Source organism: Paramormyrops kingsleyae, chromosome 5 (assembly GCF_048594095.1).
Source record: "Paramormyrops kingsleyae isolate MSU_618 chromosome 5, PKINGS_0.4, whole genome shotgun sequence".
Taxonomy (NCBI): Eukaryota; Metazoa; Chordata; class Actinopteri; order Osteoglossiformes; family Mormyridae; genus Paramormyrops; species Paramormyrops kingsleyae.
The window spans coordinates 34,493,096-34,565,184 of NC_132801.1; the positions used below are offsets into that span (position 1 = coordinate 34,493,096).

The 72,089-nt window shown below is 44.5% G+C and overlaps 2 protein-coding genes across 2 annotated transcripts; one reads left to right on the forward strand and one right to left on the reverse strand.

The window, feature by feature from the left end:
* The first annotated feature begins 4,287 nt into the window (after positions 1-4,287).
* LOC140590955 (E3 SUMO-protein ligase ZBED1-like) lies at positions 4,288-6,739 on the forward strand. Its single transcript, XM_072712777.1, has 3 exons — positions 4,288-5,071; positions 5,219-5,459; positions 5,639-6,739. Exons 1-3 carry the CDS (start codon positions 4,869-4,871, stop codon positions 6,737-6,739), a joined length of 1,545 nt encoding a protein of 514 aa, XP_072568878.1. The 5' UTR covers positions 4,288-4,868.
* Positions 6,740-23,491: 16,752 nt separating this feature from the next.
* LOC111843703 (uncharacterized) lies at positions 23,492-37,787 on the reverse strand. Its single transcript, XM_072712641.1, has 8 exons — positions 37,659-37,787; positions 32,738-32,782; positions 31,426-31,644; positions 30,777-31,058; positions 29,905-30,183; positions 28,874-29,080; positions 28,288-28,413; positions 23,492-28,093 (listed from the first exon to the last, which is right to left on the reverse strand). The coding sequence occupies exons 1-8, from the start codon at positions 37,681-37,683 to the stop codon at positions 27,891-27,893; spliced, it is 1,386 nt and encodes a 461-aa protein (XP_072568742.1). The 5' UTR covers positions 37,684-37,787; the 3' UTR covers positions 23,492-27,890.
* Positions 37,788-72,089: the final 34,302 nt, after the last annotated feature.

Consider the following 72,089-nt stretch of genomic DNA (forward strand, 5'->3'; position numbering starts at 1 on the left):
TAACCCATCAAAACAACAATGAGACAGTCACAGCAGCAGTCGGTGACAAAAAAAGCCGTAAAACCCACAATACAGTCGTGTTTATGTCATATGTTTTTTGTGCTTATTAAATTTAAGTGTTTCCAAAGATTAATCCCACAACAGTAATAAAATACAACTCTTGCTTTAACATAAATACTAAAAGAATAGATCGCTTTAATCGCTATTACAGTTGGGTATGGGCACGTGGTCTTATTTAGAAAACACAAAAAGAGACGCATATAATGTTTAATCATTCGTTTTGTATTTGTCCGAGTAACAAAGCAAAGGAATGACAAGCTGCATACTTCAGTCGAAAACTGCATTTTACTTCACATTTAAAATAAAATGCAGGGTTGGCAACTTTGGTCAGCTGCATGGAGTGAGATTTTCTGTTCTTTGTTCTGCACACACAATGTAAGTTTTATTACCTTGTAGTGTGTAGGGTTTGCAAACTGCCGTAACGTTTTTGATGCAGATATACACTCACCAAAAGGATTATTAGGAACACCTGTTCAATTTCTCATTAATGCAATTATCTAATCAACCAATCACATGGCAGTTGCGTCAATGCATTTAGGGGTGTGGTCCTGGTCAAGACAATCTCCTGAACTCCAAACTGAATGTCAGAATGGGAAAGAAAGGTGATTTAAGCAATTTTGAACGTGGCATGGTTGTTGGTGCCAGACGGGCCGGTCTGGGTATTTCACAATCTGCTCAGTTACTGGGATTTTCACGCACAACCATTTCTAGGGTTTACAAAGAATGGTGTGAAAAGGGAAAAACATCCAGTATGTGGCAGTCCTGTGGGCGAAAATGCCTTGTTGATGCTAGAGGTCAGAGGAGAATGGGCCGACTGATTCAAGCTGATACAACCCCTGGCATAAATTATGGAATCACCAGTCTTGGAGGATGTTCATTCAGTTGTTTTATTTTTTAGACAAAAAGCAGATCACAGACAAGACACAAAACTAAGTTAAGGTCAAATGGCAACTTTCCAGCTTTACGAAACATTAAAAGAAATCAAGAAAGAAACATATTTAGTCAGTAAGAGTTGCCTTTTTTAGACCAAGCAAAGGGAAAAAAATATGGAATCACTTAATTCCAAGGAAAAAATTATGGAATCATTGAAAATAAACAAACCAAAAAAGACCGCAACACACCCCTAGTACTTTGTTGCACCACCTCTGGCTTTTATAGCGGCTCGCAGTCTCTGAGGCATGGACTTAATGAGTGACAAACAGTACTCATCATCAATCTGGCTCCAACTGTCTCTAATTGCAGTTGCCAGATCAGTTTTGCAGGTTGGAGCTTTGACATGAACCATTTTCTTCAACTTCCACCACAGATTTTCAATTGGATTGAGATCCGGGCTATTTGCAGGCCATGACATTGACCTTATGTGTCTTTCTTCAAGGAATTTCTTTACAGTTTTTGCTCTATGACAAGATGCATTATCATCTTGAAAAATGATGTCATCATCCCCAAACATCCTTTCAATTGATGGAATAAGAAAAGTGTCCAAAATGTCAATATAAACTTGTGCATTTATTGAAGATGTAATGATTGCCATCTCCCCAATGCCTTTACCTGACATGCAGCCCCATATCATCAATGACTGAGGAAATTTGCATGTTTTCTTCAGGCAGTTGTCTTCATAAATCTCATTGGAACAGCACCAAATGAAAGTTCCAGCATCATCACCTTGCCCAATGCAGATACGCGATTCATCACTGAATATGAATTTCATCCAGTCATCCACAGTCCAAGATTGCTTTTCCTTAGCCCACTGTAACCTTGTTCTTTTATGTTTAGGTGTTAATTGTGGTTTACGTTTAGCTTTTCTGTATGTAAATCCCATTTCCTTTAGTCGATTTCTAGTTCGGTCACAGACGTTCACTCCAGTTTCTTTCCATTTGTTCCCCATTTGTTTTGTTGTGCATTTTCTGTTGTCAAGACATATTGCCTTAAGTTTTCTGTCTTGACGCTTTGATGTCTTCCTTGGTCTACCAGTATGCTTGCCTTTAACAACCTTCCCATGCTGTTTGTACTTGGTCCAGATTTTAGACACCACTGACTGGGAACAACCTACATCTTTTGCAACATCACGTGATGATTTGTCCTCTTTAAGGAGTTTGATTATCCTCTCCTTTGTTTCAATTGACATCTCTCGTGTTGGAGCCATGATACATGTCAGTCCACTTGGTGCAACAGCTCTCAAGGGGTGATCACTCCTTTTTAACTACAGATTAACAAGATGATCTGGTGCAGGTGGGGAAGGAAATTGACAGGGTGATTCCATATTATTTTCCTTGGAATTGAATGATTCCATAATTATTTCCCTCTGCTTGGTCTAAAAAAGGAGACGTTTACTGAATAACTAGTTGTTTTCTTGATTTCCTTTAATGTTTTCTAAAGCTAGAAAGTTGCCATTTGAAATTCACTTAGTTTTGTGTCTTGTCTGTGATCTGCTTTTTTTCTAGAAAATCAAACAACTGAATGAACATCCTCCAAGACTGGTGATTCCATAATTTATGCCAGGGGTTGTAGAAGAGCAACTTTGACTGAAATAACCACTCGTTACAACCGAGGTATGCAGCAAAGCATTTGTGAAGCCACAACACGCACAACCTTGAGGCGGATGGGCTACAACAGCAGAAGACCCCACCGGGTACCACTCATCTCCACTACAAATAGGAAAAAGAGGCTACAATTTGCACAAGCTCACCAAAATTGGACAGTTGAAGACTGGAAAAATGTTGCCTGGTCTGATGAGTCTCGATTTCTGTTGAGACATTCAAATGGTAGAGTCAGAATTTGGCGTAAACAGAATGAGAACATGGATCCATCATGCCTTGTTACCACTGTGCAGGCTGGTGGTGGTGGTGTAATGGTGTGGGGGATGTTTTCTTGGCACACTTTAGGACCCTTAGTGCCAATTGGGCATCGTTTAAATGCCACGGCCTACCTGAGCATTGTTTCTGACCATGTCCATCCCTTTATGACCACCATGTACCCATCCTCTGATGGCTACTTCTAGCAGGATAATGCACCATGTCACAAAGCTTGAATCATTTCAAATTGGTTTCTTGAACATGACAATGAGTTCACTGTACTACAATGGCCCCCACAGTCACCAGATCTCAACCCAGTAAAGCATCTTTGGGATGTGGTGGAACGGGAGCTTTGTGCCCTGGATGTGCATCCCACAAATCTACATCAACTGCAAGATGCTATCCTATCAATATGGGCCAACATTTCTAAAGAATGCTTTCAGCACCTTGTTGAATCAATGCCACGTAGAATTAAGGCAGTTCTGAAGGCGAAAGGGGGTCAAACACCGTATTAGTATGGTGTTCCTAATAATCCTTTAGGTGAGTGTATATATATATATATAGATTTGCCGTAAGACTCTTCTTGTGTGAGAGTCTGAAAGAGTTTGCAACCATGAACACGTACATTTTTTGTTTCACCTGAATTGATTTGTATAGAAAATAACCGTATACAGTTGTTAAAAAGCGGAAACTTCGACCAACATGAAATCACCAATAAACGACTTCTATTTATTCAACATTTTATAAAATGCATACTACGTTTAAAAATTTCCAGCATTACGGTTTCAGGACGGAACAGCCACTCTGTTATGAACATTACGGTTTTTTGAGTGTTATTATAGTGTTAATAACAGCAGCTAACAACACAATAGCGCGAACAAAAAGGCTGCATACATCGAAGTAGTTCTTGTTTGTTCATTGGCGTGGGAAAAGGCAGTTCTAGTGTTATTAGGAAGGTAATAAGCGTTACCTGCAAGATCGCTATTTTTCTTTTTGCTGCAATTGTTTTCATTATTACTTTATTTAACTTGACACATCACATCTTTAAATTCTCATCCTTGCATTAGGGCTGCAACGATTCGTCGACGTTGTCGACAAAAATCGATAATAGAAATAGTCGACAATGAATTTCATTGTCGAAGTTATCGCCAGACATGTTTTTTCCGACCGACTGAGGCATCTCTCCAGTGTTGCCAACTATTTTCAATGGAAAGTAGCTAAAGTCTGCTCGAAAAGTCGCCAAATGTCGCTAGATGACGTCATGCGTATATTTACATATTAATTACGTAATTACGTCGTATTTGCATTCTGCGTGTTTTCCCTAATCCTTCCTCACGTGACCAATATAATTATCAATTACGTTACATATTTTCTGTCAGACAACATTTATATTATACGTATATATGTTTTTTATGTGTATATGAGTTTAATAAGTTTAATGAAGTTTATCGTTGTGTATCAGTAAACGATCTCAGACGAGTTCAGAAACTGGAATGAACTTAAGCTCTGTAACAGTGAGTAATATAAGTGCATCAGAAGAAAAAATAAATAAATAAGAAAAAATAAGAAGAAACGGTCAAATTAAATAGTTTTATTTCAAGCAAAGGAGAAGCAGGTAAGTGATTGGTCCGTGGCAACACCGCTTGCACATGCGCAGCTCATTCACATCTATGTCAGGTGCCGTGCGGTCACGGGAATATGCTGCTCCTTTCAGCCGGAGCTAGCGCTCACTGATCAGAGCAGACACAGGGAGATGAGTAGCTGTACCGGGAAAGCAAGACCTCGCGCTTACAGGACAGTACTGGCGACATTTGGAAAGTTGCTAAGGTTTGTCCAAAAGTCGCTAGATTTGTCGCTAGGCGCTTTTTTGAAAAAAAGTCGTCAAGGGGGTCTGAAAAGTCGCTAAATCTAGCGACAAAGTCGCTAATTTGGCAACACTGCATCTCTCTTCATTACAATCTCTGCCGAGAGTCGCACATACGCATTAGCTTCTCTACTGAGCGATAACATACAGAAATGGCAGCGTCCAACGCAGCAGCTGCGCGTACCAAAACGTCTAAAGTTTGGGAGCATTTTAGCCTGGATACGGCGAATAAAAAGATTACCTGCATGGTTTGCAAAGCAGTCCTTGCGTATCACGGCAGCACCTCGGTGATGCACAAACATTTAAAGAGAAAGCACGTCGGACAGTTGAATGAAACGGAGTTTGACTCGCCTCGGTAAGATTTAAATAACATGGAAGCCAATACGTTTTGTTTTGGATGTACATTGTACATTTTATAAGCGTATTTTCGCTTTAAAAAAGAGAGATTTAACATTATGCCCGACTGTGCCTGACAAAAGTATTTTAAATTAAATGCATGCAGTCTGAAGAAGAGAGCCACCATGGACCCTTTTCTGCAAAAGCAGACGTGCACCCCACAACAGGCGAACGCCCTCACTGAGTCAGTATTGCAGATGCTGATCTATGATATGAGGCCGCTCTCCATGGTCGATGGTGCTGGGTTTCAACAAATGATAGCCCAGTTCAATCCAGACTACATCCTGCCATCCAGAACCCATTTCACCCACTTGATGGAGCAGAAATACAGTACAACGTTTCTGAAGGTAATTGTTTAGAATGCACAGTCAGACATATTTCATACAAAAAAAAAATCACAAATTTAATTTAAAAGCAATTTTTATATATATTTTATATATTTTTATATATATAGCAATTTTATATATATATAAAAAAAGGTTTTTGCATGTTAAATATTTTCAGAAATCAAATTTTGTGTTTAAAGGTAAAGCAGATCTTAAAAGAGGTAAACAGCTCCATCACACTGACGTGTGATGTTTGGACCAGCCGTGCCACAGAGGCATATCTTGGAGTTTCGTGTCATTTCATCACCAAAGACTGGCAAATGAAGACTTTGAACCTTGCCACGCTACCCCTGGAGGAGAGGCATACTGCTGCGAACATCATGATATGGATGGAAAAGGTGATAGAGAAATTTGACATCTTGCCTAGCAAAATTAAAGCAATAGTACATGATAACGGGTCTAACATGGTGGCGGCAGCTCGACTCCTGGAAGAAAAACACGGTTGGTCTTCAGTCCGCTGTGCTGGCCACACCCTCCAACTTATCGTCAACAGTGCCCTCAAAGAGCTCAGCATCAACAAAGCTACTGGTGCTGCAAGAAACCTAGTGGAGCACTTTAGGAGAAGTGAGCTGGCAAATTCAAAACTGAAGAAGAAGCAGCAGCAAATGAACACCATAGAGCACAAGCTGATCCAGGACGTCAGTACGCGATGGAATAGTACCTATTACATGGTAGCAAGACTGCTGGAGCAGCGCTGGCCAGTCACTGCAACTCTCTCAGACCCTGAGGTAACACCAAGAGGCAAGCACTACTTTGACCTGAAACCAGAGCAGTGGGTACTACTTGAAGAGCTGGTGCAAGGGTTAGGGCCTTTTGAATGTGCTACCGTTTTCCTCACTGGGCAGGAGTATGCTACTGCTTCATGTCTTCCACAGCTGGTCAAAGGGCTGCAACGGTCCATACAGCAAACCCAGTTTGAGACAAGCTCAGGAAAAGCCTTTCGAGCCATTGCAGGAAAAGGAATAAGTGAGAGATGGGAGAATCTTAACACTGTGTCTGCAGAGAGAGACAACCCACTTGTTCTTGCAGCTGCCATCGACCCAAGATTCAGAAAGCTGAAGTTTATCTCACCTGAAGATGGCACAAGGGTGCAAAGTACATTTGAAGTTCTTGCTATCAAAGAAGCAAAGGCCAAGACTGGGCTACATGATGACCCTGAGGAGCTACAGCAGAAGAAGAGGGGTCATATCCCAGGAGGAAAGTCAGCGCTGACAGGGCATTTTTATTTACTTTTCATATGAATCGGCCTATCAGCAGCAAAGTTCAATAAAATATGCATTTTTCATTGAAGTACCCCCTTCTTTCTTGTGTTTACTATCATTTTCCACAGAATTAAAGCAATCTCATGCTAAATTTTAGAAATTTTTTAATAATTATTCGATTAGTCGACTAATCGTTTCAATAGTCGGTGACTAGTCGACTATTAAAATAGTCGTTAGTTGCAGCCCTACCTTGCATTAGAATATAAACCAGTTAATACTGATGATATCTCATGCTGCGTCATATGTTTTAAAATTACTACACACTGAATATTGAACTGAAGCTTGACATAAAAAATTAAATTGCAAATCAAATCGTAATCGCAATTTCTGTCAGAAAAATCGCGATTCGATATTTTCCCCAAATCGTGCAGCCCTACTTTCTACTCAGTTGTAATATCTGGGTCCGCAGCCGCCCCAAGGGGTTACCTCCATCACCAATCCAGGGAGCAGCCGGGTAATCTTCCACATCCCCGGCTCCTGCCCTGGGAGCACCTGCACCCTCGTCTTCTGACAGGATGAGCTGCCCTTTCTGGTGTCCTTATCACAGCAGAATAACTGTCACCACCAGATGCAAGGTCTACCCGAAGCCTTGAAGGGAGCAACGCCAGGCTTTTCCCTTTTCTAGCCATCCACAGCTATGATACAGACGCTCCGCTCTTCTCTGAAGCGCCAGCTGCAGGCTACACACAGCTGCTCCAGGGACACCACGTTGCAGTCGTCACACCCTCTGGCACTGGGACTCTCTTCGCCACTACTGTTGTCTATCTGTCCACTGTCCCTATTCAACCACAACCTCAAAACCCAGCAGGAGATCCCACTTCTGACACCAAAATTGTAGTGAAGTGGCCAAATCATAAAGGATACGACCAAACACAGAAAAGATTAACTTTCTCGTGGGTCTTTATTCCCAGACTGCACTCGTTAGAGAACAGCATTAACTTTTCGAATTTTGAGGCCTTAAAACAATGGCCATACAAAAGAAAAGACAATTTTGCAAAAAAGGAAAACTTTACTCAGGACCTCCTACTGACAATACATTTACAGACGACGATATATGACAAAACTCATAGACAATACACGCTATAGGGACTATAGACAACAGTAGTGGCCAGTGTTGGAGTCAAACTCCGCCGGGTCTGTTGATGAGAAGAGATTCACAGCACAGTCGAGGAGGAGTTGCAAGTCACCAGTTTATTATCTATTCAGATTATAATCCGGGAGCGACCATCCGACATACATTCAGCATGTACAGAAAGAAGCTCAATCCATGTCTCGGGTCTGTCCCCTTATAGGCCTTCTGGGGTGTCGCCCCCCTTCTCGGTAATTTTCCCTTCGCGTGACTACAACACATCTTAACATTTGCTCTAGTTAGCCAGTGAGTACATGTTCCTAATTGATTAGTAAGTACGTGTTTCCTTCTTTTGTTAAGCATAAGCAAAAATAAGTATCCGTTCTTTGGTGGGTTCCTGTTTTCCTCGTGTCTTGTGGCAGGTCGTCCTGACCTGCTGGCGTACCGTCAGTTCCCAATTTCTCCAAACTGGGTGGGGTGAGATCACCCCGTCCTATCGGGGTAGTATCGGTTCTCAAATCTGCTGTCTACATTATGTTAGACATATTATTAGAATTAGTAAGTAAATTATGATATGATTAACCCCTCAGTAGCAAAATTCAATTTGCAATGCAATATGCAAAATGGCAATACAATATGCAAAATGACAATGCAATATTCAAAATGGCAACGCAATATTCAAAATGGCAATGTAATTCTGTATTTAAATTTATATTTTCCATCACCTCCACACGTGCAAAATTTGGTGCAGAATGAAATTGAAAATTAAATTATATCATTTACATTTGCCATTTCCAACAGTAGTCTTAAGTTGTAAAGTGCATACTATTTTAATGCTTTATAAGTAGCAAAATTAAAATGAAAATGTATAACCCAAATTGATTTGATATGTGTAACGTGTCCAAGCAGAAACAGTAGCAAAATTATCATTTAAATGTTATGTGTCCTAAATGCATTTAGACTAACAGTTAGGACACTTACGATTGCATTTTCATCATGACGCCGTGGGATATTTGTAGCAAAATTCAATGCGGCTTTGAAAATGCATTCCGAGCTGACCACGCCCACCCTACGGCAATCATTGCGTCAAGGCGGGGATTGGCGGAAGCGTGTTACGTTTAGATCGTTTGAAACATGGCGGCTGGAGATCTGATAAGATCGTTGAATTCATTGGCAGATGAAGTGGAGCGGGAACAGAGAAATAATGTTTTTGAAGCATCATGGAAACACAAAGGCTGACTTGAATAATCTGATAAAATTGAACTAGGGAATTCAGATCACTTGAGTAAACAAGAAACTTCACAGAGGCATGTTTCCCTGCTTGAGAAAAAAAAACCAAAACAAAACAAAACAATAGCCGCATTGAATTTTGCTACAAATATCCCACGGCGTCATGATGAAAATGCAATCGTAAGTGTCCTAACTGTTAGTCTAAATGCATTTAGGACAAATAACATTTAAATGATAATTTTGCTACTGTTTCTGCTTGGACACGTTACACATATCAAATCAATTTGGGTTATACATTTTCATTTTAATTTTGCTACTTATAAAGCATTAAAATAGAATGCACTTTACAACTTAAGACTACTGTTGGAAATGGCAAATGTAAATGATATAATTTAATTTTCAATTTCATTCTGCACCAAATTTTGCACGTGTGGAGGTGATGGAAAATGTAAATTTAAATACAGAATTACATTGCCATTTTGAATATTGCGTTGCCATTTTGAATATTGCATTGTCATTTTGCATATTGTATTGCCATTTTGCTACACATATGCTTCCATAGAACAGCTCTTGCTGGCAACAACTAAATGGTAACTGAGAAGAGTAAATGACTTTATAAGGGACTAATACAGAGGGCAATGAAGAAGGGAGGGGAAGTGGTATTCGAGCTTGAAAGCATACAAAGTATTTTCACATTTTCATCTTCTTCTTCTTCTTCTTCTTTGGAGTTTAACGGCGGCTTGCATCCGTAAGTGTTGCACTACCGCCACCTTCTGGATGATCCTCCTTCGAAGTTTCTCCCCTCCATTTCCAGATTATTTCCTCCACATTTTATATTCTACCCAGCAAACCAGTAGTAGCTAGGAAATTCCGAATGCTTTTCTTGCCTTGCCCAATCATCCCACTTTTCAATACATCTTTTATCCCTGCTCCACCCAATCCTCCTTTTCTTAATTCTTCCATAATTTTCCTCCTTTGTGCTTCATATCTTCTGCAATTTATAAGCACATGTTCTATGGTTTCAGGTGTCTGACAAACCTCACAGCAACCAGTAGGATGCTTCCCTATAATGTGTAATGTACTATTCTGGTTACTGTTTCCAATTCTCAATCTTGTCATTACCGTTTCCTCTCTTCTAGGCCCTCCCCAGTTCCTTTTCGTTCCAACTTTATTTTGAATAAAGTTTCCCTATCCCACTGCTGTTGCCATTCTCTCACAGCTTCTTTCCAAACTATACTCTTCCCTTCAGCTTTTGACATTTTTATATATACTTCAATTTTATCTTTTTTAGTTGCTTGCTTGGCTAGCTTATCCACCCTCTCGTTTCCCAAAATACCTATGTGAGTTGGGGTCCAAATAAGTTGAATCTCTTTACCTTTTCCTTTTATTCTCATATATGTCAGCAATATTGCATACACCAGATCCTGACGGCTATTGGACACCCCTGATCTGAGACTGTACAGTGCAGACAACGAATCACTTCCAATCAAGATTTTACTTATTTTTTCTTCCTTTCCAACCCATTCTAATGCCATCATGATGGCATATAGTTCGACTGTATACACACTCAGTTCATTCGATGTTCGTTTGCTTTCTTCACTTCCCTGGTTACCTATAACAATTGCAGATCCAGTCCTTCCAGATTCAGGATCTTTTGATCCATCTGTGTAAATCTGAATATGGTCTCCATACTTGTGCTCCACATATCTATAAAATTCATCTACTAGGTCTATATTATTACTTATTGATTTGATTTGCCGCAATTTAAAATCAACTTCCATGGTTTCTATTTTCCACACTGGACAGTCAGGCCATATCACAGTTGGACAGAACTCTTTTTCTCTCACCCCCAAATCACCCCCATCTCCTACCCACCCAAAACTATTCTTTCGTACCCTTTCCCTTTCCCAACAGGTTCGTAACACTTTCTGAGTGAGGTGACTGTCTCTATGTCCCTTCAAATTAATCCAATCATTTACAAGCAGTTGCTTACGTCGAATGTGCAACGGCAGTTCTCCCGCTTCCACTTGAAGCGCACATACTGGAGATGTTTTTACTGCACCTAAGCATAACCTTAAAGCTCTAGCCTGTATTTTACTGTATCAAGCCTCGTAAGTACAGATTTGGCTGCTGATCTGTACACCACACTCCCATAATCTATTCTTGATCTTATTAAACTTACATATATATATTTCAGTGATTGATGGTCTGCACCCCATTCCCGTCCTGTTAAACACCTCATTGTATTTATTACTTTTTTGCATTTATTCTCCACCTTCCTTATATGTTCTACCCAGGTTAACCATGGATCAAAATGTAAACCCAGAAAGCAAAATGTAGTAACCTTCTCCAAATTATTTCCATATAATTTTAAATTAATCCCCTCATTAATTTTCTTCCTAGTAAAAAACATTACTTTAGATTTTTCAACAGAGAATTTAAAACTCCATTTTATTCCCCACCTCTCAACCTGCTGGATACCTTCTTGCAGTTTCTTAACTATATACTCCACATTTCTTCCTCTTTTCCAGAGTGCCCCATCATCCGCAAACAAAGATCTCCCCATGTCCTCTTGTATATGTCCATATATATCATTTATCATAATTGAAAATAATGTGGGACTTATTACACTCCCCTGAGGGGTTCCATTCTCTGCCACTTGATTACTAGGCATTATTTTCCCTATCCTAACCTGAATTGTTCTGTCTTTCAGAAAATCCCTAACCCAGTTAAAAAGTCTTCCTCTAATTCCCATTGTATATAACTTAATCATCAACCCCTCTCTCCATAGCATATCATATGCTTTTTCCACATCAAAAAAGACTGCTACAACTGTCTCTTTATTCACTTGAGCTTTCCTTACCTCATCTTCCAAGCATAACACTGCATCCATAGTACCCCTTCCTCTCCTAAATCCACTTTGACACTCAGTCACCATTCCTTGTTTTTCCATAACATACATTAGTCTCTCATTTATCATTCTTTCCATTAGTTTACAGATATGAGAGGTCAAGGCAAATGGGTCTATAATTTGATGGCTTACTAGAATCTTTCCCAGGTTTCCTTACTGGTATAATAATGGCTTCCTTCCAGCTGATCGGCACTCTACCTGCTTCCCACACTTTATTGAATAGGACCAGTAACGTCTTCTTCCCCTCATCACTCAAATGCTTTAGCATTATATAGCAAATTTCATCTTTCCCTGGTGCAGACAGCCCAGTTTTTGCCAGTGCTTTGTTTAACTCTTCCATACTAAATGGTAAATTTTGGTCACCGTCTTCTCTTCCCATTACTTTCAGTGCGTCCAGATTTTCAGTACTAGTTTTCTCTCTACCCCTCTTCCCTTCTTCAGATAAATTATTAGTGCTGTGAACTTGAGCAAACGTATTTACCAGCATTTCAGCCTTTTCTTCATTTGTCACTGCAACCTCATTCCCATTACTCAACACCGGGTAGCTCCAATCTCTCCTTTCTCCACCCATCTTTTTAATCATTGTCCACACGTCTCCTATTTGAGTAGTGTTCCCAATTGAACTGCAGTAAGTCCTCCAACATATTCTTTTTGCTTGCCTTACCGTTTTCCTTACTATTGCTTGAGCACATTTATACTGAACCATATGCATGAAATTATGTGATCTTTTCATTACTTTAAATGCTTTATTTCTGCTTTTTTACATTCTTCATTCCACCATGGCACTTCCTTTCTTATTACTTTACCTTGACTTTTTGGGACAGATTCTAGCGCTGCTGATATTACTGTATACCCTGCCTTACTTTATTTTCAAGCATTTCTGTATCACCATCATATTCAATCTGATTTAAATATTTGTCACTTTCTTTCCGAAATTTATCCCAGTTAGCTCTTTCAAACACCCATCTTCCTCCTCTTCCTTCATTAACTTGTGACATATTTATATTGATGTTACACAAATCTGGATAGTGATCACTTCCTACTGTTCCTTCCTTATACACATTCCAATTACACATCGCTGCCACACTGCTAGACACCAATGTGAGATCCAGAACAGACTCCCTTCCAGTACTAACCTCTATTCTTGTTTTAGTTCCATCATTTAAACACACTAAATTTTTCTCCTGCAAGAACTCTTCTATTACTTGCCTGTTAATATCCACTTTTTCACTTCCCCACAATGTATTATGTACATTGAAGTCCCCACACCATATAACATTACTACTACCTTGTCCCTCTATTTCCTCAAGGTGATTTACTTGTAGTCGTCTACATGAATTATAAAAATATATAATTACAAATTTCTTCCCCCCACCCCATACTTCCACTGCTACATACTCATATTCACTCCCTACACCTACCACCCTGTGCGGCACCCCTTGTTTCACAAAAGTAACACATCCCCCTCCACCACCTTTTACCCTATCCTGTCTAATTGCTACATACCCATATATAACAAAATCCAAATATGGTTTCAGCCAGGATTCCTGAATACACATAACGTCTGGTTTGTCTTTCCAATTAGCAATAGACTGTTTGAACTCTTGCCCGTTTGCAATCAGGCTCCTTGCATTCCAGTGAAGGAGCAACATTAATACAGTAATTAACCCACACATGTTACCTCCTGACTAGACTGCACACTTAGTTCATCCCTCACCTCTTCCCATTTCAAACCTACCATACCTAGGTGATTTATCGCTGCTTTTACTATAATCTGGATTCTTTCTGTTTTAGATCTGCTTTCAGCTGTAGCATTTATTACTCCTGCTATAAATGTCACCAGTTTCTTCTTCTCTTCCCACAGATCTTTACGTTCTTGTCAGACTTCTCTTGTCGCGCTCTCCATACAGTCCCTTTCACGACTCTTATTTTCTTTTCCTGACCTTTCAACAGCCTCAGAATAAGAAAGGTTTTCCTTTACTCTCATTTTTTGTATTTTCACTTGCTTTTTCATCATTTCACATCCCCAAAATGCAACACTGTGATTCCCTCCACAGCTACAACACTTTGGCTGCACTTCTTCCCCACATTTCCCGTACTCGTGGTCTCCACTGCACCTGGCACATCTTCTTTGTCCTTTGCAAACCTTAGCCACATGTCCAAATTCTTGGCAGTTATAGCATCTCATTGGCTTAGGCGTATATTCCCTCACACTATATCTCAGAAATCCATAGTATACCTCTTTCGGCGGCACTTCCTTTGACTCAAACACAACCAAAACCGATTCTGTGTCAACTTTGTCAACTCCCCTTGTCAATCTTACAGCGCTTTTAACTGACTTGTTTTGCACCTTCAAGTCCTCAATTAGCCCTTTTATATTTACAGTAAGAGGAATTCCATATATTACTCCCTTACTGCCACCCATTCTTCTTTCCCCTACTCTTACTGTACTACTGTAATTTTAATTTTTCCCATACTACTCATCCTCATGGCCTTTTCCATCTGCTCCACACTATTACAACCTACAAGTAAATTTCCATCTCCCAAGATTCTTGCATATGTTACTTCTCCTACTTGTCCTCTTATTATTTTCGTTAACTTAAGTGGGTCCATCCTCGTAACTCCTCCCTCTCCTTCAAATCGTACCACTACATTAAACAATCTTTCTACATGACACTCTCCGTCACCATCCCTACCTTCACTTTCCGTTCCAGGTGCACTAGCCTCACCTTTTTTCTTTCTCTTACTTCTTGTACCCTTCCTTACTGAATGTCCTCTCCTTACTTCTTCCCAATCACTTTCTCTCCCCGCATCACTACCAGTCCCCTCTTGCTCACTATATTCCATACCATCCGTTCTCTTCCCTGCCATTTTGCTAAAGTTGATATAACGTGGCCGATGCAGAAGTTGCGGGGAAACACCGCTACCAGACCTATACAGGCCGTCGGCCGATGCCTCCCACACCACTCCCCAATCGACTCACTACCAACTTTCACTGTGACTTCCAATCTTAGGATCAGAAATCTTTGTATTCAATCCACCGCAATCCGCCTGCCGCAGACAAGCAGAGACTCGAAAACCGGCCAACAGTCCACCGCAGAGCGTTGTTCCCCCACATTTTCATCATTTCTTGGTGCTACTTATTACTTCCAGATGATGCGTGTGTCATAGCCTGAACGTCCGATCCTTTTGTGTGCCACGCCCCCTCATTAACCACGTGTGCAATCCCGATAGTGACCAGCTGTTTCCTGTTATTTCGATTTGTCTAATTTTTAACTCACCTCTTGGTCCTGCGCGCTGTCCTCATCCTGCCATCTCCCTGCTGCCTGCACACTGTCCTGCACACTGTCCTCATCCTGCCATCTTCCTGCTGCCTGCTCACTGTCCTGCACACTGTCCTCATCCTGCCATCTCCCTGCTGCCTGCACACTGTCCTGCACACTGTCCTCATCCTGCCATCTCCCTGCTGCCTACTCACTGTCCTGCACACTGTACTCATCCTGCCACCTTCCTGCTGCCTGCTCACTGTCCTGCACACTGTCCTCATCCTGCCATCTCCCTGCTGCCTACTCACTGTCCTGCACACTGTCCTCATCCTGCCATCTTCCTGCTGCCTGCTCACTGTCCTGCACACTGTCCTCATCCTGCCATCTCCCTGCTGCCTGCTCACTGTCCTGCACACTGTCCTCATCCTGCCATCTCCCTACTGCCTGCTCACTGTCCTCATCCTGCCATTTCCCTGCTGCCTGCTCACTGTCCTGCACACTGTCCTCATCCTGCCATTTCCCTGCTGCCTGTGTGCTGTCCTCCTCCTGCCATATTCCATCGCGTGTGGAATATTGTTTGTTTGGTTAGAGAGTCAGGGTTCTAGTATTGTTGTTTCGTTTCCACTTGTTTTTGTTGCACTTAGGTTTAGATTAGTTTTGGGAGGTGTTCGTCAGTTGTTTTGTTTGTTGTTTTGGCCTGGGTCACTTCCGAAGTCCTGTTGCACCTGCCATGTTGTGAAGTGTCTGTGTGGTGTGAATAAAATATAAAAAATACAAAAAAAGACCCCTTTGTTTACTTGTGTTCCCTATTTCCGTTCCCTGTTTGTCTCGTCCTCCGCTAACCCTTTCCCATTCCATTCTGTCGGGCTCCAACCCTAGACTGGAGACCGTAACAGATGGTATTAACTGCCTGCTTCCAGTTGGTCCAAAACTTTAAAAAGACGTTCCTTATGCTGTTCTAATGTTCTTCTAAAAACTTTCGTTTAAGTACACAACCACCTCCAAGAGGTGCCTACTGCCTGGGTCATTCCTACTATTCGGTGCCATTTGAGTCCTACTGACATAATATGGTATAATTTTAGTAAAATTGGGCTAATACTTATTTCTAACCCCTTTTCTTGTATGCTCAACACCTGCTAAGGTGTTCTACAAAGACTTTATAGAGTAACAACCTCCACATGCACCACATATCTCCACTGTATTGACCAGCTAAGGCCTCCTACAAAGACTGTATAAAGACCTTCACATACATCACTTATCCCTATTCATTCATTTTCTTCATCAGCTCCCCTCTGCTGCTCAGTGCAGCTACAAAATCCATTATAGAATCATAAAAGTAATAAAAACTTGAAATCTGTGAATAAGCCTGTCTCTTAAATGACAGTTACAGTATGTAACTGTAGACCTTTCTGCTGCGCCTTCCCTGCGTACTCAGCACCCCCGCCCCCCCCCGCCACTAATCATCAGCTAAAATCACTGAGTAATCCTGAATCCATCTGTTAGGGAGGAATGGGGCTGGGGAGAGTGGGGTAGCAAGATCACTTAATTCAGGGGTGCCCAATACGTTGATCACGATATACTGGTTGATATCAATCTACTGGTCGATCACAAAGGTAGTGTGGGTAGATCTCATGGCGCAAAAAAATAGAGGATGGATGATAGCCTATCCTCCACCGGCACTATGACATTTGTCACTTGATTGACACACAGGGCAGCCAGTCTGACATTTGATCTTTTTTTGATACACGGGTCACCACACCACGCATGCACGTTCAACCGCGCCAGCTGCTGCAAAACTCTAGCAAGCTACCGAGTCGCCTAGTTAGCCTCCAATTTATTTCTACTAAACTTAAGAAAGGGTATAAAAATGAATGAGGGAGCTGGACCAAGTAAGAAGCCAAAAACCTACCACTTCCATACGGAATGGGAGGAGGACTTTTTTCACAATGTCATATTCAAAGTGTTTTTGCCTCATCTGTCAGTCTACCATTGCTGTTCTGAAGAAGAGAAATGTGGAGTGGCCCCTTTTTCGGACTGTTCATAAAAACTACTACATTAACTTCCCTCCGAAAAGCGTGCTGAGAAATTGAAAGGTGAAGGAACTAAAATCCCAGTTGTCTGGACAGCAGTAATTTTTCTCACAGCTGACCACAAAACTGAAGGCAGCCACCAACATATTGTAGATTAAATTCAAATTCAATTCAAAAATACTTTATTTATTCCAAAGGGAAATTAATAATAATAATAATAATAATAATAATAATAATAATAATAAATTGTAACTGCAAGCAGTGACAATCGGATCCAAAGCTAATGCACAGCAGCAATGGAGTCCGTGGCATAAATTCAGTAGTTCAGCAATGATGGGAAATGAAGCATAGACTGTAACTGCTGGCCAATGTATTTAAATTGTCAGAAAGCAGGAAATACTACTATGATAGGATGACAGCTATCATACTGTTGACATTACAGTAGAAATTTTCACAAAGTTAGAATAAAGGAAAAAGGGTAGATGAGAAACAGAATGGAAATGTGCTTGTATCTGTTTAGGAGAAATATCACCAATGTAGATCAGTCTGGTGCAGTGCCTGAGCCTGACTGAATGTATGGTTTGGGTCTGATGCTCTGAGTAGTTGGTAGAAATAGGTACCTTCCTACCTGATGTGGTAAGTTTAGATCTTACAAGTTAAAGTTTGTTTGTACTGGCTGTGTGAACATAGGCTGTGTTGCATATTTTTAACAACAGTGCTGAGTTGGGGAACTGCTGTATGTAACAGTAGTAATATCATGCTTCGTCCTTTTCTAGGCTGTTCATTTAGACATGAGAAGGCCTGAATGTACTGAATGGCATTTATGAAACGGAGCACTGACTCCACCTGCTGGCCAATTTATTCAAACACTGAAATTGTTCTTGTCCCCCAGTGTTGGAGAGTAACTGTCACGCTATGAGGTGTGCAGAACGTAGAAAAGGATGCAGGATACCAGAAGTTGGGGCAAACAAGAGGTTTAATAGAGGCAGCAACGAAGGATCAGGCAACACAAGGGATGACATAACACGCAACAATGCAATGACCGGACTGGGGAAACAGATGGAAACGCGAACTAAATACAATGAACTAATGACAACAAATCAGGAACAGCTGGTAAACACGGGGAATCCACACAGGGTTAACGAGGGGGCGTGGCACACAGGAGGAGCGGACGATCGGGTCATGACAGAACCCCCCTCAAAGGCGCGCACTCTGGGTGCGCCCCAGGGGAGGCGACGGACAACACGAGACCGAGGACACGGGAAAACAAGAGCAAAACACATCAACGGGGCACAGGGAACAAGACAGACACGCAGAACAGACACAGAAATAGCAACTCAGACAACAACCGACAAACCACGGGAAACGCAGACAAATACAAAGACACCAAAGACGGAAACATGGGACCTGCGGACACTAAAGGGGAAAATGGAGGGACCACACCAAGGGGCACACAGGGACAAACAGGGGGCATGGGCACAAATGGATGGGAAGGACACACAGGAGGCACAAAGGAATCGAAAGGGGACAAAGGCACAGAAGGACGAGGAGAAAACGTGGGGGCCACAAAGGGACTAGAGGACACTGAGGGACAAGGGGGAACCACAGGGGGCACAAAGGGACCAGAGGGGAGTAAAGGCACGGAGGGACATGGAGACACAGGGGGCACAAAGGGACCAACCAAAGACGAAGGCACTGAGGGACGAAGGGGAAACATGGAGAGCATGAAGGGACCAGAGGGGAGCAATGGCATGGAGGGATGAGGAGCAAACATGGAGGGCACAAAGGAACTAGAAGGGAACGACGGTGACACAGGACGGGGAGTGAACACAGGGGCCAAGGGATCCAAGGGCAGGGGGCAACAGGGAGCAGAGGGGACCTTCAGTGGGTGTGACGTAGGGCAGGTTGGGGCAACAGGCCTCTGTGGGGCCGGAACAGGGACTGAGGGTGGCAAGGATGCGGGCAAAGGGGTTGGTGGAGATGGCAAGGAGGGAGCCGCGGGTGAGGGGCCCGCTGGCTGTCAAGGGGACGCCGGCGGTCGGGCCATGGCCGGCTAACCAGGTGCCCTGAGTGAGGCTGGGGCCAACCGCCGAGATGGAACCTGGGGGTGTGAAGGGGCACCAGGGAGTCTACCCCGCCGTCGGTGTCCCCTCCCTTTCCAGGAGACCAAGAGGCGGGAACCCGGCCATGATCCACCTCGATGAGGTGCAGGTGGTTGGGGTGACCCCCTGGGGAGGTCCACAGGCACAGTCAGGGTGATCCCCGAGGGTCCCACTCCAGCTCCTCCTCCAACTCCATTGTGGAGGAAGGAGCGGGGGTCAGGCTGTCAGGGACCACCTCGGGGACTGAGACTGAGGCCGAGGGAGCAGGGATCGGGGAGACTGAGGCCGAGGGAGCAGGGACCGGGGAGACTGAGGCCGAGGGGCGTGGCACGGGTGGAGCCAGGGCTGGGACCTTGGGGGCATGGGCGGAGCCAGGACCTCGGACGTGGGTGGAGCCGCGGGCGGAGCCTGGGCCAGCTCCTCAGAAGCGGGCCCCAGAGCAGGAGCTGCGGGCGTGGAGGCCACGGGGGCCAGAGCAGGAGCCGCGGAGGCCACGGGCGCCAGAGCAGGAGCCGCCGGAACCGCGGGGAGCTGAGCAGGGAGCTCAGGAGCCGCGGGGGACGCCGCTGGGGCCGCTGGAGCCGCAGGGGCTGCTGGAGCCATGGGGAGCTGAGTGGGGAGCTCAGGAGCCATGGGGTGCTGAGCGGGGAGCTGAGGGGGCTGCACAGTGGACTGGGTAGTAGCAGCACGGGCCTCGGGGACCTGAGCAGGGACCACAGGAGTCACGGGGAGCACTGTACGAGGACAACACCAACTCAATCATAAGATAAGGCGAATAGGACAAAAAAACTAAATGTAAAAACCGACAGCATGCGTAAACACTGACAGCATTCGTAAACCCCACAATGAATCGTGAAGTGTGTACCGCGCTTTAAAGCCACACTGGCACTTCTGATCCCGTTGACAGAAAATGTGCCGTCCTCCATCAATATGCTAATGTTATTGGTAATTTATGTTAGGTCTGATATTAGCACTCCCGACATGCTATGTCATATTGAGTTTTGCAAATTCACTAACTAGCTAACCCCTGTGCAATGCAGCCTTACCACACTGCTAACCCATTTATGGTATGTTTGGTATATTTATTAAATTGATCAATTAAAATCATGCTAATTCATGTATTGAAAGGAGTTTGACAGTAGTCAGTGTTTAGTACTGCTGTAAGGTAAACACTGCCAGGTTAGAAAATTTCAAAATGGTTAATGGTTCATTCATAATTTAGAAAAGTAATCAAAAAGTAATCCAATGTAATTAGTTACATTACTTTCATAGATTAATTGTAATAGTTGCACTACTATTACATTTTAAATAGAGTAACTTGTAATTGTAACAAATTACATTTCCAAAGTAATCTTCCCAACACTGTTGTCCCCACAGGCTGAAGTTTTATTGTAGTCAGATAATTTTCTATGAGTCAAATGGCAGGAAAATGACAGGCAATTAAAAATCTGGAGTCTCTGGGAAAGGTAATTCTTTGAAGCTTTTATGAGAAATAAGGAAATTTCAGCTGAATTTGCTAAGGTGGGTCGTAGACACATATGGACAGTGGCTATAGCGCCCCCGTTTGACCGATCGGCACCAAAGTTGGGGGATCTGTCTGTGGTCCAGTGCTACATTAGTGGGTCAAATTTTGAGAGAATTGGCTGAAGCACGGCTGAGATTAAGCTGCTTGATTGAAATGAGCATGGAAATGGTGCAGGTTGGGTGTGGCTAGTGGTTATACTGTACAGGCAGGTCAAGTTTTTTTTTTTTTTTTAATTATCGATAAGGGCAATGTCCTGATTGACCTGCTACCAGAATGACATTGTAAGAGTTATAGGAATATGTAATTTATTAAACATCATGAAGGAATGCAAACCAATTTTGTCATTGGACAGTACATTCATCTTGATTCGGCATGACTTACAGAATTTGCAGTACAAAGGATTTTGACTAGTAATATGTCACTGCAACAGAAATGAGAAAAATGTCAGTTTCACTAGTTTTGCAGGTTTAGACACACATGTCACATTACTGTAGCGCCCCCTATTGACTGATCAGTGTCAAATTTGGACAGTCCCTCTCCAGTACCGTCCTACAGGATATATTCAAGTTTGGTGATGATTGGCTGAGGCAGGCCTGAGATATAACTGTCTGATTGAAATGGGCGTGGCACCCGTATGGTCTGGGTATGGCTGGTGGCCGTACCTTACAGAAAATTTAGGATTTTTAAAATAATTATTTATAATGACTGTCTCCTGATTTAAATGATACCAGATTTACATAGGGCGAAAATCCTAGGATGAGTACGAAAAGTCCTGTTATCAGATCAAAGATTGTAAGATCAAAGATGGAGAACCAAGTTCTACATGTTGTTTGAATTGGCATATCATGCTGACTTAGGCTGGCAATAAATGTCAACTGTAGGTTTGATAGTTGTAGAGAAGTAGGCAGAAATGCAAAAGTTGTCACTGTAGCGCCCCCATCAGTCAGGGTCTGTAGAGAAATGTAGCATCCAGATTTAGTGCATTGATGATTGCTAAACCTGTCAAATAGATGCTTGATATTGATTGGCTAATTATGGCCACCATTTTATGACTTATGACTGCCATACTAAGGGTATGACCTCAGGCTTTGCCATAGTAGACATGTGCCAAATTTCACTTGGATTGGCCAAGCAGTTCAGGAGATATTCGAAGTAGGTATTTGTAGCGCCCCCTATTGACGAAATGCAGCCTGCCTTGTACGGTGTCCCCAGAATGGTGCTGGGATTTCCAATTTGGTTAAGGTAGGCCAAGGCATGGCCAAGTTATAGCAGTCAGACTAAAATGGGCGGAATTTAGGTGGAGTTTTGCCGTGGCTAGTGGCCGTACGATAGACAAATGTCATGACACTTTTCAATAACTTTTGATCAGCTCAGAGGACTGATTGGTTTGACACCGCATTTGTCTGTTTGGTCGGATGGGGTAGGACTTTAAGGCAGAAGTAGGATTGACAAATCATGCAAATTAGCAAAGAAGTAGGCGGAGCTTCATAGTCCAAATGGAATGTTGGTAGGGTATGGCTGGCTGTATCTGCAGAAAAAAAAATCGACTGTAGGACCAACAGCATAGGAGATATTGGCCAAAATGTATGACTGACTTGGGTCAGATAGTCTGAGTAGTGGGTAGGAATTGGCATCTTTCTACCAAGTCTGGTCGGTCTAGCTCTTACGGTTTAGGCTGCACATTCAGTTTTGGGGAAGAAAAATAATGACAAATCCTAAGAAATACAATAAGGGTCCATTACACTACATGCTTTGGACCCTTAATAATTTCAGAAAATGGATGGATGGATGGATGGAAGCATACTCAATATATTTATAAATAAATATATGTTGTGCATTTTTATAGTAGGTAGATCATTTTGACTTGGTCATTTATAAGTAGCTCACAAGCTGAAAAAGTGTGGGCACCCCTGAATTAATTAATGACAGTATGAAGGAGTGCAATTTCTCTATTCCTCTCAGGGTCCAAATGTACCATATTGAACTCTGTGTCTAATCAACCAAAGGGAACATTTTACTTCTATTAGAATGAGCACTACTTGTGCCTGTGTCTGAAATTATCTCCCTATAATATGGTTAATGATTTCATTGATTATTCAGCTGCTAAATAATTAGTATTGATTATATATAAATTCCTTAATAGCAGTACTTCTATTCCATCTAACTTGCTAGTCCAACAACTAACACCTGAAAATACAAACACCAGAGTATCTTTTCAAAGACTAATACTACCTTTGCTCTTTATGCAAAATAATATTATAATATTTAGGCAGAGACGACAGAGAACAACCACGTGAAAACATTGTTGACAGCCCCACCTTGTGGTGAAGTCTAGTCAATTCAAGTCGAACTGAATCCTATTACAAAATTGAAAACCAGTTGATTTTAATAATTTTACCTAGTGCTGTAGTTCTTGAGACCGGTCTTGGTGTCAAGACCGTTCTCGAGACCAATATTTTGTGGTCTCGGTCTTATGGTCTCGACTGTATTTGGTCTCACTCTTGTCTTGGTCTCGACTCTATTTGGTCTCGGTCTTGTCTTGGTCTTGGACATAGCGGTCTCGATGGGATGGGGAAAAAAAGAGAAAACTGCACATCCTCACAGAACAGTATCATTATTTATTATGCACCTCAATTCAAATGCAACCAGTCAGATGAATCTATTTTAAAAACGTTACATTTTATACATTTTCTCAATGGACACTGCCAGTGTTTCACAGTCCACACACATCATACACATCGCATCATAGCCAAGTCGGCAAAGAAATGTCCGCGAAGTCTATAGCATAGTTATAATTCAAATAAATTAGGTATTTTACATTCATTAGAAAGCACGGTCTTGGAGGTGCAAGTCAATCTGGAGGCTCATTCTCTTCAATTCAAAGCAAAGGATCATTACATAGCCGTATTCATAGCTTACCCGAGGCCTCTGTCCCTGGTATAAGAGACTTAATATGAACATCTTTCTGGTACATCCCATCTCTTTCCCTTGACGAGGTCTGATAAAATGGTTATAGGAGAGGATTGCTGAGAATATTATTTTCCATCAGGCCTCGTAACTAAGACAAATCTGGGAGATTTTAAATGAGAGACATATGGACATATGGACAATATAATTGAAAAAATAACATGAATTTGATTTAATGAGTAATGACACCTTACAGCAATGCCTTTTTTCTCTACAGTTGATCTGAGTAATGTGATGTTGATTCTAGCCCTAGTCTGTTTTTGGCCTTGGTCTTGCCTTAGTGTGTCTTGGTACCCTCAAGTCTTGGCAGTGTCTTGGTCTTGATACCCTCCAGTCTTGGCAATGTCTTGGTCTCGGTTTAGGTGGTCTTGACTACAACACTAATTTAACTAATTGTCCCTCATGGGGAAATTCTTTTTATGCCTCCATCAACTTGCTCTTTGTAGAACAAGCTGTCTGTGAAGGGCAGCCACCTGTTTGGGTGCCCAGGGATCTGGCGATTAAGGGCCTTGCTCAAGGACCTACAGACATGCTGAGGCTGAGTTTGAACTAGCAACCTTGTGATTACAAGCACACAGGCTTAGCCCACTGAGCCACACGCTGCCTCACTTGGAAAAAAAAGAGATTCACCAACCGAATTTTATATATATTTTTAATAAGCAACTTCATTATATCAATAAAAAATATATTTTTATATGTCATATTTTGAATTCACAAATTCACACAATATACTCAATTAGCTGCTTAATGACAGGTAACAGAAAAAACAATGTCTTTGTATTTGTCTATAAACTGGTTAAATATGGCATCTTTTAGAAAGTAATGTTTATATGGTTCTGAACTCATCAAAATGTATTGAATTCCCCATTAAAATGGAGTAATGATTAAAATGCAATATCAAAGCAGAAATATAATTTATATGATGCTTGTAATCGTACAGTTAAATCTATATGTGGAAGTTCAATGAAATAATGAAAGAAACATATGACCACACGTTTGGCTCCTTCCTCAATAGCGACATATTTTCTTTAACACCTACTAGGACTGGACGATATGGCAAAAATTTATATCACGATATATTTCTTAATTTTGGTCGATACGATATAATTCCGATACAGATATGGACAATATTAAAAAGCCTCAGGAAAAAACTGCCGAGGACACACACAATGGATGTCTGCAAACTCAATTTGCAAAGTCTATAATACCTCCAGGCTCCTCCTATTAAAATTATATCATTTTTTTAAAAATAAAAACAGTACAAAAAAAAATAAGGTTCACTTTTTATTTGTATTTAGCCTTTACAAACAAGAAATGTGAAATAAACTATCAGATAAATAAAACTCTCAGACTCAGCTTATTAACAATAATATATTTCCATTTAAACTAGAACAGACTGATTATTCATATACAGTCGAACCCGGTTATGTCGCCAGCCTAGGGTGTTGCCAAAAAGCATCGAGATAACCGATGATCGAGATAACCGAAAACCAATATGGCAGCAATATATTAACATGTGCTTGAAATTTATTTATGTGCGTTAATAACTGAGGATGTACATGCACGGGTTTTTGGTGTTTTTGGCATTGCCGCAATTTGTTTGACGCGATCGGCATGCTATAAATATGTACATACATCAGGGCCGGTTCTAGACATGCATATATGAGGGGGCAGACAGAAATGTGAAGGGGGCACATGGTGGCGACAAAGGCGGGAAAGGGGTGGGGTGGTGCTCTGGATAACTGTTTTTGTCATGTAATTGGATTGCACTTTGTCAGGCCTCTACCCTAAGACCTGTCCAACTTGGGTGTCCCACCTGAAGGCTAAGCTTCTGCTGGTGTAGCTCTTAGGGTCACTGAGGCACGCAAAGCCCCTGACCACAGTAAGGTGGCAATTCCTCAGGGGGAAAACTGAAAAGTAAAACAACAAAAAATAAAATAAAATATTCCTCATCAGATTAAAACAAGTAAAAACATTATGTTTACCTTAATTGGATGGCCTATATCAAACATATTTGAACCCAACAAAACACTTTTCACTATTGCCAATATTAACAAAACTAAAAAGGGTAGGCTAAGTTATGAAAAAGAAAAAATCAATTCACCGAGTCTTGAAATATAAAACTGAAAAATAGGATCGGTCAGGGTTCATTTCACTACATGTTGTACTTGTTATAACTATGTATGTGACGAATAAAGAATCTTGAAATCACAACGAACAACTCGCTCAATGAGAATGAATGACGTAACCGACTGGCTAAGCTGTTTCTAGCACCGAGGTGGTTAAAATGGTACGGTCCACACTAGGGGTGTCTGAAATCGTTTTACATAAAATTTTCCTACAAGGTTAGGTTATCTTTCTTTAAAAAAAAAAAAAACAAAAGAAAAATGTTAAGACCTTAACCCAACTGCTATTTTTGTCTATTTGTGGGGTGCTTGATCGGGGGGTACTGGGGGGTACAGTATCCCACGATCAAGACCCCCCCCCAAATAGACAAAATGATGATTTTGACGAGAGAGATTGCTGCTTCCTCTAAACCTCCCGCAATCGCGCAGCTCATTTCGCTCTGCCCTGCCTACTGAGAAACTGGCTCATTTGCATACTAACAGTGATTGGATGTTTAGCTGGGGGGAGGGTGAGTGGGGGATCTCTGCCGAGTGCCGTGTGAGCCCGTGCACAAACAGAACGCGGAGGGAAAGAGCGAACAAGAAGTGAAACTTATCATCTCGTTTGTGCCTTTTTCAATGGATTTTTCAGCTACTGTAGTAAATCTTGTCCATATTCAGTTTGTGGGTAATTATTATTTTCTTCTTCAACTTCTAAAAGTTTGATTTAAGGGGGCAGGACGTTTGCTTACGGGGGCGTTGCCCCCTCTTGCCCCAGTGTAGAGCCGGCCCCGACATACATATTGCATAAAATACATATTACAAAAGGCATATGTGCACCAACTTACAGCAGAGATTTACCAGTATACAATAAAACCACCGTTGTTTCTAGATACAAACCTTTAATTATATTCTTTGAAATATAATTAAATATATTCTTCTATATTGAAAACACAAAGATCGCTCACAAAATCACAAAAACCTGCGGGGTGTACTGTAGTTCGTTTTTACAAAAAGCTAACCAGTGTCAAAATTAAATTCACGAGTCATTTCGCTCTGACACAGCTCTGAAAAGTATCATACACGCGGTTACTATGGTTTCTTTACAAAGTCTAAAATGCTTTGTTGCTTTTGCCTTTAACAGTCTGCTTGAAAACAAATGCTTCAATATTATTTATGCTGTCTAAAAAAGTTTTACCAGGATCGCGTTTCACAGCTGCGTTGTTCAGCAAATTACCACGCGAATGCGATTTGAATACGCGCTGTTTAGCACTTGTGATACATTTTTAAAAGCCGGCGAATCGTCACGGGGATGGAGATAACCGATGTTAAGTGGCGATTTTGGCCCTCTTTTGTGCTCAAGATATTAGGGTTCGGCGACATAAAAGAATCGACATAACCGATGAGAAAATGCTAAGACAAAGGGGAATTTGGCGGTTCCCTCTATACATTTGGTATATTCAAATGTATATCGAAATATCGGAAATGTGTTTAAAAATCGTATCACCGTTATTGAAAAAAATTATATCGCGATATATATTGATATCGAATTATTGTCCAGCCCTAACACCTACACACTGTTTGTGTCACACACACTGGATTCATGCACCACAGACGTGCAAATGCAACTTCCCATGTAACCCACTGGTGACAGACCACCTGTTAGACAATGATCATATTCACTCAATTGAGTGCAGGACCCCATTTAATTTCCTCCCGGCTGAATAGTCTGGTACTCCCCTTCCTTCGCCTCTGCCTTGGACAGCTTCAGTGCCTCATACCCTGCGCCTTGTTCTCCTGCTGGGCCGAGGGTGTCGTACACTCCTGCATCCTCCTCTGCCTTAGATGTCTTCAGGGCCTCGTATCCCCCTTCTGCCTCCTTGCCTCCTTCCCCCTTAAGAGTCTGGTACTCACTTTTCCTCGAATCATCTTGAGAAACCTTCAGGGCCACCTTGCTCTCTGGTGTCTGAGACCTCCGCTGTTGTGACTTTGTCTGCATCCGGCCCCTTCAGTGTGTCGTACTCTCCTCTCCTCTCTCCTCTTTTTCCTCCCTTGAGCTCCTCATAACCTCCTTCCCCCTTGTCAGATTTCACAGCGTCTAGTGGCACCTCCTGGTAGAATGCCTCTGCTAAAATTGAGAGAGAATGGCTAAAAACTGAATCAATTCCGAGAAGCACACTAAGCAGATGAACAACTACATATAATTATAAAGAAGGGTATTTTATTAAATAAGTCAGTTGAATTTGACTGCTGTTGGATATTCAAGCATAGAAAGGTGTTGATAAATCAAAGCTGTTACAATGAAACAAAATAAAGACTTACACTTTTGCTTATTTCTACTGCTCCAGCGGAAATATCCCACGGTCAAGATGAGCCCCACTACAATCAAGATGAGCACCATGATCCCCACGATTACACCTGTATTTGAACCAGGTTCTTTTCCTGAAACTGCAGGTGAGAACAAGAGGGAGAATAACGGTGAAGAGAATCTTCAGCTGAAAACTTTGTCTGACTAACAAGGCAGCTTCTTGGTCTCCTTGACCAGAGCACAAGCAACTCTGAAGCAAAGAAAAAAATCTCATTCAGAGACTTGAAGACTCTTTGTCAGTATCTGAAGAACATAGCATGTATGGAATCTGTTTTATCTGCCAGGATTCATGCATAATGCCCTAACCCAACCCAGTCCTAAAAGCAAATCTGCACTGTTCTGTGTGGTTTAATTTAACTGAGCCTCCACTAGACACCTGCTGGCACCTGCAGGATCTCCAGGGGGCGCCATAACTTTAATAGACAAGCTCTCCCATATAGCACCATGTGTCGTGTTGGAATGGAGTCCATAGGTAGATTGACTTGGCATGAATGCAGACTGTTAGTTTTGCACATTATAAAATCACCATCCAGGACTCACCAGAGTATGGCAGACTGAATGAGGAGGCTCCAATATCCCAGCGAACTCTACAGGCGTACTTCCCCTGGGATAGGGCTGTATTTTCATCTTTTTTATAGTGGCCATTTACAATCTCATAGAATTCAGACTTGCCACCACGCCTGCATTTGCTGCAAGTGCACACAGGATTCCCTGGCGTGTAAGACATGACTGCCACTAGAGTCACTTCTGGAGGACACAGGAAATGGGAGATAATCAGAACCAATCAGAGATAATGAAAACCAATCATAGCCAATCAGAACCAATCAGATTGCTTTTATTTGCCATGTAGAAAAAGTACAAGGAGTTTGTTTTGGGGGTAGCATGATAATACAATTTAAACATACCATCAAGTCAAGGATACACAAAAAATACAGCCTTAAAATAAAGAGACAGAAAGAGAATATGAAAATTGTCTAAATGGTCTAAATGAATAAGCATTTAGACATATACAGTACCTGACAAAAGTTTGGACACACCTTCCCATAGAAAGGATTACTGGAAATTTTCCCTACATTTTAGAATAACTAAATAATATAAATAAGACAAAGATGGAATTATGTACTGACCAAAAAAGTATTCAAAAAAGAATAATATTGGGGGGGGGGTAGCTCTGTGGGTTGGAACTCATAAGGTTGCTGGTTCAAATCCCATGGTCGGTAGAGTGATCCCACCATTGAACCCTTGAGCAAGGCCCTTAACCCCAATCGTCCCAGGGACTGTCTGACCCTACTGACTGCTCTACACCAGTTTCATGAGGTGCCTCCTGGGATGCTTTTCCACATGCCCTGATGGAGGTCCCACTCTGGACACTCACTGGCCACTTTTCCTTCACTCTCTGGTCAAACCCCTCAAAACAATTTCTGCTGTGATTAGGTCAGGTGGCCAGGTTATGTGATGCGACACTCTTTCACTCTCCTTTCTAGGCAGTTTGTCCAAACGTTTGACTGATACTGTAAATAAGACAGAACTTACACTCATACACACACTCTCACACTCACTCAGCTGTTTACCTATGCCAACGACTTTCTGAGGCACAGACTTGACAGTGAACTCGCTATTGCTGCTACTCGCTTGGTTTGTGTAGGTAGCTTCACATTCGTAGTTTCCTTCGTCAGTCTTTGTCATATTTTTAATCGTATATTTCACTTTGCTATCAGTCGGTATTACATCGCTGCCATTATAAAAAGTGACTTCATTTATCTTTAGTGCGCCATGAACAACGCATTCCAGTTCTAAATCTTTTCCCAGTTCCGGCGGAGCAGGGTGAGGGACAAGTTTTACCATTAGATCTAAAGGGGCAAGAACAGCACAATGAGAAACAAAGACAGAGACTGACAATTCAAAGAATTATGAAGAAAACTCTCATGTGACACAAAAACAACACTATATATGACAGTGAAATAATTCCCCACGTACATGTCAACTGTAAGTTCAGATTGATTTGATTGATGGAAAATCCATTGTTCAGATAAATTCACATTAAATGTGCACTCTTCCAATTATTTCTTGTTTAGGCACTATCTGTGAAAATATAGGCCAAATTCTTCAAACTAACCACAAAACCATACACCAAACCAGTAAGACATTATATATCTCTTGAAAAAGCAAATAATTCTTGCAAAACTCTGCAAACTCTATTTAAAAATTGTTTGGCCAATACAATACACACAAACCGTCATTTGAATTTACACACAAAGCACCAACTACGCGCTGACAGTGTAAATGAAAAGCCTTTGTTTGCAAAAAGGTGTCATACATTTAGCAAATACACACACATAGGTATACAGTGTTTAAGCATTCAGAAAAAAACTGTATAACTGGTGTACAAATGGATCAATAGGAAAGTATAGAAAGTGAAAGTTTAATAAAAAACATTTTTTACCGGTTACTGCGAGAACAACAGTGCTGCTTCTCATGTTTGTGATCTTATTTTTGCACCAATAAATATATGGTTCTGAGGTCTTCTCCACAGAGGAAGTCATGAACTCCAAAGGGCCAGTTTTTGGGTAATCTTTTATTATTACACGGTGAAAGCCCTGCTTTTTATACACATAACACGTCCAATTCGGACAATCGTCCACGTAAAGGGCTAGAAAAACAGAGTCATTTTTATAGACCACTGAATGTCCAGACTGTATGACTAGGACCTCTGGAGGAAAGGAATCTGGGATATGAAAGAAGCAAGGAAAGAAGGAGATTAGATATAGTCAGGCTCAGACCTGCCAATCAAGGCGAATTTACTATTCTTATTTTCTCTTTAAATCTCATGTAGTGGTAAATACAAACTAGGTAACCATATCACCATTTACTGCAAAGATCTAAATCGACACTTTCATAAATTGAACAAGTTCATGTATTGCTTGATAGATGATTATTACTAAGCAAACAAATAACATTGTACTAAATTCCCTGAGATATTTCTATAACAGCATATTTGTATATATTTGTACAGTATATAAACAGCATGTAGCACATTTTACAAGGATCTAAATGTAATAATAGGTTATTGTCAATTGCAGATATTTACTTACCTTTGATTTCGAGATTATATACATCACTCTTACTTCCATGCCCCTGGCACGCATATGGGCCTTGTGCACTACTAGATTTTATGGTGAAGATATAGTTTTGTTGTGTTTGATCTGGGATTACAATATCATTGAAATACCATGTGACGTCGCCTCCTTCTGAGCAGGTGAGCACTATGGTGTCTCCCAAGTGTACAGGTGAAAATTGCTCCTTTATGCTCACTGTGGGAAAGGGAAGATGAAGACCCACAAATATATACCAGCTTCTCATTACTCGACAAACATATTTAAACAGAAGAGAACTACACTAAGAATATACATGCAGTATTTCAATAGGAATTATTTTAAATGTTTAATAAAATATGAAATACTGGGGAATATTAACAGCATTAATGTAATTAATGAAGATTTTTAAAGTTATTAGTTCAGAGCAAGAATTAGCTAATACCAAATATTTCCATATCAAATTCTAAAATAGAAGTAAAATTTCAACTGATATTTCATTTCACTAAGTTAACTAAGTTAGCTAGAAAACAAAGTGCCAAACAGAGGAGAGATGTCACCCCTTCTGGTTGCAGGCACTCGAGGGATGATTACAAAACACACCAGATAATGCCCGGAAAACAGAGCAATAACTGAAATTCTCCTGGGGCCTGAATCACAAAGCTGGATTTTTGGGTTAGAAAGATAACATGTCAGATAATACAATACAGCCTTCATGTACAAAGGTTGGCTTAGCAAAGAAGCCGAACTGGAGGGTCAGAGAAGGCGAGCTAACATTGCCCAGAAGGTCAGTGTCATTTAGGAGTTCACAGGGCAACTAGCTAAATGATGAATCATGGCATCTTACAAATGCAACATGCATCTAACAAAAAGCTACAGACTGACACCATTGATGCATATTCATATACAGCTCTGGGAAAAATTAAAAGACCACATCACAATTTTTGTTTTACTCATTTCTCAATTAATGACTGTGCATCTATGCAAAATATACATTTTTTTTTGCAAACTCCAGCCGACTCTTCCTTGTTTCTCATTAATTAAGGGCTTCTTCCTTGCTTTATGGGTCTTCAGTCCTGCTTCTAGGAGCCTGATGTGAACTGTCCTAGCAGTGCACCTCACACACAAAAATGGAGTGGTCTCTTGTCTTGTATATATTATACTGTATATTCATTTTCATTGCTTTCTGCCTTAGTATACTTGAGTATTCTGGGAGATTCTGTACTCTTACTGGATTGCATTTACTTGGTTTTAATATTTTTCTTAGATGTGATGGAAAACACACAAAATAAGTATGTATTTTTTTAATTACCTGTTGGCTTAGAACCCAGTGAAAATGGCAAAATAGCACCAAACACTGTAAGAAAAAAAAACATTACAATTAACCTCACAAATTGAGTTAACTCATCTAAAATCATCAAATTCCCAAGATGATAAAATCATTGCTGGCTTAATTTTATACAGTTAAAAATAACAAGTTAAATCAAACATCATGGTCACTAACAGTTCAGTTAACCCTTTGAACCCTGTCCATTTTTGAGCATTTTTCTATCCCTTTGATTTTAGGCTTATTACATTGCTTGTACATGAGTTAGTCAGATGTACTTTATGTTTTTATTTTCAGGACATTCTGGGCTACTCAGATATCTCATAATTTGATGTGCAAATGCTGACACAGTCTTTATCATCCTTCTTATGAGGAAAACCTACCTGCGCTTATTGAAATTCTAGTCTCACCTAATATAAAAAATTGCAGGCGCTACAAATATAATCTTATAAATGTTGAGATTAGAGTCTGAATGATGTGGGAATGCAGGAGTTTCATTGGGAGCCTTTATGGTTAGTGCCAGGTGAAAATGAATATCTTTAAGTTTACAGCCATTTGGTGACATGTTGAAGTTATCTGATAGACAGCAATGCATGCTTATACTGTATGTATAAGCACACACATACATATATACATATATATATATACACACACACATACTATATCAGTGCTGTCAAACGATTAAAATTTTTAATCAGATTAATCACAGGGTTGCTGTGGATTAATCTCGATTAAATATCATTCATTTTTAATCTATATTAATCACATTTCATTTTGCATGAGCAAACAGACTCAAGAAAAAAGGGAATATATATGCACTTAACATGTTTATTGAACATCTTGAACACGAGTCGGATGCATTCCATCTGCCACAGAAGTGCAATACCATGGACCCATATCAAAAAGCAAGATTTTTTGCTTAGCCGGACAACTTGTCGGATTTAAGGTACCACAGTTTAAATGGTCTTCATCTTCGTTCACTTACAATTAGCCCAAACTACCGTAAATCCGACAAATAATCCGACTAATCATGAAATTCAATTCTAGCCAGGTTAATTGCCATTGTTAGCAATATCAGTTGGTAACACATTACGCGCGGTGCTTTACGTATAAAACTCCGTAGCAACACGTTCACAGATAAGTTGGACAGTATAGTGTGTGCGACCGATTTAATGAGCCACAAATGAGAAGCAGTGCTTAAACAGTATAAAACTACAACTTTCCCTTCTGTTGATAAAGGGCGCATCCATCTTGGATTCTGAACTCGGGAATGTCGGGATCCTCTGTGCTGCTCCGAGATATTTCTCAGCTCTCTGAGAAACGGGAGCATGCATGTCGTCACTTCCGGCTTCAAAACTCCGGAATCCGACTTGGAATACGAGTTCTAGAGGGCAAATGGGACTCACCAAAACTGCCCGAAATGGGTTGACAGAGACATTTCAGGGATTTTGAGTCATTCTGCACTGTAGATGGGTTTATTGCGTTCATTTTTTATCAGATTAATCATGATGATGGATTAATCTGCGTTAACCCGTTAATTTTGACAGCCCTAATATATATATAGGTACATATATAAGCATTTATTTTGTTGTTATTCTGTTGTACAGTAATGTCACATGTAGTGTTTAATGTTATCTGTTGTAAGCGATGTATGTGTATGCACCCACCATGTGGCAAGTAAGTAGTCAGCGTGGCCAGCACAATGGATAGTGTGTGTGGGTTATGAGAGTGACTGCCATATGTCAGTAAACATCATTTTTATACTTTCTCGCTCTTGTCTGGGACTCATTATTTTCCTGTGATCACCATGTCTGGCATCTGCATCTCTGTAAATTCAGCTTGATAACAGGTATGTACCCCATTAAATTTAAATGGAATAGACAAAGCACCTACAGGTTGTGTAAGCTAAGAAGCACTTCTTTTATTTGCTTTGGCAGACTTCATAAATCATGCATACAGTTTTTCTCAATTGCTTTGGCACATTTGTCAAATGACAAATTAACATTCGCAGAAAAACACATGTAATCCTCACACCAAAATGTCACTTGTGCACAAAGGAACATCACTTCTCATCGCTTCAAAAAAAAATTCAAATGTTTTAGTACTGTTGCGGGAGAATAGAATTAATCGCGGGACTCCGGCAAAATGGAATTCTCTTAAAATTAATTTATTAAAAACAAGTACTCTATTATTTATCTACTGTACAAAAGCAACAAGAACGACTAAATTAAAGGCTAACGCTCTGAAGCAGTATTAGGCCAAATGCTTTTCTGTTTGACCACTTGAGAAATCAACGTTTATTATTATTTTGTTTCATTGCAATATTATTAGCCTATTTCTAACTGTTCTGAGTGTATTTCTATGTTCTGAAAAGCTTCTCGTTCGTGTCCATGTTCATCATTCCATTTAATTACACTCAAATAAAACGAAACATATTTGTTTATTTTCCGTTTCTTTTTTATATACACTCAAAAGGGAAGCAAGTGAAACAAATAACAGAGTAGCGGGAAGAAGTGGTAAAAATAAAACTACTTATATGTTTACCTGCGGGATTTTGCGGGCGGGAGCGGGACAAAACTTGAATACTGCGGGCGGGAGCTGGAGAAAATAATATATATTTTTTTGCGGGAGCGGGCGGGAACGGGACAGAATCTTGCGGGAGCCGGCAGGAGCGAGACTGAAAAATTCGTCCCGCGCAGGTCTCTAGATCACAACCCTAATTATTAAACACATTAAAAAATTTCAGACGACTTCTATAATGTTGAAATGTCATTGGCTGTTGCTTGGCGCGCCTGCTGCTTTGGTTTGACTACTCGATGGTAGCCCCCCCGTCGTTAACATGGCACGCGGACTAACAAGAAAATATATAATTGGCACTCCATGTCAAAAAGGTTGCCGACCCCTGGTCTATTCCTTTGTCTGTGATTACAGTGAACTCTCATTAATGCCTTATTTTACAACCAAAGTGAAATATGTTTTTATCTGAAGCAAAAGACAGTCTGAGGCAGTTGGACGTCTTGTAATATCTTAATTATTTTCAATATATTATTTATACACTTTTTTATTATTTGAGGAGCGCTATTTCAAAAGTCAATCCAGGCTTTCGTCCTGTGGTGTGTTGGCGACTGCCCAGAGTTGGTCCACGCCTGCGCTCACTGTTCCTGGTATAGGCTCCGGTACCCCCCGCGTCCCCAACTGCGGTCACGCTATCCGTGCTTTGTCGAAACATGGTCAAATCATCCGCGCTTAAAATGTGAGGTGCACGCATAGACATGACATTACGGCATCAGCCGTACGGTTTAGGAAAATAAAAGCGATCGCGCATAGGAAAAGGGGTGCATACTTGTTTGTGCAAAGTACAGGATATACTTAAATGCAATTAATGTCTTACTTTCCCATAATGTATGTAAGTCATATGGCATCTGAAGGGCAACGTTCAAAGCTATTTCCTAAACAAATCTGGTCAGATTTAATATACCATTTAAAAGAATGCATATAATTTTATATTATGAGCCAGGTGGGACAGGTCATTTCTCAGGATTATCCCCTAAGGTACAAACATCTCTGCTACCCCATGAAAGGCAATGGCCTAGGCTATACCTCCACCAAATTTGGGCAACTTTCACTGTAGCATTTTTAAGAAAATCCACTTTGAAATCCATGGATTTACAGTATATGCGTTGGCCTAGGAAAATGGAAATTTAGAAAAAACAAATATATAGCAAATAAGAAAATGTATTTTTAAACAATGGTATTCATCACTAAATCATTTCACAACAGAACAGCAACAATCCCTCAAACTCAGTGTGTTTATTAGTCAGACATCTCCTGTTTCATGTGAGACAAGTGTGGTTTAGGGATTATTTAAAATTGCAGAGAAATATGACCTCAAACATACCATATTTGTCAATACAGCCATTGTAATGCCATAGAGATTGAGTGTAAAATTACATAAAAATGGTACAGTAAAAGTTGCTCAAATTTGGTGGAGGTATAGTGTAGGGCCTTGCCTTTCAGGGGGTACCAGATATGTTTGTACCTTATGGGATAATCCTGAGAAATGAGCTGTCAAACCTGGCTCATAACAAAAAATTAGGCCTATGTGGATTTCAAAGTGCATTCTTTTAAGTGGTATATTAAATCTGACCAGATTTGTTTAGGAAATAGCCTTAAACGTTGCCTTTCAGATGCTACATGACTTGTTCATACATTATGGGAAAGTAAGACATTAATTGCATTTAAGTCTATCCTGTACTTTGCACAAACAAGTAGGCCTACGCACCCTTTTCTATGCGCGATCGCTTGCAGTCTATTTTCCTAAACTGTAATGTACGGCTGATACCGTAATGATATGTCTATGCGCGCACCTCATATTTTAAGAGGGGATGATTTGACTGTGTTTCGGCGAAGCACGGATAGCTTGACCGCAGTCGACCCCAGTTGGGATTAAGCGGTTTCAGAAAATGGATGGATGGAATACAGGCTTTACTTTATATTTTTTAAAGTTCATAATCATCAATAACGAGTTAGACAAATACAACTGCTGAATCGATGTTATATGAGTGGAGCGTTTAAAAGTCCAAATATAACATTGATGCTGATAAAATATTCAGGTTTAAGACTAATCCACGTTCAGTTTTTTCTCCGATCAGAACAATAGAGTATATGGATCGGCAAACACAATTACTACCCATCGAAAGTCCGCATTGACTGGATGAATGGGGAAAAACTATTTATGCTATAAATTAATACATATCAACACATTCAGCCGTAATATATCGCAAACGACAAGAAATATAATGAAACAATTACTAAAGATGAAAAACAAAGAAACCTGGATAAGCTAATTAAAGAGAGAAGCGAGGTGGAAAATTGAGGGAAAAGGGAGAGTTTGAGTTGGTCTTACCAAAAAGAACCACAAGGTTTTTCATGTTCGATTTTGATTGAGCAGCTCTTGCTGGCAACAACTAAATGGTAACTGAGAAGAGTAAATGACTTTATAAGGGACTAATACAGAGGGCAATGAAGAAGGGAGGGGAAGTGGTATTGGAGCTTGAAAGCATACAAAGTATTTTCACATTTTCATCATTTCTTGGTGCTACTTATTACTTCCAGATGATGCGTGTGTGATAGCCTGAACGTCCGATCCTCTTGTGTGCCACTCCCCCTCATTAACCACGTGTGCAATCTCGATAGTGACCAGCTGTTTCCTGTTATTTCGATTTGTCTAATTTTTTTTCCTCATCCTGCCATCTCCCTGCTGCCTGTGCGCTGTCCTCCTCCTGCCATATTCCATCGCGTGTGGAATATTGTTTGTTTGGTTAGGGAGTCAGGGTTCTAGTATTGTTGTTTCGTTTCCACTTGTTTTTGTTGCACTTAGGTCCCTATTCATTCATTTTCTTCATCAGTTCCCCTCTGCTGCTCAGTGCAGCTGCAAAATCCATTATAGAATCATAAAAGTAATAAAAACTTGAAATCTGTGAGTAAGGCTGAGACAATAAGCCTGTCTCTTAAATGACAGTTACAGTATGTAACTGTAAACTTTTCTTCTGCGCCTTCCCTGCATACTCAGCAACCACCACCCCCACTAATCATCAACTAAAATCACTGAGTAATCCTGAATCCATCTCTTAGGGAGGAATGGGGCTGGGGAGAGTGGGGTAGCAAGATCACTTAATTCAGGGGTGCCCAATACGTTGATCGCTATATACTGGTTGATATCGATCTACTGGTCGATCACAAAGGTAGTGTGGGTAGATCTCATGGCATAAAAAAATAGAGGATGGATGATAGCCTATCCTCCACCGGCACTATGACATTTGTCACTTGACAGCCAGTCTGACATTTGATCTTTTTTTGATACACGGGTCACCACACCACGCATGCACGTTCAACCGCGCCAGCTGCTGCAAAACTCTAGCAAGCTACCGAGTCGCCTAGTTAGCCTCCAATTTATTTCTACTAAACTTAAGAAAGGGTATAAAAATGAATGAGGGAGCTGGACCAAGTAAGAAGCCAAAAACCTACCACTTCCATACGGAATGGGAGGAGGACTTTTTTCACAATGTCATATTCAAAGTGTTTTTGCCTCATCTGTCAGTCTACCATTGCTATTCTGAAGAAGAGAAATGTGGAGTGGCCCCTTTTTCGAACTGTTCATAAAAACTACGACATTAACTTCCCTCCGAAAAGCGAGCTGAGAAATTGAAAGGTGAAGGAACTAAAATCCCAGTTGTCTGGACAGCAGTCATTTTTCTCACAGCTGACCACAAAACCGAAGGCAGTCACCAACATATTGTAGATTAAATTCAAATTCAATTCAAAAATACTTTATTCCAAAGGGAAATTAATAATAATAATAATAATAATAAATTGTAACTGCAAGCAGTGACAATCGGATCCAAAGCTAATGCACAGCAGCAATGGAGTCCATGACATAAATTCAGTAGTTCAGCAATGATGGGAAATGAAGCATAGACTGCAACTGCTGGCCAATGCATTTAAATTGTCAGAAAGTAGGAAATACTACTATGATAGGATGACACCTGACATGTTGACATTACAGTAGAAATTTTCACCAAGATATGATAAAGGAAAAAGGGTAGATGACAAACAGAATGGAAATGTGCTTGTATCTGTTTAGGAGAAATATCACCAATGTAGATCAGTCTGGTGCAGTGCCTGAGCCTGACTGAATGTATGGTTTGGGTCTGATGCTCTGAGTAGTTGGTAGAAATAGGTACCTTCCTACCTGATGTGGTAGGTTGAGATCTTACAAGTTAAAGTTTGTTTGTACTGGCTGTGTGAACATAGGCTGTGTTGCATATTTTTAACAACAGTGCTGAGTTGGGGAACTGCTGTATATAACAGTAGTAATATCATGCTTCGTCCTTTTCTAGGCTGTTCATTTAGACATGAGAAGGCCTGAATGTACTGAATGGCATTTATGAAATGGACTCCACCTGCTGGCCAATTTATTCAAACACTGAAATTGTTCTTGTCCCCCAGTGTTGGAGAGTAACTGTCACGCTATGAGGCGCGCGGAACGTAGAAAAGGACGCAGGATACCAGAAGTTGGGGCAAACAAGAGGTTTAATAGAGGCAGCAACGAAGGATCAGGCAACAAAAGGGATGACATAACATGCAACAATGCAATGACCGGACTGGGGAAACAAACGGAAACGCGGACTAAATACAATGAACTAATGACAACAAATCAGGAACAGCTGGTAAACACGGGGAATCCACACAGGGTTAACGAGGGGGCGTGGCACACAGGAGGAGCGGAGGATCGGGTCATGACAGAACCTCCCCCAAAGGCGCGCACTCTGGGCGCGCCCCAGGGGAGGCGACGGACGAGACGAGACCGGGGACACGGGAAAACAAGAGCAAAACACATCAACGGGGCACAGGGAACAAGACAGACACGCAGAATAGACTCAGAGATAGCAACTCAGTCAACAACCGACAAACACAAAGACACCAACGACGGAAACATGGGACCCGCGGACACTAAAGGGGACAATGGAGGGACCACACCAAGGGGCACACAGGGACGAACAGGGGGTGTGGGCACAAATGGAGGACATACAGTACAGGAGGCACAAAGGAACCGAAAGGGGACAAAGGCACAGATGGACGAGGAGAAAATGTGGGGGCCACAAAGGGACTAGAGGACACTGAGGGACGAGGGGGAACCACAGGGGGCACAAAGGGATCAGAGGGGAGTAAAGGCACGGAGGGACACGGAAGAGACACAGGGGGCACAAAGGGACCAACCAAAGACGAAGACACTGAGGGATGAAGGGGAAACATGGAGGGCCCAAAGGGACCAGAGGCGAGCAATGGCATGGAGGGACGAGGAGCAAACATGGAGGGCACAAAGGAACTAGAAGGGAACGACGGTGACACAGGACGGGGAGTGAACACAGGGGCCAAGGGATCCAAGGGTAGGGGGCAACAGGGAGCAGAGGGGACCTTCAGTGGGTGTGACGTAGGGCAGGTTGGGGCAACAGGCCTCTGTGGGGCCGGAACAGGGACTGAGGGTGGCAAAGATGTGGGCAAAGGGGTTGGTGGAGATGGCAAGAAGGGAGCCAAGGGGAAAGCCGCGGGCGAGGGGCCCGCTGGCTGTCATGGGGACGCCGGCAGTTGGGCCATGGCCGTCTGACCAGGTGCCCTGAGTGAGGCTGGGGCCAATCTCCGAGATGGAACCTGGGGGTGTGAAGGGGCACCAGGGAGTCTACCCCGCGGTGGGTGTCCCCTCCATTTCCGGGATACCGAGAGGTGGGAACCCGGCCGTGATCCACCTCGATGAGGTGCAGGTGGTTGGGGTGACCCCCTGGGGGGGTCCACAGGCACAGTCAGGGTGATCCCCGAGGAGTCTCACTCCAGCTCCTCCTCCCACTCCATTGTGGAGGAAGGAGCGGGGGTCAGGTTGTCAGGGACCACCTTGGGGACTGAGACTGAGGCCGAGGGAGCAGGGACCGGGGAGACTGAGGCCGAGGGAGCAGGGACCGGGGAGACTGAGGAACTAGAAGGGAACGACGGTGACACAGGACGGGGAGTGAACACAGGGGCCAAGGGATCCAAGGGTAGGGGGCAACAGGGAGCAGAGGGGACCTTCAGTGGGTGTGACGTAGGGCAGGTTGGGGCAACAGGCCTCTGTGGGGCCGGAACAGGGACTGAGGGTGGCAAAGATGTGGGCAAAGGGGTTGGTGGAGATGGCAAGAAGGGAGCCAAGGGGAAAGCCGCGGGCGAGGGGCCCGCTGGCTGTCATGGGGACGCCGGCAGTTGGGCCATGGCCGTCTGACCAGGTGCCCTGAGTGAGGCTGGGGCCAATCTCCGAGATGGAACCTGGGGGTGTGAAGGGGCACCAGGGAGTCTACCCCGCGGTGGGTGTCCCCTCCATTTCCGGGATACCGAGAGGTGGGAACCCGGCCGTGATCCACCTCGATGAGGTGCAGGTGGTTGGGGTGACCCCCTGGGGGGGTCCACAGGCACAGTCAGGGTGATCCCCGAGGAGTCTCACTCCAGCTCCTCCTCCCACTCCATTGTGGAGGAAGGAGCGGGGGTCAGGTTGTCAGGGACCACCTTGGGGACTGAGACTGAGGCCGAGGGAGCAGGGACCGGGGAGACTGAGGCCGAGGGAGCAGGGACCGGGGAGACTGAGGCCGAGGGGCGTGGCACAGGTGGAGCCAGGGCCAGGACCTCGGGCGTGGGCGGAGCCATGGGCGGAGCCTGGGCCAGCTCCTCAGAAGTGGGCCCCAGAGCAGGAGCCGCGGGCGATGCCACAGGGGCCGCTGGAGCCGTGGGGGATGCCGCTGGAGCCACGGGAAGCTTAGTGGGGAGCTCAGGAGCTGTGGGGAGCTGAGCGGGGAGCTCAGGAGCCGTGGGGAGCTCAGGAGCCGCGGCGAGCTGAGGGGGCTGCACAGTGGACTGGGTAGTAGCAGCAGGGACCTTGGGGACCTGAGCGGGGACCACAGGAGTCATGGGGCGCACAGGAGTCACAGGGACCGCTGGGGACTACACAGGAGATGCCAGGACCGGGGCCTTGGGAGGTGCAGCAGCAGGGGCCACCTGGTGGTGCAGCAACCACCAACTCCGGGCCAGCAGGGGGCGCCGCTGCAACAGAAGTCACGGGTACCTCGCAGGCCGGTGCAGCAGCCGCTGGCTCAGGAGCTTCAGTGGACACTGCAGGCATCACAGGTACCTCGGGGAACGGAGCAGGGGCCTCGAGGAGCTGAGCAGGCAACACAGGGGCCACGGGGAATTGAGCAGGGCCAGCAGGAGGTGCCGCAGGAAACGCCACCACAGGTACCTCGAGGGGCAGTGTTGCAGGTGCCACAGGTACTTCGGGGGTCGGCGGAGCAGGAGGCACTGCCGGCACGGGAACCACAGGGGGCGCTGTAGCAGCAGGCGCCACAGGCACCTCGGGGGGCGCCGCAGGAGCAAGAGACACAGGTGCCTTGGGGGCCGCAGCAGGCGCCTCGGGGGCCGCAGCAGGCGCCTCGGGGGCTGAAGCTGGAACCTCGGGGACCTCCGAGATCGCTGGAGCCTGAGTGGGGACCACAGGAGCTGCAGGAGCCTCAGAGGGCGGCAACGCAGCAGGGGCCACATCCTCCTCTGGAGGGGCCAGCTCCGACCGCAACCAGAGCAGCTTCCTTAAGGTCCCCTCCGCCCTCTCCAACTGTTGAGGTGGAGCTGCTGGAGAGACGGCGGCAAACTCCCTCCGGAGCTGCTCCAGAAGCGTAACTGCCTCTGGGGAGTCCCTTACTGCAGGCTCACCTACCACCGGCCAGTATAGTCCCTGGAGGGTAAAAAACCTCCTAGCCATCTCCTGGCAGGGCATTGGCTCAGGAACCGCGGGGGGCGCTGCAGCCACAGGAACCGCGGGGGGCGCTGCCCGCATTTGAAGCCACGGAACCCGTGGGATAGCGTCCTTAATGGACCTGGCCCCTTTAAGGGCCAGGCGCGTCCCGGTGAAGGGAGAAGCAACTGCTGACGGCTCTGACAGCGAATCGGCGGGCAGACGGGCTTCACACACAGGTGCGTCTGCAGCAGGCAGACGTGCGTCATGCGTGAAGAGGGTGGTGTCTGCGGAGACCTCAGGCAACAGCGGCGAAGCGGGAAACCCGGGAAGGGCATCGGGCACGCCCCCCCATTTGCAACCTTTCCGCTTCTTGCAGTGGGCGGATACTGTGGGGCCAACGTGGCATTCCAGCTGTCCGGATGGCAGGAGAGGGAACCCTCCACAATCCAGGTACACCTGTCTAATCATTGCCTCCGCGGCCCCGCTTCTGAGCTGCGCTAGACTTCGCTGAACCTCTTCCACCTGATGCGCGTCATCCGGCGGGGAGATCCCTTCTAGGATCTCGCATGAACGGAAAGCAAGGGCTCTGGCGGCTGGGTTTTCTCTTACCTCTGGCTGCGTGAGCCAATAGAGTACCTCGTCCGTCAGTATGAGGTACTCTTCCTGTGTGAGATGAGGTGTCTTTTCAGGGAGTCCGGTCATTCTGTCACGCTATGAGGCGCGCGGAACGTAGAAAAGGATGCAGGATACTAGAAGTTGGGGCAAACAAGGGGTTTAATAGAGGCAGCATGAAGGATCAGGCAACACAAGGGATGACATCACACGCAACAATGCAATGACTGGACTGGGGAAACAAACGGAAACGCGGACTAAATACAATAAACTAATGACAACAATCAGGAACAGCTGGTAAACATAGGTAATACACACAGGGTTAAGGAGGGGACGTGGCACACAGGAGGAGCGGACGATCGGGTCATGACAGTAAAGAGTTACATGTAACGGCGTTACGTAATTTAATTACAAAAAAAGTAATTGTAATCCGTTACAGTTACTAGAGAAAAAAAGTGTAATTAAATTACAGTTACTTATGGAAATATTCATGATTACAATTTTAGTTACATCATAAGATTGTATGCAAAACCTTGGTAATATCTTTAATAACAGTATTTTTATTGCTTTTTCGTGTTTTTCTTATGCAAAACATCCTCCTTAGCTATTTCCCTCCACAGCCGAAAGTTTGAAACTATTCTATGTTTCTGATTGGTTATACTGTTGAGTCTACATTTGCAGCGCCAATTCTGCTAATTAACTTGCCTGAGCAGTCTGAGTTTTTGTTGCAGGCAATGGCAGACAAAGAAAGGAATGCATTCCTTTGCAGGAAATATAAAAAACATTTCCAATACATCACGGAAAATGGCACAAATTTAACTGTGCAATGCAGTGCGTCTTCACCGGCTGTAAAGATGTCGACATCTAAACAATCCATGTCCAACCTAAGGAAACATCTAGAGGTCAGTGCAGCTTATTGTAACTGCAAACAGTCATATTAAACAAAGCAGAGAAGACATGCCTACCTTCAGCGTGCCACACCATGCTTCTAAAGTGTAATGCCCGGTACACACTGTGTGATTTCAGCAATCTTATAAGATCATTACCGATCACACTGTCCGATACGGATCTAATAATCTTGGCTATGACAGGTATGCAGACTGTATCACGACAACACCAACTCAATCATAAGATACGACGAATAGGACAAAAAAACAAAATGTAAACACCGACAGCATGCGTAAACACGGACAGCATTCGTAAACCCCACAATGAATCGTGAAGTGTGTACCGTGCTTTAAAGCCACACTGGCACTTCTGATCCCGTTGACAGAAAATGTGCCGTCCTCCATCAATATGCTAATGTTATTGGTAATTTATGTTAGGTCTGATATTAGCACTCCTGACATGCTATGTCATATTGAGTTTTGCAAATTCAATAACTAGCTAACCCCTGGGCGATGCAGTCTTACCACACTGCTAACCCATTTATGGTATGTTTGGTATATTTATTAAATTGATCAATTAAAATCATGTTAATTCATGTATTGAAAGGAGTTTGACAGTAGTCAGTGTTTAGTACTGCTGTAAGGTAAACACTGCCAGGTTAGAAAATTTCAAAATGGTTAATGGTTCATTCATAATTTAGAAAAGTAATCAAAAAGTAATCAAATGTAATTAGTTACATTACTTTCATATGTTAATTGAAATAGTTACACTACTATTACATTTTAAATAGAGTAACTTGTAATTGTAACAAATTACATTTCCAAAGTAATCTTCCCAACACTGTTGTCCCCACAGGCTGAAGAATCATTGAAGTCAGATAATTTTCTATGAGTCAAAGGGCAGGAAAATGACAGGCAATTAAAAATCTGGAGTCTCTGGGAAAGGTAGTACTTTGAAGCTTTTATGAGAAATAAGGACATTTCAGCTGAATTTGCTAAGGTGGGTCGTAGACACATATGGACAGTGGCTATAGCGCCCCCGTTTTACTGATCGGCACCAAAGTTGGGGGATCTGTCTGTGGCCCAGTGTTACATGAGTGGGTCAAATTTTGAGAGAATTGGCTGAAGCACGGCTGAGATTAAGCTGCTTGATTGAAATGAGCATGGAAATGGTGCAGGTTGGGTGTGGCTAGTGGTTATACTGTACAGGCAGGTCAAGTGTTTTTTTTTTTTTTTATAAATTATCGATAAGGGCAATGTCCTGATTGACCTGCTAAAAGAATGACATTGTAAGAGTTACAGGAATATGTAATTTATTAAACATCATGAGGGAATGCAAACCAATTTTGTCATTGGACAGTACATATATCTTGATTTGGCATGACTCACAGAACTTGCAGTACAAAGGATTTTGACTAGTAATATGTCACTGCAACAGGAATGAGAAAAATGTCAGTTTCACTAGTTTTGCAGGTTTAGACACACATGTTACATTACTGTAGCGCCCCCTATTGACTGATCAGTGTCAAATTTGGACGGTCCCTCTCCAGTACTGTCCTTCAGGATATATTCAAGTTTGGTGATGATTGGCTGAGGCAGGCCTGAGATATAACTGTAGCTGTCTGATTGAAATGGGCGTGGCACCCGTATGGTCTGGGTATGGCTGGTGGCCGTACCTTACAGAAAATTTAGGATTTTTAAAATAATTATTTATAATGACTGTCTCCTGATTTAAATGATACCAGATTTACATAGGTTGGGCGAAAATCCTAGGATGAGTACGAAAAGTCCTGTTATCAGATCAAAGATTGTAAGATCAAAGATGGAGAACCAAGTTCTACATGTTGTTTGAATTGGCATATCATGCTGACTTAGGCTGGCAATAAACGTGGCTAGTGGCCGTACGATAGACAAATGTCATGACACTTTTCAATAACTTTTGATCAGCTCAGAGGACTGATTGGTTTGACACCACATTTTTCTGTTTGGTCGAATGGGGTAGGACTTTAAGGCAGAAGTAGGATTGACAAATCATGCAAATTAGCAAAAAAGTAGGCAGAGCTTCATAGTCCAAATGGAATGTTGGTAGGGTATGGCTGGCTGTATCTGCAGAAAACAAAATTCGACTGTAGGACCAACAGCATAGGAGATATTGGCCAAAATGTATGACTGACTTGGGTCAGATAGTCTGAGTAGTGGGTAGGAATTGGCATCTTTCTACCAAGTCTGGTCGGTCTAGCTCTTACGGTTTAGGCTGCACATTCAGTTTTGGGGAAGAAAAATAATGACAAATCCTAAGAAATACAATAAGGGTCCATTACACTATATGCTTTGGACCCTTAATAATTTCAGAAAATGGATGGATGAATGGATGGAAGAATACTCAATATATTTATAAATAAATATATGTTGTGCATTTTTATAGTAGGTAGATCATTTTGACTTGGTCATTTATAAGTAGCTCGCAAGCTGAAAAAGTGTGGGCACCCCTGAATTAATGACAGTATGAAGGAGTGCAATTTCTCTATTCCTCTCAGGGTCCATATGTACCATATTGAACTCTGTGTCTAATCAACCAAAGGGAACATTTTACTTCTATTAGAATGAACACTACTTGTGCCTGTGTCTGAAATTATTTCCCTATAATATGGTTAATGATTTCATTGATTATTCAGCTGCTAAATAATTAGTATTGATTATATATTAATTGCTTAATAGCAGTACTTCTATTCCATCTAACTTGCTAGTCCAACAACTAACACCTGAAAATACAAACACCAGAGTAACTTTTCAAACACTAATACTACCTTTGCTCTTTATGCAAAATAATATTATAATATTTAGGCAGAGACGACAGAGAACAACCACGTGAAAACATTGTTGACAGCCCCACCTTGTGGTGAAGTCTAGTCAATTCAAGTCGAACTGAATCCTATTACAAAACTGAAAACCAGTTGATTTTTTTTAAATACTTTAGATAAACCTGGAAAAAAAGAGATGCACCAACCGAATTTTGCATATTTTTTAATAAGCAACTTTATTATATCAATAAAAAATATATTTCATAATGTTTAATTCACAAATTCACACAATATATTCAATTAGCTGCTTAACGATAGGTAACAGAAAAAACAATGTCTTTGTATTTGTCTATAAACTGGTTAAGTATGGCATCTTTTCGAAAGTAATGTTTATATGGTTCTGAACTCATCAAAATGTATTGAATTCCCCATTAAAATGGAGTAATGATTAAAATGCAATATCAAAGCAGAAATATAATTTATATGATGCTTGTAATCGTACAGTTAAATCTATATGTGGAAGTTCGATGAAATAATGAAAGAAATATATGACCACACGTTTGGCTCCTTCCTCAATAGCGGCATATTTTCTTTAACACCTACACACTGTTTTCCACGCGCTTGTGTCACACACACTGGATTCATGCACCACAGACGTGCAAATGCAACTTCCCATGTAACCCACTGGTGACAGACCACCTGTTAGACAATGATCATATTCACTCCATTGAGTGCAGGACCCCATTTAATTTCCTCCCGGCTGAATAGTCTGGTACTCCCCTTCCTTCCCCTCTGCCTTGGACAGCTTCAGTGCCTCATATCCTGCGCCTTGTTCTCCTGCTGGGCCGAGGGTGTGGTACACTCCTGCATCCTCCTCTGCCTTAGATGTCTTCAGGGCCTCGTATCTCCCTTCTGCCTCCTTGCTTCCTTCCCCCTTAAGAGTCTGGTACTCACTTTTCCTCGAATCATCTTGAGAAACCTTCAGGCCCTCATAGCCACCTTGCTCTCCGGTGTCTGAGACCTCCGCTGTTGTGACCTTGTCTGCATCCGGCCCCTTCAGTGTGTCGTACTCTCCTCTCCTCTCTCCTCTTTTTCCTTCCTTGAGCTCCTCATAACCTCCTTCCCCCTTGTCGGATTTCACAGCATCTAGTGGCACCTCCTGGTACAATGCCTCGGCTAAAATTGAGAAAGAATGGCTAAAAACTGAATCAATTCCGAGAAGCACACTAAGCAGATGAACAACTACATATAATTATAAAGAAGGGTATTTAATTAAATAAGTCAGTTGAATTTGACTACTGTTGGATAGACAAGCATAGAAAGGTGGTGATAAATCAAAGCTGTTACAATGAAACAAAATAAAGACTTACACTCTTGCTTATTTCTACTCCTCCAGCGGAAATATCCCACGGTCAAGATGAGCCCCATTACAATCAAGATGAACACTATCACCACCACGATTACAACTATATTGGGACCAACTTCTTTTCCTGAAACTGCAGGTGAGAACGAGAGGGAGAATAACGGTGAAGAGAATCTTCAGTTGAATATTTTGTCTGACTAACAAGGCAGCTTCTTGGTCTCCTTGACCAGAGCACAAGCAACTCTGAAGCAAAGAAAAAAATCTAATTTGGAGACTTGAAGACTCTTTGTCAGTATCTGAAGAACGTAGCATGTATGGAATCTGTTTTATCTGCCAGGATTCATGCATAATGCCCTAACCCAACCCAGTCCTAAAAGCAAATCTGCACTGTTCTGTGTGGTTTAATTTAACTGAGCCTCCACTAGACACCTGCTGGCACCTGCAGGATCTCCAGGGGGCACCATAACTTTAATAGACAAGCTCTCCCATATAGCACCATGTGTCGTGTTGGAATGGAGTCCATAGGTAGATTGACTTGGCATGAATGCAGACTGTTAGTTTTGCACATTATAAAATCACCATCCAGGACTCACCAGAGTATGGCAGACTGAATGAGGAGGCTCCAATATCCCAGCGAACTCTACAGGCGTACTTCCCCTCGGATAGGGTTGTTTTTTCATCTTTTTTATAGTGACCATTTTCAATCTTAAAGAATTCAGACTTGCCGCCAGACCTGCATTTGCTGCAAGTGCACACAGGATTCCCTGGTGTGTATGACATGACTGCCACTAGAGTCACTTCTGGAGGACACAGGAAATGGGAGATAATCAGAACCAATCAGAGATAATGAAAACCAATCAGAACCAATCAGATTGCTTTTATTTGCCATGTAAAAAAAGTACAAGGAGTTTGTTTTGGGGGTAGCATGGTAATACAATTTAAACATACCATCAAGTCAAGAATACACAAAAAATACAGCCTTAAAATAAAGAGACAGAAAGAGAATATGAAAATTGTCTAAATGGTCTAAATGAATAAGCATTTAGACATATACAGTACCTGACAAAAGTTTGGACACACCTTCCCATAGAAAGGATTACTGGAAATTTTCCCTACATTTTAGAATAACTAAATAATATAAATAAGACAAACATGGAATTATGTACTGACCAAAAACGTATTCAAAAAAGAATAATATTTGGGGGGGGGGGGGGGGGGTTGCTCTGTGGGTTGGAACTCATAAGGTTGCTGGTTCAAATCCCATGGTCGGCAGAGTGATCCCACCATTGAGCCCTTGAGCAAGGCCCTTAACCCCAATCGCCCCAGGGACTGGCTGACTCTACTGTCTCCTCTACGCCAGTTTCATGAGGTGGCCTCCTGGGATGCTTTTCCCGCTGTCCTGAAGGAGGTCCCACTCTGGACACTCACTGGCCACTTTTCCTTCACTCTCTGGTCAAACCCCTCCAAACAATTTCTGCTGTGATTAGGTCAGGTGGCCAGGTTATGTGATGCGACACTCTTTCACTCTCCTTTCTAGGCAGTTTGTCCAAACGTTTGACTGATACTGTAAATAAGACAGAACTTACACTCATACACACACTCTCACACTCACTCAGCTGTTTACCTATGCCAACGACTTTCTGAGGCACAGACTTGACAGTGAACTCGCTATTGCTGCTACTCGCTTGGAATGTGAAGGTAGCTTCACATTTGTAGTTTCCTTCATCAGTCTTAGTCATATTGTCAATCAGGTATTTCACACTGTTTTGGGGATGAGTCAGCGTTGTTGTACCAGAATTATTGTCTTTATAGAAAATTACATTACTTATTGTTGGTGCACCATGTGTCACGCATTCCAGTTCTAAATCTTTTCCCAGTTCTGGAGGAGCAGGGTGAGGGACAAGTTTTACCATTAGATCTAAAGGGGCGAGAACAGCACAATGAGAAACAAAGACAGAGACTGACAATTCAAAGAATTATGAAGAAAACTCTCATGTGACACAAAAACAACACTATATATGACAGTGAAATAATTCCCCACGTACATGTCAACTGTAAGTTAAGCTTGATTTGATTGATGGAAAATCCATTGTTCAGATAAATTCACATTAAATGTGCACTCTTCCAATTATGTCTTATTGCTTAGGCACTATCTGTGAAAATATAGGCCAGATTCTTCACACTAACCACAAAACCATACACCAAACCAGTAAGACATTATATATCTCTTGAAAAAGCAAATAATTCTTGCAAAACTCTGCAAACTCTATTTAAAAATTGTTTGGCCAATACAATACACACAAACCGTCATTTGAATTTACACACAAAGCACCAACTACGCGCTGACAGTGTAAATGAAAAGCCCTTCTTTGCAAAAAGGTGTCATACATTTAGCAAATACACACACATAGGTATACAGTGTTTAAGCATTCAGAAAAAATCTGTATAACTGGTGTACAAATGGATTAAAAGAAAAGTATAGAAAGTGAATGTTTAATAAAAACATTTCTTACCGGTTACCTTGAGAACAACAGTGCTGCTTCTCATGTTTGTGATCTTATTTTTACACCAATAAATATATGGTTCTGAGGTCTTCTCCACAGAGGAAGTCATGAACTCCAAGGGGCCAGTTTTTGGGTAATCTTTTATTATTACACGGTGAAAGCCCTGCTTTTTATACACATAACACATCCAATTCGGACAATCGTCCACGTAAAGGGCTAGAAAAACAGAGTCATCTTTATAGACCACTGAATGTCCAGACTGTATGACTAGGACCTCTGGAGGAAAGGAATCTGGGATATGAAAGAAGCAAGGAAAGAAGGAGATTAGATATAGTCAGGCTCAGACCTGCCAATCAAGGTGAATTTACTATTCTTATTTTCTCTTTAAATCTCATGTAGTGGTAAATACTAACTAGGTAACCGCATCACCATTTACTGCAAAGATCTAAATCGACACTTTCATAAATTGAACAAGTTCATGTATTGCTTGATAGATGATTATTACTAAGCAAACAAATAACATTGTACTAAATTCCCAGAGATATTTCTATAACAGCATATTTGTATATATTTGTTCAGTATATAAACAGCATGTAGCACATTTTACAAGGATCTAAATGTAATAATAGGTTATTGTCAATTGCAGATATTTACTTACCTTTGATTTCGAGATTATATACATCACTCTGACTTCCATGCCCCTGGCACGCATATGGGCCTTGTGCACTAGTAGATTTTATGGTGAAGATATAGTTTTGTTGTGTTTGATCTGGCATTACAATATAATTGAAATACCATTTGACGTTGCCTCCTTCTGAGCAGGTGAGCACTATGGTGTCTCCCAAGTATACAGGTTTAAATTGCTCCTTTATGCTCACTGTGAGAAAGGGAAGATGACCCACAAATATATACCAGCTTCTTAGTATTGCACAAACATATTGTCACAGAACTACACTAAGAACATACATGCAGTATTTCAATAGGAATTATTTTAAATGCTTAAGCATTCCCCAAGAATTGCATATTTTAAGAGCATTCATGTAATTAATGAAGATTTTTAAAGTTATTAGTTCAGAGCAAGAATTAGCTAATACCAAATATTTCCATATCAAATTCTAAAATAGAAGTAAAATTTCAACTGATATTTCATTTCAGTAAGTTAACTAATAATAGCTAGAAAACAAAGTGCCAATCAGAGGAGAGATGTCACCCCTTCTGGTTGCAGGCACTCGAGAGATGATTACAAAACACACCAGATAATGCCCAAAAAACAGAGCAATAACTGAAATTCTCCTGGGGCCTGAATCACGAAGCTGGATTTTTGGGTTAGAAAGATAACATGTCAGATAACACAGTACAGCCTTCATGTACAAAGGTTGGCTTAGCAAAGAAGCCCAACTGGAGGGTCAGAGAAGGCGAGCTAACATTGTCCAGAAGGTCAGTGTCATTTAGGAGTTCACAGGGCAACTAGCTAAACGATAAATCATGGCATCTTACAAATGCAACATTCATCTAACAAAAAGCTACAGACTGACACCATTGATGCATATTCATATACAGCTCTGGGAAAAATTAAGAGACCACATCACAATTTTTGTTTTACTCATTTCTCAATTAATGACTGTGCATCTATGCAAAATATACATTTTTTTTTTTTGCAAACTCCAGCTGACTCTTCCTTGTTTCTCTTTAATGAAGGGCTTCTTCCTTGCTTTATGGGTCTTCAGTCCTGCTTCTAGGAGCCTGATGTGTACTGCCCTAGCAGTGCACTTCACACACAAAAATGGAGTGGTCTCTTGTCTTGTATATATTATATATTCATTTTCATTGCTTTCTGCCTTAGTATACTTTAGTATTCTGGGAGATTCTGTACTCTTACTGGATTGCATTTACTTGGTTTTAATATTTTTCTTAGATGTGATGGAAAACTAAGGGAAGACTGCTTTCTGGATTGGACACAAAATAAGTATTTTTTTAATTACCTGTTGGTTTAGAACCCAGTGAAAATGGCAAAATAGCACCAAACACTGTAAGAAAAAAAACATTACAATTAACCTCACAAATTGAGTTAACTCATCTAAAATCATCAAATTCCCAAGATGATAAAATCATTGCTGGCTTAATAATTTTATACAATTAAAAATAACAAGTTAAATCAAACATCATGGTCACTAACAGTTCAGTTAACCCTTTGAACCCTGTCCATTTTTGAGCATTTTTCTATCCCTTTGATTTTAGGCTTATTACATTGCTTGTACATGAGTTAGTCACATGTACTTTATGTTTTTATTTTCAGGACATTCTGGGCTACTCAGATATCTCATAATTTGATGTGCAAATGCTGACACAATCTTTATCATCCTTCTTATGAGGAAAACCTACCTGCGCTTATTGAAATTCTAGTCTCACCTAATATAAAAAATTGCAGGCGCTACAAATATAATCTTATAAATGTTGAGATTAGAGTCTGAATGATGTGGGAATGCAGGAGTTTCATTGGGAGCCTTTATGGTTAGTGCCAGGTGAAAATGAATATCTTTAAGTTTACAGCCATTTGGTGACATGTTGAAGTTATCTGATAGACAGCAATGCATGCTTATACTGTATATGTGTGTGTGTGTGTATATATATATATATTTATTTTGTTGTTATTCTGTTGTACAGTAATGTCACATGTAGTGTTTAATGTTATCTGTTGTAAGCGATGTATGTGTATGCACCCACCATGTGGCAAGTAAGTAGTCAGCGTGGCCAGCACAATGGATAGTGTGTGTGGGTTATGAGAGTGACTGCCATATGTCAGTAAACATCATTTTTATACTTTCTCGCTCTTGTCTGGGACTCATTATTTTCCTGTGATCACCATGTCTGGCATCTGCATCTCTGTAAATTCAGCTTGATAACAGGTATGTACCCCATTAAATTTAAATGGAATAGACAAAGCACCTACAGGTTGTGTAAGCTAAGAAGCACTTCTTTTATTTGCTTTGGCAGACTTCATAAATCATGCGTATAGTTTTTCTCAATTGCTTTGGCACCTTTGTCAAATGACAAATTAACATTTGCAGAAAAACACGTGTAATCCTCACACCAAAATGTCACAAAAAAAATTTCAAATGTTTTAGTACATATATGCAAATGGTTTTGTACAATTGTCATAATTTGGCACAATTTTCAGTTGCTTTAATCTTGTTGGTCAGTTTCTCATTGTATTAATTTTACACCCAAAACTATACAGTATATACTGTATATATATATACTTTCACTTCACGTTTGGCGAAGGAGGCGAGCAGGGAAGCAGGAGAGCAAGCCAGGACTTCAGGTAAACTGGGTTTAATTGTCAAAAGACCTCCACGGACAATACACGACAATACAATGACAAGTCTGGGGAAGACTGACTCAGACGAGGACTAAATACAAAAGACGGGCTAGACATAACAGGACACAGATGATCACAATCAGGGCTGAACACGAGGTAACGAGGTGGGCGTGGCACACATCAGGAGCGGACGGAGCGGGGCGTGACATAGCCCATAACACCGGGCGCGCCCGAGAGGAGGCGACGGACGAGACGAGACTGGGGAACAGGACCTGGAAGACAAGAACAAAACCATCAACGAGACCAGGGAAACAGGACCGAGACACAAAACAGAAACAGGGACGAGAAGGAGAAGACATGACAAAGAACAGGAAACGCGGACAGGCAGACAGAGAAAGGAGACACAGAGGGAACAGCCACAGGCGACACGAAGGGGCCAGGAGCGAACGAAGGAGGAACAGAGGGACGAGGAGCGAACAGAGGAGACACAGAGGGCGGAGGAGCAGAGAGGGGAGACCAGACAGGAACAAAGGGGAGCCCGAGGGAGCCCAGGCGGGCGATGGGCAACAGCCGGAGGGGCCGCAGGCGAGAGGGAGAAGGGAGCTGAAGGGGACCACCCAGGGGCCAAGGGAACGGGACGAGGGAGTGACGGAGGGGACACGGAGGGAGCAGAAGGGAACACCAGTGCAGGCAGGCAGGAGGGGGAAGCCGCGGCAGGCGGAGGCACAGCCGGAGCAGGGGGGCCCGGAGGCGACCGACATGGAGCCGGAGGCGGGACCGAGGACCGGCACCGAGGATCCAGGGGGGGACCCGGCGGAGACCACCGACCCCGAGCCGGAGAACCCGCAGGCAGCCACCAGCCACAGCCAGGGGCCGAACGGGCGAGCCAGGGGGCAGGGCGGGCGGGACCAGGGCCCCACGCCTATGTCTCCGTCCCTTGCGGGACACTGAAAGGCGGGGTCCTGGGGGGCGTCGGCCTTGTCGGGGTAAGGGCGAGGGAGTCAGGGCCTCCAATGAGGCAACAAGCGTGGCCGTAGGCGGGGCAGCCAGAGCCGCAGGCGGGGCAGCCAGAGCCGCGGGCGGGTCAGGCGGTGCTGCTGGCATCGCAGCAGCTGCAGCAGGCGGTGCCGCGGGCAGAGAGGCGGCAGCAGTAGCAGGCGGTGCCGCGGACAGGTCCGGAGAGGGTACCCGGATGGGCGCTAGCCGAGCCAGTGCTGCCCCTTTAAGGGCTTTAGGGACCCGGGGACTTGCGTCTCTCACGGCGCTGATTCCTCTTCCGGGACAGCGCTCTGGCCGGTCATCCCCAGCCTCTAAAGGAGGCAGGGTCTCCTCATCATGGGGCTCACTGGTAACACAGGCGTCCTCCAAGGCGGGGAGAAGGGAGCACGCTCCCAAGAAGAGCGTCGTCGGGTGGGCTTTCTTCCCTTTTCCACGGCGTCTCTTTTTGGCGTGGGGGAGAGCGGAGCCCTCTGGGACCCAGGGCAGCTCCCCACAGCGGGGAAGCTGAGCGGCCGTAGCCGCGTGAAGCTCAGGGTTGCGCGTTTTATTATCAGCCCTTTTTGAGACCGGGAAGGTGGCTGGTAGCGAGTCGGGGGGCGGTTCCCGGGTGGCATACCCCGGGTGTGGTAGCCAAACCGCCGCTCTCGCCCTCAGCTGCCGCAGGTGTTCGTCCACCTGCTCGAGCAGCTGCTCCTCGCCGGTGTGGAACCTCCTATCCAGGAGCTCCCAACAGCGTTCCACCAGCCGGCGGGCTACGGGATCCAGGTGGCGATCCAGCTGGTTCGTCCATGCGATCACCTCGTCCTCCATAGGGAGAACCTCCCCGGTAGCGCTGAGCTTGTTGTGGAGACTTGTCATTCTGTCACGTTTGGCGAAGGAGGCGAGCAGGGAAGCAGGAGAGCAAGCCAGGACTTCAGGTAAACTGGGTTTAATTGTCAAAAGACAGACAGGTAAAGACCTCCATGGACAATACACGACAATACAATGACAAGTCTGGGGAAGACTGACTCAGACGAGGACTAAATACAAAAGACGGGCTAGACATAACAGGACACAGATGATCACAATCTTGGCTGAACACGAGGTAACGAGGTGGGCGTGGCACACATCAGGAGTGGACGGAGCGGGGCGTGACTAATATATATATATATATATATATATATACACTCACCTAAAGGATTATTAGGAACACCATACTAATATGGTGTTTGACCCCCTTTCGCCTTCAGAACTGCCTTAATTCTATGTGGCATTGATTCAACAAGGTGCTGAAAGCATTCTTTAGAAATGTTGGCCCATATTGATAGGATAGCATCTTGCAGTTGATGGAGATTTGTGGGATGCACATCCAGGGCACGAAGCTCCCATTCCACTCCCATTCCGAGTTGAGTGACATCACGTCCGACAATCTCCCGTTCGAGCTACCCACATCTCGGAGCAAACATGGCTGCCACCATGAACATGTTGCTGTGTGTTTTTGCTTTATATTTTAGCAGATTTGGAGTTTTCCAAATGAAGAAAATGGAGAAATGGAGATTTTTCCGAGAGACAAACAAGAAACACTAACTAGTCAAACCACATTAAAAGCTTTATAAAATATTTTAGTACATTCATAGCGATATTTTTTTTTCGAACGGTAAACAAACTACAAACAAACCAAGTTGCCATGTTGAAATTACGTCACAGGAGCAACTCGGACAACAAAATCTTGTCCGACTTCAACGTCATAAAAGGGGCGTGTTTCCGACGGGAAGTGATGTTTTTCGTGACGTATCGTGACGTTTTCATCCGAGTTCCAACTTGGAGAGAAATAATGGAACGCACCATTAGTCCGCGTTTCAGTTTGTTTCCCCAGTCCGGTCATTGGGTGCATTCGACTTGCTTACAGCACTGGCTCAAAGCAACGCATTCTGATCCTGACGCAATGCATTATGGTTAGATGCATTGAGACCTCTCACCCGGCTGCACGAACTGGAACCGCCTCCGTGACGACACACCTTTGCCCTTATTGGCTGAAGAGTTTAGTTACACGTATGACGTTTGTATCCTAGGCAATTCCGATGCGTAATCTGCTATTTCTCCTGAATATCACGTAAAGCAGTGAGAACTGGTTTTCAGTTAATTTACCTGGTAAAATAAAGTTTAAATAAATGACTTAAATGGTCTAACAGTACACGTAAGTTAGTGGTTTACTTATTGTTAGTTACTGTAATGTTGCACTGCTTTATTTGGTTAATCGTCCAGTCTGTGAAGAAGGCATTAAAGTAAGAATTGCATTGTAGTATAACTCATTTCCTGGCGCGTACAATTTGTATTAAGTCAGCGTTCACGGTTCAACTTCTGATATTCAGATCGAGTTCTAGGTCAAACTGGTTTGTTCGACTTTCAAGAAATTCGAGTTCTAGTGAGTTAGAGAATCGAGGTACCTGGGCATAAAAATTTCCTAAAACCCTAAGAACCTATTTAAAATGAACTTCACTGAGAAGTTGAGTAAGTTGAAGGAAGATATTAAAAAATGGAGAACCCTACCTCTTTCGCTGGTTGGGCGGGTAAATGTTGTGAAAATGGTGTCCTTACCAAGGTTTCTATATTTATTTCAAAACATTCCACTGTTTATCCCCAAATCATTTTTTAAGTCCATTGACACTATCATTATGCCTTTTATCTGGGGGTATAAGGCCCACAGGATATCAAAGATTTACCTTCAGAAATCAAGGGAGCATGTGGGGTTGGGGATACCATGTTTCTTACATTATTATTGGGCTGCCAATGTGAGAGCTATGATATATTGGCAATATGGATATCAAGTGGAGGACATCTCATGCCTGCCTCCATGGCTTGCTATTGAAATTGGCCTAACCTCGGGCATCTCTCTCCCAGCTCTCCTTTTCGAGTCACCTAAACCTCCTGCGACATTGAAAAATCATTTTATAGTGACCAACGCTCAGAGAATTTGGAATCAAATTCGGAAATCTTGTAAACTCCCTGACACATCAGTTCATGCCCCAATCTGGCATAACCATTGCTTCTTGCCATCCTTAACAGACATGACCTTTAAGGATTGGAGTAAAAAGGGTATAATAGCCTTGAAAGCTCTTTATGTTGGCGGACGCTTTGCGTCATTTGAACAGCTTCAATCAAAGTTTTCCCTCCATACACAGTTCTTTAGGTACTTACAACTGCGGAATTACACTCACCTAAAGGATTATTAGGAACACCATACTAATACGGTGTTTGACCCCCTTTCGCCTTCAGAACTGCCTTAATTCTACGTGGCATTGATTCAACAAGGTGCTGATAGCATTCTTTAGAAATGTTGGCCCATATTGATAGGATAGCATCTTGCAGTTGATGGAGATTTGTGGGATGCACATCCAGGGCACGAAGCTCCCGTTCCACCACATCCCAAAGATGCTCTATTGGGTTGAGATCTGGTCAACGATGGCCAATTGGCACTAAGGGGCCTAAAGTGTGCCAAGAAAACATCCCCCACATCATTACACCACCACCACCAGCCTGCACAGTGGTAACAAGGCATGATGGATCCATGTTCTCATTCTGTTTACGCCAAATTCTGACTCTACCATTTGAATGTCTCAACAGAAATCGAGACTCATCAGACCAGGCAACATTTTTCCAGTCTTCAACTGTCCAATTTTGGTGAGCTCGTGCAAATTGTAGCCTCTTTTTCCTATTTGTAGTGGAGATGAGTGGTACCCGGTGGGGTCTTCTGCTGTTGTAGCCCATCCGCCTCAAGGTTGTGCATGTTGTGGCTTCACAAATGCTTTGCTGCATACCTCGGTTGTAACGAGTGGTTATTTCAGGCAAAATTGCTCTTCTATCAGCTTGAATCAGTCGGCCCATTCTCCTCTGACCTCTAGCATCAACAAGGCATTTTCACCCACAGGACTGCCGCATACTGGATGTTTTACCATTCTTTGTAAACCCTAGAAATGGTTGTGCGTGAAAATCCCAGTAACTGAGCAGATTGTGAAATACTCAGACCGGCCCGTCTGGCACCAACAACCATGCCATGCTCAAAATTGCTTAAATCACCTTTCTTTCCCATTCTGACATTCAGTTTGGAGTTCAGGAGATTGTCTTGACCAGGACCACACCCCTAAATGCATTGAAGCAACTGCCATGTGATTGGTTGATTAGATAATTGCATTAATGAGAAATTGAACAGGTGTTCCTAATAATCCTTTAGGTGAGTGTATATATTAGTGCTGTCAAACGATTAAAATTTTTTATCAGATTAATCACAGGGTTGCTGTGGATTAATCTCGATTAAATATCATTAATTTTTTATCTATATTAATCACATTTCATTTTGCATGAGCAAACAGACTCAAGAAAAAAGGGAATATATGTCACACCCGGCTCCGTCCGACCCTCATGTGTGCCACGCCCCCCTCATTACCTCGTGTTTTTCCCTGATGGATCTCACCTGTTGCTCGTTTTCCTTAGCTTGTGTAGCGTATTTAGTCCTTGTCAGTGTCAGTTTCCGAGGTTGGTCATTGAGTGTTGTTACGTGTCGTCCCTTCTCTTCTACCCTGCTCGTCATTAAAGTCTCGTTTACCCGAACCTCCGACTCCGTGAGCCTGTTTATCCGCCTGCTCACCCACGAGCGTGACAGAATGACCAACCTTCCGAAAGCGCTCAGCGTTGCCTGGGAGCAGATACCCCTCGACGACGAGGCAGTATGGTGGACGACCATGCTGGAGCTCCAGGGAGAGCCGATCGCCCGCCCTCTGGTGAAGAAGTGCTGGGCGCTCCTGAGACAGAGGCACGAGCTTGGCGAGGAACAGCTGCAGGACAAGGTGGGAGAACACCTCAAGCAGCTGAGGAAGAGGGCGGCCGCCTGGCTTGGCCCCTTGGGGTACGCCTCCTGGGAGCCGCCCCCCGACTCACCGCCTGCCTTGATCCCGGTCGCTAGCGAGCCGGGAAGGAGTCCCGCTTCACCACCGCCGCTACGATCGTCTCAGCAACGCACACCTGAGCGTAACGCGGCTTCGGCCGCTCACCCCCCCCGCTCCGAAGAACAGCATGGGCAACGCACCCAGGAGAGGAACCCTCCCGGGGTCCTAGAGAGCCCTGTTCGTCCGAGAAAGACGAAACGCCGGGGAAAAGGAAAGACGACCGCCCCGACGCTCTCTTTGGGAGCATGCTCCCTTCTCCCCGCCTGGGAAAACGCCGCGGATGCCGTCCTTACAGGGATGGACCCCGGCGTATCCATGCCGGACCTGCTGGCTCCGGACCTGGCTGCTTCGGACTTGTCAGCAACACTGGCTGCTGCGGCCGCCTATCTGCCTGCGGCTGCGCTGCCTGCTGCTGCTGCCACCGTCCTGGCCGCGGCTGCACCGCCTGCTGTTGCTGCTTCCGCCGTTCTGCCCGCGGCTGCGCTGCCTACTGTTGCTGCTTCCGCCGTTCTGCCCGCGGCTGCGCTGCCTACTGTTGCTGTTGCCGCTCTGCTTGTGACAGCGCCTGCTGTTGCTGCTGCTGCCGCCGATCGGCCCGCGGCTGCACCGCCGCCTGCTGCAGCTGCCGCCGCTTTGCCAGCGGCGCCGCCTGCTGCAGCTTCCGCCGCTTTGCCAGCGGTGGCACCGCCTGACCCGCCTGTCCTGCTTGACCCGCCTGTCCTGCTTGACCCGCTTGTCCTGCCGTACCCGCCTGCAGTCCCGGCAGCTACCACCGCTACGCCTACGGTGCCCGCTGCGGCGCCCCCTGCTGGCCGCGTGCTGGCGGCGCCCGCTGCGGCGCCCCCTGCTGGCCGCGTGCTGGCGGCGCCCGCTGCGGCGCCCCCTGCTGGCCGCGTGCTGGCGGCGCCCGCTGCGGCGCCCCCTGCTGGCCAAGTGACTGCGGCGCCCAACGAGGCGCCCCCTGCTGGCCGCACACCCAAGGTGCCCTTCGAGGTGCCCCTTGCTGGCCATGTGACGGCGGCGCCCGTCCTGCCGGCACCTGAACTGCCTGTCTCGCCTGTCCTGCCGGCACCTGAACTGCCGGTCTCGCCTGTCCTGCCGGCACCTGAACTGCCTGTCTCGCCTGTCCTGCCGGCACCTGAACTGCCGGTCTCGCCTGTCCTGCCGGCACCTGAACTACCTGTCTCGCCTATCCTGCTGGCACCTGAACTACCTGTCTCGCCTGTCCTGCCGGCTCCTGAACTCCCGGTCTTGCCGGTCCTGCTGGCTCCTGAGCTGCCTGAGATGGCCGCTGCGACGCCCCCTGCTGGCTGCGTGATGGCGGTGCCCGCTGCGGCGCCCCCTGCTGGCCGCGTGATGGTGACGCCCGCTGCGGCACTCCCTGCTGGTCGCGTGCTGGCGGCGCCCGCTGAGGCGCCCCCTGCTGACCGTACGCCCGAGGCGCCTGCAGTGGTCCCTGCTCTGCCTGCAGCACCCTCTGCTGGCCACGTACCTGACTTGCCCGTCTCAGCCGTCTTGCCTCTGGCTGCACCGCCTGAGGTTGCGCCCGGGGCTGCATTGCCAGCTGCTGCCGCTGCTCTGCCCGCGGCATCCCGTGTTGGCAGCTCCCCGGTCCAGCCCTGCTTTCCGGTCCAGCCCTGCTCGCCGGTCCAGCCCTGCTTGCCTGTCCAGGCCGGCTCGCCGGCGGCTCCGCCTGCTGCTATGGCCACGCCCGTGGCCCCGCCCGAGACTCAGACTCCTGTCCCCGAGGAGGACCTTGAGTGGGATCCCTCGGGGACCGTCCTATGGACCCCAGATCCCTCTCCCTGCAGGGACCCACGCCCCTTAGGACCCCGCCTGTCAGTGTCCCGAAAGGGACGGGGCCATAGGCGTGGGGCCCGGTTCCCGCCCGCCCTGCCCCCTGGCTCGCCCTCGCTCGCCTTGGCTGGGGCTCCGGGGCCGCCTGCGGTTCCTCCGGCTCGGGGTCGGCGGTCGCCTCCGGGTCCCCCCCTGGTTCCGCGGTGCCGGTCCTCGGTCGCGCCTCCGGCTCCTTGTCGGTCGCCTCCGGGCCCCCCTGTTCCGGCTGAGCGTCGGACGGCGCCTTCGCCGGCTCCGGCTGCGCCTCCGCCTGCCGCGGCTTCCCCCTCCTGCCTGCCTTCACTGGTGTTCCCTTCTGCTCCCTCCGTGTCCCCTCCGTCACTCCCTCGCCCCGTTCCCTTGGCCCCTGGGTGGTCCCCTCCTGCTCCCTCCTCCCTCTCCCCTGCGGCCCCTCCGGCCGCTGCCCGTCGCCTGCCTGGGCTCCCTGGTGCTCCCCTTGTTCCTCCTCCGTTCCCGTCTGTCCCTCCTGCCTTTGTTCCTCGTCCCTCTCTGTCTCCTCCGTTCACTCCTGGCCCTTTTGTTCCGCCTTTCTCCCCTCCTTCTGTGTCTCCCGTCCTTGTCTGCCTGTCTGCCTTCCCTGTTCTGTGTCGTGTCTTGTCCTTCTTCTCGTCCCTGTTCTTGTTCTGCGTCTCCGTTCTGTTCCCTGTTTTTGGTTGACGTTCTGCTTTGTTTTCCAGGTCCTGTTCTCCCGGTTCGTCTCGTCCGTCGCCTCTCCCCTGGCGCGCCCGGTGTGCGCGCCTTTGGGGGGGGGGGTTCTGTCACACCCGGCTCCGTCCGACCCTCATGTGTGCCACGCCCCCCTCATTACCTCGTGTTTTTCCCTGATGGATCTCACCTGTTGCTCGTTTTCCTTAGCTTGTGTAGCGTATTTAGTCCTTGTCAGTGTCAGTTTCCGAGGTTGGTCATTGAGTGTTGTTACGTGTCGTCCCTTCTCTTCTACCCTGCTCGTCATTAAAGTCTCGTTTACCCGAACCTCCGACTCCGTGAGCCTGTTTATCCGCCTGCTCACCCACGAGCGTGACAATATATATGCACTTAACATGTTTATTGAACATCTTGAACACGAGTCGGATGCATTCCATCTGCCACAGAAGTGCAATACCATGGACCCATATCAAAAAGCAAGATTTTTTGCTTAGCCGGACAACTTGTCGGATTTAAGGTACCACAGTTTAAATGGTCTTCATCTTCGTTCACTTACAATTAGCCCGAACTACCGTAAATCCGACAAATAATCCGACTAATCATGAAATTCAATTCTAGCCAGGTTAATTGCCATTGTTAGCAATATCAGTTGATGACACATTACACGCGGTGCTTTATGTATAAAACTCCATAGCAACACGTCCACAGATAAGTTGGACAGTATAGTGTGTGTGACCGATTTAATGAGCCACAAATGAGAAGCAGTGCTTAAACAGTATAAAACTACAAATTTCCCTTCTGTTGATAAAGGGCGCAGCCATCTTGGATTCTGAACTCGGGATCCTCTGTGCTGCTCCGAGATATTTCTCGGCTCTCTGAGAAACAGGAGCACGCATGTCGTCACTTCCGGCTTCAAAACTCCGGAATCCGACTTGGAATACGAGTTCTAGAGGGCAAATGGAACCCACCAAAACTGCCCGAAATAGGTTGACAGAGACATTTCAGGGATTTTGAGTCATTCTGCACTGTAGATGGGTTAATTGCGTTACATTTTTTTATCAAATTAATCATGATGATGGATTAATCTGTTTTAACCCGTTAATTGACAGCCCTAATATATATACATATATAAGCATTTATTTTGTTGTTATTCTGTTGTACAGTAATGTCACATGTAGTGTTTAATGTTATCTGTTGTAAGCGATGTATGTGTATGCACCCACCATGTGGCAAGTAAGTAGTCAGCGTGGCCAGCACAATGGATAGTGTGTGTGGGTTATGAGAGTGACTGCCATATGTCAGTAAACATCATTTTTATACTTTCTCGCTCTTGTCTGGGACTCATTATTTTCCTGTGATCACCATGTCTGGTATCTGCATCTCTGTAAATTCAGCTTGATAACAGGTACTGTATGTACCCAGGGCTGGACTGGGACCAAAAAATGGCCCTGGCATTTTTTGGTCATGGCGGCCCACTATGAGTATTTATACGATATGCGAGAGCACATGACATACCAGAGGATATATGTGCACGTTGCGTGATTTCAAAAATTAAAATAAAGCGCAGCAGCTTACAAGGAAGAGAGTAACCATGTTAAAAAAAATTATATGCTCTTTCAATACTCAGGGATTCATCTTGGGGGAGATGGCCACAGTGTCACAATTACCACCTTGAAGTGAAAGTGGATGTCAAAGAAACAGAGAGAGAGAGGCAGTAATGTTAATTTCACTAGTGTTATTTCTCTGGTTACCTATCAATGATAAATCATCCATTTCAGCAAAGCAAAGTTTTACTAATATTACATGATAATAATAGCTGTAAGCTGTAACACCTGCAAACTGTAATTTTATGACAGCTAAAATACCACTAAGTTGGACACCAAATCTACTCATAGCATTATTTAAAGGCAATTAAGGCAATTTGCTCTATAAAGGCAATTCTCTCTCTCTCATACACACACAGTTTGTGCACAAAACTGTAGTTTTGTACACAAATGACACATAACTTTATAGGCTAATATTATTATGCATGTTTTAAGTCTGACTGAATATAATAGTTTCCTATGTTGAGCATTTGCACACTTTTGGCCCAGATACTATTTAGTAAAGATGTGTCTCCAATCATTTATCATTTTAAAATTGTATTGTAGCACCAGCATGTCCCAGCAAAGTTGACCAAATTTGGTGGAGATATAGCCTAGGCTCTTGCCTTTCAGGGGGTACCAAATATGTTTGTACCTTATGGGATAATCCTGAGAAATGAGCTGTCAAACCTGGCTCATAACATAAAATTATGTGGATTTCAAAGTGCATTCTTTTAAGTGGTATATTAAATCTGACCAGATTTGTTTAGGAAATAGCCTTAAACGTTGCCTTTCAGATGCTACATGACTTGTTCATACATTATGGGAAAGTAAGACATTAATTGCATTTATGTCTATCCTGTACTTTGCACAAACAAGTACGCACCCTTTTCTATGCGCGATCGCTTGCAGTCTATTTTCCTAAACTGTAATGTACGACTGATACCGTAATGATATGTCTATGCGCGCACCTCATATTTTAAGCGCGGATGATTTGACTGTGTTTCGGCGAAGCGCAGATACCTTGACCGCAGTTGACCCCAGCTGGGATTAAGTGGTTTCAGAAAATGGATGGATGGAATACAGGCTTTACTTTATATTTTTTAAAGTTCATAATTATCAATAATGAGTTAGACAAATACAACTGCTGAATCGATGTTATATGAGTGAAGCGTTTAAAAGTCCAAATATAACATTGATGCTGATAAAATATTCAGGTTTAAGACTAACCCACGTTCAGTTTTTTCTCCGATCAGAACAATAGAGTATACGGATCAGCAAACACAATTACTACCCATCGAAAGTCCTATAAATTAATACATGTCAACACATTCAGCCGTAATATATCGCAAACAACAAGAAATATAATGAAACAATTACTAAAGATGAAAAACAAAGAAACCTGGATAAGCTAATTAAAGAGAGAAGCGAGGTGGAAAATTGAGGGAAAAGGGAGAGTTTGAGTTGGTCTTACCAAAAAGAACCACAAGGTTTTTCATGTTCGATTTTGATTGAGCAGCTCTTGCTGGCAACAACTAAACGGTAACTGAGAAGAGTAAATGACTTTATAAGGGACTAATACAGAGGGCAATGAAGAAGGGAGGGGAAGTGGTATTCGAGCTTGAAAGCATACAAAGTATTTTCACATTTTCATCATTTCTTGGTGCTACTTATTACTTCCAGATGATGCGTGTGTGATAGCCTGAACGTCCGATCCTCTTGTGTGCCACGCCCCCTCATTAACCACGTGTGCAATCCCGATAGTGACCAGCTGTTTCCTGTTATTTTGACTTGTCTAATTTTTAACTCACCTCTTGGTCCTGCGTGCTGTCCTCATCCTGCCATCTTCCTGCTGCCTACTCACTGTCCTGCACACTGTCCTCATCCTGCCATCTCCCTGCTGCCTGCTCACTGTCCTGCACACTGTCCTCATCCTGCCATCTCCCTGCTGCCTGCTCACTGTCCTGCACACTGTCCTCATCCTGCCATCTCCCTGCTGCCTGCTCACTGTCCTGCACACTGTCCTCATCCTGCCATCTCCCTGCTGCCTGCTCACTGTCCTACTCACTGTCCTCATCCTGCCATCTCCCTGCTGCCTGCACACTGTCCTGCACACTGTCCTCATCCTGCCATCTCCCTGCTGCCTGCTCACTGTCCTGCACACTGTCCTCATCCTGCCATCTCCCTGCTGCCTGCTCACTGTCCTGCACACTGTCCTCATCCTGCCATCTCCCTGCTGCCTGCTCACTGTCCTGCACACTGTCCTCATCCTGCCATCTCCCTGCTGCCTGCTCACTGTCCTACTCACTGTCCTCATCCTGCCATCTCCCTGCTGCCTGCACACTGTCCTGCACACTGTCCTCATCCTGCCATCTTCCTGCTGCCTGCTCACTGTCCTGCACACTGTCCTCATCCTGCCATCTCCCTGCTGCCTGCACACTGTCCTGCACACTGTCCTCATCCTGCCATCTTCCTGCTGCCTGCTCACTGTCCTGCACACTGTCCTCATCCTGTCATGTCCCTGCTGCCTGCTCACTGTCCTGCACACTGTCCTCATCCTGCCGTCTTCCTGCTGCCTGCTCACTGTCCTGCACACTGTCCTCATCCTGTCATGTCCCTGCTGCCTGCTCACTGTCCTGCACACTGTCCTCATCCTGTCATGTCCCTGCTGCCTGCTCACTGTCCTGCACACTGTCCTCATCCTGCCATCTCCCTGCTGCCTGCTCACTGTCCTACTCACTGTCCTCATCCTGCCATCTCCCTGCTGCCTGCACACTGTCCTGCACACTGTCCTCATCCTGCCATCTCCCTGCTGCCTGCTCACTGTCCTGCACACTGTCCTCATCCTGTCATGTCCCTGCTGCCTGCTCACTGTCCTGCACACTGTCCTCATCCTGCCATCTCCCTGCTGCCTGCTCACTGTCCTACTCACTGTCCTCATCCTGCCATCTCCCTGCTGCCTGCTCACTGTCCTGCACACTGTCCTCATCCTGCCATCTCCCTGCTGCCTGCTCACTGTCCTACTCACTGTCCTCATCCTGCCATCTCCCTGCTGCCTGCTCACTGTCCTGCACACTGTCCTCATCCTGCCATCTCCCTGCTGCCTGCTCACTGTCCTGCACACTGTCCTCATCCTGTCATGTCCCTGCTGCCTGCTCACTGTCCTGCACACTGTCCTCATCCTGCCATCTCCCTGCTGCCTGCTCACTGTCCTACTCACTGTCCTCATCCTGCCATCTCCCTGCTGCCTGCTCACTGTCCTGCACACTGTCCTCATCCTGCCATCTCCCTGCTGTCTGCTCACTGTCCTGCACACTGTCCTCATCCTGCCATCTCCCTGCTGCCTGCTCACTGTCCTCATCCTGCCATCTCCCTGCTGCCTGCTCACTGTCCTGCACACTGTCCTCATCCTGCCATCTCCCTGCTGCCTGCTCACTGTCCTGCACACTGTCCTCATCCTGCCATCTCCCTGCTGCCTGCTCACTGTCCTACTCACTGTCCTCATCCTGCCATCTCCCTGCTGCCTGCACACTGTCCTGCACACTGTCCTCATCCTGCCATCTTCCTGCTGCCTGCTCACTGTCCTGCACACTGTCCTCATCCTGCCATCTCCCTGCTGCCTGCACACTGTCCTGCACACTGTCCTCATCCTGCCATCTTCCTGCTGCCTGCTCACTGTCCTGCACACTGTCCTCATCCTGTCATGTCCCTGCTGCCTGCTCACTGTCCTGCACACTGTCCTCATCCTGCCGTCTTCCTGCTGCCTGCTCACTGTCCTGCACACCGTCCTCATCCTGTCATGTCCCTGCTGCCTGCTCACTGTCCTGCACACTGTCCTCATCCTGTCATGTCCCTGCTGCCTGCTCACTGTCCTGCACACTGTCCTCATCCTGCCATCTCCCTGCTGCCTGCTCACTGTCCTCATCCTGCCATCTCCCTGCTGCCTGCTCACTGTCCTGCACACTGTCCTCATCCTGCCATCTCCCTGCTGCCTGCTCACTGTCCTACTCACTGTCCTCATCCTGCCATCTCCCTGCTGCCTGCTCACTGTCCTGCACACTGTCCTCATCCTGCCATCTCCCTGCTGCCTGCTCACTGTCCTGCACACTGTCCTCATCCTGCCATCTCCCTGCTGCCTGCTCACTGTCCTCATCCTGCCATCTCCCTGCTGCCTGTTCACTGTCCTGCACACTGTCCTCATCCTGCCATCTCCCTGCTGCCTGCTCACTGTCCTGCACACTGTCCTCATCCTGCCATCTTCCTGCTGCCTGCTCACTGTCCTGCACACTGTCCTCATCCTGCCATTTCCCTGCTGCCTGCTCACTGTCCTGCACACTGTCCTCATCCTGCCATCTCCCTGCTGCCTGCTCACTGTCCTCATCCTGCCATCTCCCTGCTGCCTGCTCACTGTCCTGCACACTGTCCTCATCCTGCCATTTCCCTGCTGCCTGCTCACTGTCCTGCACACTGTCCTCATCCTGCCATCTCCCTGCTGCCTGCTCACTGTCCTCATCCTGCCATCTCCCTGCTGCCTGCTCACTGTCCTGCACACTGTCCTCATCCTGCCATCTCCCTGCTGCCTGCTCACTGTCCTCATCCTGCCATCTCCCTGCTGCCTGCTCACTGTCCTGCACACTGTCCTCATCCTGCCATTTCCCTGCTGCCTGCTCACTGTCCTGCACACTGTCCTCATCCTGCCATCTCCCTGCTGCCTGCTCACTGTCCTGCACACTGTCCTCATCCTGCCATCTCCCTGCTGCCTGCTCACTGTCCTGCACACTGTCCTCATCCTGCCATTTCCCTGCTGCCTGCTCACTGTCCTGCACACTGTCCTCATCCTGCCATCTCCCTGCTGCCTGCTCACTGTCCTCATCCTGCCATCTCCCTGCTGCCTGCTCACTGTCCTGCACACTGTCCTCATCCTGCCATCTCCCTGCTGCCTGCTCACTGTCCTGCACACTGTCCTCATCCTGCCATTTCCCTGCTGCCTGCTCACTGTCCTGCACACTGTCCTCATCCTGCCATCTCCCTGCTGCCTGCTCACTGTCCTGCACACTGTCCTCATCCTGCCATCTCCCTGCTGCCTGCTCACTGTCCTGCACACTGTCCTCATCCTGCCATCTCCCTGCTGCCTGCTCACTGTCCTGCACACTGTCCTCATCCTGCCATCTCCCTGCTGCCTGCTCACTGTCCTGCACACTGTCCTCATCCTGCCATCTCCCTGCTGCCTGTGTGCTGTCCTCCTCCTGCCATATTCCATCGCGTGTGGAATATTGTTTGTTTGGTTAGAGAGTCAGGGTTCTAGTATTGTTGTTTCGTTTCCACTTGTTTTTGTTGCACTTAGGTTTAGATTAGTTTTGGGAGGTGTTCGTTAGTTGTTTTGTTTGTTGTTTTGGCCTGGGTCACTTCCGAAGTCCTGTTGCACCTGCCATGTTGTGAAGTGTCTGTGTGGTGTGAATAAAATATAAAAAATACAAAAAAGACCCCTTTGTTTACTTGTGTTCCCTATTTCCGTTCCCTGTTTGTCTCGTCCTCCCCTAACCCTTTCCCATTCCTTTCTGTCGGGCTCCAACCCTAGACTGGAGACCGTAACAGATAGTATTAACTGCCTGCTTCCAGTTGGTCCAAAACTTTAAAAAGACATTCCTCATGCTGTTCTAATGTTCTTCTAAAATCTTTCGTTTAACCCTCAATAGTTCCTTCATTCTGCACCCCCTGGCCATTTCTATGGCTACTACCATGTTATTAAAATTACAGCAGTTATCCTCTAGAGTCTAGGACATTAAGTGAACCAGTTTTACATACGGTCATGCATAAAATGATAGAAAAAGTGTTGACGTCAATTATCGCTGGCATATTTTCATCGGGGGTGCAATATGCACCCCAAAAAAGACTTAATTTATGACAGATGTCTGTGGAGATTCTCAGTTATCCAGGTCATGGTTATCCTAAAAAAGGGTTATGCAATAGCAACTGGAGTGCTTTCTCAATTCTGACTGACTGGTTGGCATAGCAGGTTTATGAACCCTGTGGAGTCCTCAAGTTGTTAGCACTTGATGGTCACCTGTGGGTTGTTGTTGTTCCCCCTGGCTTTCATGTGTTTCACTGATACCACCTGAGGCCGAGCGTGAACGACTGTGGAAGCGTCTGGGCAAAGTTGAAAGAACTGCATTGTAGGTGGACCGGGAGGATGACTGGTTCAAATGAACGACCAGGGAACAGAGGAGGTGGCCATAGACATAATCTATCACCCACCTACAATGCAGTTCTTTCAACTTTGCCCAGATGGTTCCACAGTCGTTCACGCTCGGCCTCAGGTGGTATCAGTTAAACATCACGACAAGGCTGTTCATGGTCCGAAACAAAAACCAGAGATCATCCTTCATTATAATGCAACTAAGAGCGGCGTACTGTAGATAACATGGATCATTTAGCCTGCATCTACTCTTGTAAACAAAAGATCAACAGGTGACCAGCTAAAGTGAAGAGGACACAGGGACGTTGTCACCTGTGCCCGCGCGAGTTTGACAGGAAGACACGCAAATTCTGCGATAAGTGCTCTAGGCCTGCTTGTCCAGCACACTCTGTCAATAGATCAAATGTACTGTGTGACAAATGCATATAACTGTATGATTTACACATGTCATTTGCAGAAATCTTGAACAATGTTTGCATCTGAAAGGTGTGATAATGCATGTTTTCCAATTATATTACGACATTGGAATTAAAATGGCGCTTACATCGCGGCAGTGAAAGGGTCGGCTAGACGGAATGTGCATTATATGACCAGTTCCCTCCGCTGCCCCCCCCACTGCTGCAGCCCCTTTAACTGCACTCTCTCACTGCATAAGCTGTGCATGCACCATGCAGTTAACTAATAAACGTATCTTAACTTTAGTTCATTGACTTTGAGCTTCGTACCATTGAATTATATATTCCAATGAATAGGGGTGTAATCTGAACCCCAAGGACCTGGAACGTAACTTTCTAACAAGGACCCATTGAGGGTTAAGTACACAACCACCTCCAAGAGGTGCCTACTGCCTGGGTCATTCCTACTATTCGGTGCCATTTGAGTCCCACTGACATAATATGGTATATTTTTTGTAAAATTGGGCTAATACTTATTTCTAACCCCTTTTCTTGTATGCTCAACACCTGCTAAGGTGTTCTACAAAGACTTTATAGAGTAACAACCTCCACATGCACCACATATCTCCACTGTATTGACCAGCTAAGGCCTCCTACAAAGACTGTATAAAGACCTTCACATACATCACTTATCCCTATTCATTCATTTTCTTCATCAGCTCCCCTCTGCTGCTCAGTGCAGCTACAAAATCCATTATAGAATCATAAAAGTAATAAAAACTTGAAATCTGTGAATAAGCCTGAGACAATAAGCCTGTCTCTTAAATGACAGTTACAGTATGTAACTGTAAACCTTTCTTCTGCACCTTCCCTGCATACTCAGCACACCCTCCCCCCCCCACTAATCATCAGCTAAAATCACTGAGTAATCCTGAATCCATCTGT

Bases quoted from the DNA above. Each gene is read 5' to 3' on its own strand.
- LOC111843703 (XM_072712641.1), bottom strand. From the start codon at position 37,683: ATGAAAAACCTTGTGGTTCTTTTTG. The intron at 31,645-32,737 runs GTAATTAAAAAA...CCTTTCCCACAG, and splicing joins ACTGGGTTCTAAGCCAACAG to TGAGCATAAAGGAGCAATTT. The intron at 29,081-29,904 runs GTAAACAGCTGA...TGTGTCCTCCAG, and splicing joins TCAGAAAGTCGTTGGCATAG to AAGTGACTCTAGTGGCAGTC.
- LOC140590955 (XM_072712777.1), top strand. From the start codon at position 4,869: ATGGCAGCGTCCAACGCAGCAGCTGCGCGTACCAAAACGTCTAAAGTT. The intron at 5,072-5,218 runs GTAAGATTTAAA...AAATGCATGCAG, and splicing joins ACGGAGTTTGACTCGCCTCG to TCTGAAGAAGAGAGCCACCA. The intron at 5,460-5,638 runs GTAATTGTTTAG...TTGTGTTTAAAG, and splicing joins ACAGTACAACGTTTCTGAAG to GTAAAGCAGATCTTAAAAGA.